Below are 72,089 nucleotides of genomic sequence, written 5' to 3' on the forward strand. Positions count from 1 at the left end.
ATCGCCCCCATATGCGCCAATAACGCCATGTGGCATTGCTCCTTTTTTGCATAGGCACATTAAAATGGGAAAATACTATATATACAAATAAGATCCTATCTAATAGAGATTGGAACACACAAATCTTGTAGTGCAAAGGAACCTTACACCCTGAACATTGACATAACGACCTGGCACAGGCCTCAGAAGAAAGGGCATTTTCCATTCACCCCTGAACCAGGGAAGCCATCCACGAAACATCCAGGTTTGTCTATAACATCACCTGGAAGCAATCCTCTACCACGGAAGACCCTACCACTGCTCAGACATCGACCTGCTCAAAAGAGACTTCCCTTAACACTGAGAAGATTTAACAACAACAACCACCTGCTTACAGGACAGGGCTCTCTGCATTGCCCTTTAATGGTGAGGTGAAACGAGAGGACGCTCCACATCCTGACTTCAATGTAGGATATGCAGATTCCAGGATTTTTAGTACAGAAACATGATACCAACAACAGAGACTGTGTGAAAAATAAAAGTGTGTTGGCACTACAGACAATGTCTTGGATTGGACGATCTAGCTTGCCTGGAGCCTAGAGTTGGTCTTATGCCAGGAAACTTCAGGGGTAGGGTCTCTTTGTATTTAGGCCAAGGTTATTCCTTTTCATTCCCCTCATATTTTGGTGGGCCTATGCAAACAAAAATTGCCACTCTAACACTGTTTTTACTGTGCTCCTTTGACTCTAATCCTTAAAAAGACCCACTTAAAATTTGAGGTTAACTTAAGCTAATATGCGTGTACATGGAAATGTAAAAAATACTATGCCTCTAATGCTTAAGGAGTTATGTAATTTTTATGGCTTTAGATTGCCTTGTGTGCTGTTAAGAAATATTAGAATGTGTTACAATCTGGGGACTTGAGGGACAAAGTAACTGTACATGGATTCTGTTTTATTTATCTTAATGTTCTTGGGCTGAAAGTTCAAAGTTAAGATACCAGCAAGGGGACTTCTTCTGAGAATTATGTTATGGGTGATTGTCCTCCCACTGTAATTTTACCTTGTCCTCTTTCTTTGCATCTTTGTTCTCATAATTAAAATTTAAAAAAAATTAAAAATAAAGAAGTTCACAGAATTCAAGAACTCATGCACAATATTATAAAGAAACGGACAAACAAATTTAGGGCAAAATCTGGAAGCACTTTTTAAATGGACATTTCTGCCTTCATTGAGATTTGAACATTTTTGTCTTTCTGGAATGTGTATGTGTTTATCAAACTCAGAGCTCTTCAAATTCTGCACTATTAGGGTTTCTAATAAGATTTTAGCAGGTGTGATCAATCACAAAATTCCGAGCCATTATTCCTTTTCTAGAACATAAATTTGGCTTTTCTGGTGACTAGACTTCTCTCCTGAACTCACAGGAGTTTGATGAGAGTCATCTTATTGGAACAAAAGCTATTCCTCTCACCAAAATTTTTTTACAAGAATTAGGAACTCCTGAGTCAGGAATGAGGGAGAACATGCAAACAGAATTTCTTAGAAGTGTCTGAATGGTTTCATCTCTTAAGCAATCACCACAGTTTAATAAGCTTTGTGTCTGGAACCAGGAACAATGGCTGATAGGCATAAATTTCATACTCACTGATCAAGGAAAAAGATGTGTTGGCATAGTACAATAGAAAACAATATGCATAGATATCTACTTTTGAATTTTTACTCAAAACTTAAGATCTTATGATTCTAAAGCAAGACTGGAGACATAAATTAGGCACTCCTGGTGCCCTATCAGCACCTCTGTGCAATTCAGAAAATGCAGCCCCTCAAAATAAAATTTTGCTTAGCTGTCTCCTTTCCTGAGTGTTATGATAATCTTGAAAAGAATTGTCTAGTTAGTGACCCCCTATCCATACTATTCTGAATTTTAGATGGGCCCAGCACTCTGAAGACCTAAAACTCTGCTGCATGGTTTCTTTCCACTGAAGGTTTGTCTTTGGATAAAACTCTTGGTATTGCGAACTTTCTGAGAAAGTATGGTAAATAGAAGAAAATTAGGTTAAGTAAGGGAATTTTCTTCAAACTTTCAGGGTTATGCTTCAGCTAGCATAAAGCATCTCCCCCAGTCCTGTTCCATAGGTCCTCACAAGCTGTTCCAGAATAAGGTTCATATTTCTGCACCTAAATGGGGTCTACACTGGGGTCCCTTTCATCATGGAGTAAAGAAACCCTGGCTTGACTCTGATCAAGTTGCATTTTGTCAAGCTTCTGTAACTTTGTCTCTAAACTCATATGAGAAATAAATGTTCTACCCCTCCTATCAGAACATTATTTTTATCTTACCAATGTCCCTGGAAAATATTAGATTACTATTACTACAGATCCCAGTGGATTAAATATTAGATTACTATTACTACAGATCCCAGTGGATTAAAAAAGGAAGCAGCTTGCACTGAGGTAAAAGAAAGAGCTCTTGTTGATCTGTCTTCATCATCTGTTCAGTCTGGACACCAAAATACGGGGAGGACAGAAAAGCCAAAGTGAGAACTTTACAATCAACAGGTTTCTAGAACAAGCAATTTTACAGAGCTGCCTTTGGCAGCCGTGTACACAACTGTGTATAAAAACAATGGGCAGTTTTAAAATAAAATCCAAATGTCAGGCATAAAAATGCATTTTTCTTACTTTACTCTGAAAGAATGCACTAGGGAAAAATTCAGCAAATAAAACCTGTTGAAAATATGAGCATTCCTGCCGGCTTATTTCCAGTGGGATAATAACACCAGCTTGCAGCAATACCTCTATTAATGAAGAGAATGTGTTCCAATGACACACTTATTCATCAGATATTTCATATGCTAGGCAGGAAAAAAAAACAATCAAGGTGTTAGCTTCAGAACTTACTGAAGGAGGGTAAAAATATAAGGCAAATAATATATGTATATGTATATGTATATATATGTATAAATGCAGCAAAATATTGATGAAAAGATCCAAAACTCTGCTGTAAAATATTAACTAGATTTCCTAAGACACAGGTAGAAGTAAATGAAAGTACAATCATGCTGAAGGATATTAAAGACCCAATATCAACCCTGCAATGAATAAAAATGGGAGGGAGATTTGGGAAGAGGTTTATTAGAAAAGGGTCATTTCTCTGATAGGTAAAGAGTCAGTTTCTTCTTTTTTTTTAATTTTAATTAATATCTTTATTTAAACACCTTGATTAAAATATGATTGTAGTTAGGTTTCAGTCATGTAAACGACATCCTCCTTCACCGATGCAACATTCCCATCACCAATGTCCAAACTCTCTCCTCCGCACCCCACCCTTGACTGTACTCTAGACAGGCTTTCTACTTCCCTCATTCATTCACATTGTTATGATAGTTCTCACCCTTTGTGGTGAGCTTCATGTCGTGATCTGGACCTTCCAGCCCTCCTCTCTTTGTGTCTGAGAATTATTGCAAAAATATCTTTTATTTTTCTTAAAACCCATAGATGAGGGAGACTATTCTGTGTCTATCTCTCTCCCTCTGACTTATTTCATTCAGCATAATAGATTCCATGTACGTCCATGTATAGGAAAATTTCATGACTTGATCGGAGAGTCCATTTCAATCAAACCTGATCTCAAAAGCCACAATTTTATCTCTAGTCATGACTGTAGCTGCCTGGTGACCCAGGTATGGAGGGAGAGGAAGAATGAAGAGAACATTCATAAGGCAGAAACTGGTTTCCTTCACATCTATTCTTTTTTGAAAGGGAGGATATTTTGCATATTCAGTGGTATGCAGGGACTTTTCGTGGCTCTGTACTTAGTAGGGCTATCTGGGGACTATCTTTGGTGTTAGGTCAGCTTATACAAGGCAAGAACAGAATCTTTATCTTTCTCAGTCCCTATTTCAAGTTCTTTTTTCTTTTTTTTTTTTTTTTTTTTTTTTTTTGTTTTTTGGGCCACACCCGGCGGTGCTCAGGGGTTACTCCTGGCTGTCTGCTCAGAAATAGCTCCTGGCAGGAACGGGGGACCCTATGGGACACCGGGATTCGAACCAATCACCTTTGGTCCTGGATCGGCTGCTTGCAAGGCAAACACTGCTGTGCTATCTCTCTGGGTCCCTATTTCAAGTTCTTAACACCACTTTTAGGACAGCGAGTCCCAGTACTTGCCTAAAATCTTTTCTACAAGAAGCCAATCTTTCTTTTCACAATTAAAGTGCGTATAAAGCTTAAGTTAAAAAAATCCAAGTGTTATTTACAATAAACTGTTTTATTATTGTCTAAATGTCCATAGGAGATGACAAGTGATATAAAAGGTGTAGGACACCTTCTGACTAGCTTCCAGCTTCCATTGGGGTAGCTAAGGCTGATCTGGATGTTTTCTTTTTCTTTTTTTGCCTTTTATTTAAGGTTTAATGGGATTTAGGAGGGAATATTCACATTATAAAAGAATGCAAATATTCTTTTTTTTATATTCTTAAATATAAAGTTTTTATATTTTAGATTCTTTTTTTCTTTTGATGCTTGTTCCATCTCACCCACCCACTCATTTTCTTTTTTCTTTTTTAAATTTTTTTTTGGGGGGCACACCCGGCATTGCTCAGGGGTTACTCCTGGCTGTCTGCTCAGAAATAGCTCCTGGCAGGCACAAGGGACCATATGGGGCACCGGGATTTGAACCAACCACCTTTGGTCCTGGATCGGCTGCTTGCAAGGCAAACACCGCTGTGCTATCTCTCCGGGCCCTCTTTCTTAAATTTTTAAATTTTGTATTAATATATTTATTTAAGCATCATAATTACAAAATCTTTGTAGTTGGGTTTCAGTCATTAAAAATACATGTCCTTAACCAGTGCAACCTTTCCACCACCAATACACCCTCCCCCATTACCTCCACTCCCACCCTCTGCCTGTCTTCAAGACAGGCATTCTATTTCTCTCACTACCATGGTCATGATAGTTGTTGGTGTAGTTATTCCTCTAACTAAATTTCACTCACCAATCTTTGTAGTAAGCTTCATATCATGGGCTGGTCCTTTCATCTCCATTGTCTCTGGGTATTATTACCATACAATCTTTTATTTTTCTTAAATCTCACAGGTGATTAAGACTATTCTGTGTCTATCTCACTCCCTTTGACTCATTTCACTCCGCAGAATAATTTCATGTCGATCCATATATAGGAAAATTTCATAATTTCATTTTTCTGACAGCTGCATAGTATTTCATTGTGTATATCTACCACAGTTTCTTTAGCCACACATCTGTTTTGGGGCATCTGGGTTGTTTCCATGAGCTGGATGTTTTCAAATATTGCAAATACTTCTTTCAGTGTCAAGAGAGACAGATTTCAATCCCATTTTTATGTGAATTCTTTGTAGTATCAACTTTGTGGATTTGTACACTGAAGCCAACAAGATGCAATAATGAGAGTGCAAACAAAATCATTTATTCTGCCAAACTGAGGATATGCATGGCCACTTGATAATTTTCCATCAAAGAACATCAATCTGGTCATTCGGGGAATAACCAGGATCTCCTCTGGGCAAATTTGAGAGTAAAAACTAGAAAGGAATAAAGCGAGGAAGAAGTGAGGCATTTACAAAGCCTGCCATTTTGGAATTGCAACTTTGTCTTTAGATAGGAGAAGTAAAGGCTTGTCATGTTTGCCATGCCTAACCACATACAAAGCAATACTCCCCACAGTTTGAATGCTGCCAAATTCATTATAAAGAAGATTAGTTCCCAGAGCTTTCATTAACCAAGCTATCAAAGCATGTTTTCATACAAAGTATATTTATGAATTATACTAGGTCTTATCCTCTCTAAGAATGATTCTTCCAAGATGTATCAAACCAAGGATGGTTTTGGATGTTGCAGCCAAACATCAACAAGGATGCAGAACTGACATTTTTTTTTTCAAGGAATTAAACTGTAATCTGCAATGCAGCAATACTTTACTGCAAAGCTTGGGTAAGAAACCTACTGCAATAGTCCATTTGAACATTATTAACATATTAGCTATTAAGGTCACCAAAAGATACCATAGAAGCTTCTCTTAATTTTCTTAGATAGTAATATACATAAATCATTTAACTGGTGAACAGAACTTGCTTTAAGCAAATAAATTCAACATTTTATATCAATTGATTTCCAAGGACAACAGCAAGCTGATAAATAGTGCTTGGCATAAAAAGAATCCTAATGCTCAAATTAGTAAGACTCATTCAGAATGATATCCCAAAGTACTCTTGTACTTTACAGTAAAAGGTATCCATCTATCTATGCAGGTATAGGCATACTTAGTACATCTACCTGGAGTAGTTGTGTGGACAAAACATACTTTTGAAGAAACTAAGAGAATACCTATTGTTTCACTATGATTTTTTTTTTTGGTTTTTGGGCCACACCCGTTTGACGCTCAGGGGTTACTCCTGGCTATGCGCTCAGAAATTGCCCCTGGCTTGGGGGACCATATGGGACACCGGGGGATCGAACCTTGGTCCGTCCTATGCTAGCGCTTGCAAGGCAGACACCTTACCTCTAGCGCCACCTTCCCGGCCCCCACTATAATTTTTTTCATAGGAGTACTGTTTCCTTATATGAGGACTCTTTACACTCTTGTAAATTTATTTCTATGTAAATAAATATCATCTCATTACCAAATATCTCCATTAGATTCTATCAGACCATGAAATAGGCTTTGCAAGATCAGTCAATACATTTAAGTCCAAAGAAACATTGTTCTGGCTTCTAGCTTAAGTGTCCAAAAAGAAATAAAATTTTACCTTATATGTAATCCACTTTGGTCAAAATAAAAATTATTGTAAAAAATTTACTTTAACAGTTCAGATCACAGACACCATATAAAACTTTCTAGTGAAATGCTGCTCTCCAAAGAAAAACAGATTATTGGGATCATGAAATGAAAATTTTTTTAACTTTCATCCACTTCTTTGTCTACATATCTAGTACATTCCTATCTCCTTCATTTTTAACAATCCATATTTAAGAGTCTATTGTTTAATGCAAAATTAATCTAAAGATAAAGCATTTGAGCTATATGCTTACTAAGTGACTGATCTATTCTCCAATTTCTTTCAAACATAAACCTTCCAAATAAAATATTGCTTTGAATAATATAAGACTTAAGAATAATTCTGAGACCATATCCTAGATTTTGTTCTGAATTGTTGTTTAAACATCAACACCTTGAACATATCTACCATTAGTTAAGCAAATGATATCCTCTAACAATTGCCACAAATGCACACAATTGTGGATACTGGCTTTTATCCAAATCTTTGTCTAATTCAAATTACTTAAACCAATAACTCTCATGAAAAATTTCATGTGCCTAGAATATAAAGTTCAAAAGGAATATTTAAGCATATTTCCAAATTTAAGTGTTATAATATTGTTGTCCAGATCTTAAAATGAGCAGGAAATAAAGCAATACAAATGTTTGTAACTCTCTCTCTCTCTCTCTCTCTCTCTCTCTCTCTCTCTCTCACACACACACACACACACACACACACTTGATGCCAGTTTAAAGAACTGGCAAAAGCCCAGGGGCTTATGTAAAAGCCTGTCATTAAGAATGGTCAGTTTTGATTGGCATAAAGCATGCCTGGTGGGTACATTCAAATAGACAAAAGCACACTTGTGTTCAATGTCCTACAAGCCCCAGGAAAGAGGCCGAGTGAGAGCTTCTTCATGCATAAACAGAAAAGGCAGTCTGAGCTGTGAATCATAAATAAAGCATATCATTATTTTTATTTAGTACAACATGAAAAAAATGCTAAAAGAACTGAGTTCATACTTGAGGAAAAGTTTATCTATTAAATCATTTGGTGTAATAGAGTCCCTATTGCTCATTATAAGAAGTTGATTTGGGCTATAATATTTCAAAGTCAGGAATGCTCTTTGACATGTTCCAAAGAATTTTTCAAATTGAGTTTATTCTAATATGAACTTATATGTAGAATTTAAGTGTCAAGAATAAGATCAACAATTTTAAAATTAAGCAGCTCAGTGGTGCCAAGTCCATACCATAGCTGTTACTGGTTAAAGAGATAGAAGGTAACTCTGGATAAAGCTTTTCGGACACAGGAAATCACTCTTTACATTATCTTAGGGGCTTCTGCTCAGAGGATACATTACAAATGAGTGGCATCACCAATCAAATATTGTATCCTCAAATATTCAATCCAAATCTCTTCATTTCTAAAGATTAAATTTCTGATTTATAGGAAAGCCAAAGCCAGAGAACCAGTTAAAGTAGTATGACCAGGTAGCAAATAAAGGCAATCTAGAAGTAAATTATTCTACAATACCAACAGTCCACCATTTATCTGCAAGTGAACATGAGGAGAGAAGAAAGAGTATGTTTAAGAACAGATTAGAGATCTTACATCCAAATGTACCATGTTACTCTTGTTAACATCCTTATTTCCAGAACTGGTTATAAGAGATATGCTGAGGATAAGAGTATTAAGTGATATAAATAAATTGTCCTCCTGTGTTTACTAATGATCTAATGTCTTCAATCACAAATAAACCCACTCTAAAGCATTTAGGGCTATAGGTGTCTTGATGTTTGTGATTGATTTTAAAAAGCATCACCAGCATAAAGCCACCAAATCACTCTAGGTAAATCAAGCTCTAGGCTGAAAACTCATGTCCATTTTTGAAATGGGAATGCACAGGTTTGCCTCACTTTTGAATATCTCAGCAGCTCCCAAACTTGGCATCCTCTGATATAAATAGCCCAACTTTACAGCTGCTGGAGCTCATGGCCATATTGCCACTGTATGACAGCTCCAAGTTTCATGTACTGGCAGCCCAATAGCAGCACACCAAATATAATGAGAAAGTTGCATAGAAAACTACCATGTTCAATGCACAAAACCAATAACACTATAACCAGCTCAGTATATCCTTTAGACACTACTTTAGTAACACTATTGTGAGTTATATATCAATGATACCAAGTTGACTTTTAATGATCTATTTTAATATAATTCTATTTGCCATTTTGTTTTAACAGAAGATGCAGTATTTGTTTGTGCATGGTATGGAGGAAGGCTTGGGGGAAGTGAATTACTGGTAATACGTCACACTGGTAGCAGGAGTGGTCTTGGAACAGTGAATCCCTGAAACAACTGTATTATGAACACTTTGTAAAACATGGTGGTTAAGTAAAAAAATAAAAATAGACAACAACAACAACAAAATGAACAACAAAAATTAGTTGAAGCAAATGTTTTAAAATTTTAAAATCTAAATGTGGGTCTGCGTATTTATTATATATGATCTTTTCTGAACTTCTTAGTACATTTAAAGCTTTTAACAGCAAGGAATGTGAACAAAACAAAACTATTCTACTTTAAAACTACATTTCCCACATTCTTAACTTTAAATCTTCAAAGCAAAATAACCTCTAGATTGCAATCTATTCTTTTCTTGTCCCCAAAGTTCTAGTGAATGATTTTTGATCTCCTGCTTATTTATATTCTTTAATGTTTTGCAGAAAAGGTAGCAGGTGTTTGGTCCATAGCTCAGTGATTTTTTTTACAGAAAACATAGGAGTATATCCTATTTCTACTCTTAAAATACATATTTTAAATATGGTATGTCTTTCTTAAAGAAAAACAGTTTGGTTGTAAAGAGAATGTATCAAGGTCCATAGGTTTGGTCAATGTGACACCTACCTGACTTCCTTCACTCTTTTCATTTCACCCAGATCGTTATTTTCTCGACAATAATCAAGTATAAAAATTTCTGCTGCCATTGAAAAATATGTACAAATATTTATTCTTTGTACTTTTTACTATTCCATCCAAAGTGTTCTATAATTTATTCAAATATCAAATGTGAATCCTCCTAAATAAAATGTATTTACCAGTAGTATTTTTTGGTTTTGTTTTGTTTTGGAATCACACTCAGCAGCACTCAGGGCTTATTCCTGGCTCTACATTCAGAAATCACTCCTGGCAGATTCGGGAGACCATATGGGAGGCTGAGATTCAAACCACCATCCTTCTGCATGCAAGGCAAATGTCCTACCTCCATGCTATTTCTCTGGCCCCGAGTAGTATTTTTTTTTTTACTAAGAAATTCACCACACAGATAATAGTATTTGAAGGGCTTCCTCACTCCTTACAACTTTTGCAAGGACTCGTCATTTTCTTTTCACTCCATGCTAAACAGATGGACTTTATTTATAGTCAGTAAAAAATGATTTTTCAAAAAATAGTCAAAAGTCTGAAATGGACTTAGTTAACTAAGAAATCCAAATAAGTCACAAGCTCTGTTCTTCTTCACAAGGGATGGTCATTTAGGGGATAGAAGACCATGAAAAAGCTTTTTTATCATAGACACTAGTTTAATATAAAACATTCCCCTTAGTTATGATCCTGGCTATGTGTCAAAAAAAGAGAGAACTTAAATATTTTGAAATTAAATGATTTATTTTTGCTTTCTTTTTTGCAGTACTGAGGCCTTACCCATATAAAGCATGTGCTATACTACCAGATAACATATGGCCCCTCAAATTAAGTTTATTTTGTTCTGATCATAACACTAATTCTGGTTTACCTAGAATTTTGAAAAGCACTGAAAAGCATTTAAAATATGGATAGTTGAGAAGCTTGAGATATAGTACAGGGGTTAACCTGTTTAGGGACAGTGAGTCAGTTGGGATTAGTAGTGGTGGGACAGAAGGGAAAAGATCCTGTGAAAGAAGTGAACAGGACATCATGAATAATTAAATAAAAAAGCTCAGGATAGGAGGAAGAAAATGAGGACTTGAGAATGTTTTCCTTGGTGACAGGGCAAAGCATTGCCATTAACTTTAATGAAGTCTGAGAAGAGGGAAAGAAGGCTCAGATGAGAGGGACACCCAGGTATAAGCATATAGAGAAACATGCATGTGAAGATGTTCTACAAACATCTAGAAAGCATTCCCTGAATCCAGAGTACCAAGTGAAATCTGGCATATCAGCATTGTGAAGACTTTCATGAATGGTTTGAGAACTCCAGAAGTTCAGCAGATCAATTAAGTCCTCAAACACAAGTCAGAACCATCTTCATTTATTCAGTTATTTATCTCCTAAATCTGTGTGTATTTATCATGAAAGACACATTACATTCCTTAGACTTCAATGACACTCTAATCCCATTTCCAATTAGGTTTACAATTATTATTCAAAGCCTAATGAAAAGAGCTAGAAACTGTCTGGTACCATCCTCCATGCTGGAAATGACTTGTGTATTGAAAAATCAAGATTAGTTGTTTTTATATCATAAAATATACCAGTGCCATTCTATCTCCAAAATTTGTTAACATACCATCTCTCTTTACAATTGGATAATACTCCTATCCTTTTTTAAAATACCCGTTAGTAGATCTAGTTTTAAAATGCTGTTGCACCTAAATTTAGCATTGCATTAAAACCACTTAGAAATTTTTCCTGCTCTGATCTGTGCAGTAACTGTCAATATTATTTCACTTCCAGGATCAGATTAATTTCTATTGAGTTTCTTCCAGCTTTTTTACATAGTTATTCATGATATTACTGCTAAGTCTGCAACCCAAATGGATATAAGGTCACATAATTTACAAAACTGTCCAAAAGTAAGTGAATCAAAAAGATATTTGTGGGATGGCTTAAATGTGAAAAAAAAAAAAAGAAAGATTACTGGCTGCTTTGGAGTGTATGAGCTGTTTTTTCATATCTCTTTTTCCAGGATGTCAAATTTTTGATCTTTTGACTATGATTCTGGTTTTGTGGTTCTAGAAACTAAGCAGACAAACAAGTCCCCTTGTTTAAAATTTCAGTGCCATGTTATGACCTTAAAAGATATCCCATCATTATCCATAGTGTTAATAAAAGCCATGTCAGAAATAATAATTCATAACAGTTTATTAAATAAATGATACTAGAATGCCTTCAACTTCACAGAGGAATAAAATCCAGCTGGTTTAGGTAAGACTAGAGATAAACCTAAACATAGAAGGCCATACGAAGATATGTTGTAGGTTTGGAACAAGCTAGTCACTCCAAATCTATTTTTCTGTAGTTCTCTCCACTGAGTGCTCCCCTCTGTTTTAATTCCCTCTATAATTCAGTTTTAGTAATGGAAGTGCCAACAGTTCTGAACTTTTCCCCCAACTTTTTTCTGTCATTGTAATGACCAGGAGTTCCACATTTGGTTCTGGTGCATCAGGAACTACACTGGACACATGGGTAGTCCCAAGGCCCAGTTTGTAGCCTCCTGCCTGCAAGATAGGTGCTCTCTGCCACTGAGCCATTCCTGACTCAGTTTTGAGCTCTTTTTTCCTCGATCCTAGAGCATCAGAGTGACAATGTTCCTTTTAAAGGTTCTTTCTTTCTTTTTTAATTTTGTGTTTAAATCATTGTGATTTATAGTTATTCATAGTTGGGTTTTAGACATACAATGTTTTAGCACCAATTCCACCACCCGTGTCAATCTCCCCACCAATGTTCCCAGAATCCATTCCATGCCATCACATCCTGTCCCAGCCTGCCATTATAACAGGCCTGTTTTTAATTTTGGTTGTTAAAGTCTGGGTCTCATGATTTAATTATTGTTGACTCTCTGTGGCTTAGATATTTAGTTCTATACTTTCTTAACACCACAAATGCACCCAAGTCCCTTTGGGCCCTGTCACCCATTATTTTATATTTGTCTTTCTCCTTCTCCATTCAATTTTTTTTCTTGTCTTCACTATACTGGGGCAAAGAGTGTTCTCAACAAAGCTCATTTAAACCATTGCATTTCTTTATACTGGGATTCTAAATACACATATAAATGATATCATACTGTTTTTATTCTTCTTATGGCTTACTTCCTTTAATATCTTCATTAATATCTTACTTCTTACTTCATTAATATATTTCAATTTCATCCATGTTGCAGCAAATTAGCTGATGACATCACCATTTCTTATAGCTATATAGTGTTCAATTTCTTAAGAATCTAGATATTTCTTTTTTTTTGATTTTTTGGGCCACACCTGGTGACACTCAGAGGTTACTCCTGGCTATGCACTCAGAAATCGCTCCTGACTTGGGGACTATATGGGACACGTGGGATTGAACCAATGTCTGTCCTAGATTGCTGCATGCAAGGCAAATGCCCTACCACTTTGCTATCTTTCAGACACCTAGACATTTCTTTTTGTGAAACCATTAGATAACTTCATATTTCCTTGGTATAAATCGAGTGACATCACAAGTCCATTTCAAGTCTAATTCTTCTGGCAACAAAGAGAATGAAATTAGGTCAAAAGCACCTAGAAATAACTACACTAACAACTATCGTGACAATGATAGTGAGTGAGATAACTGGAATGCCTGTTTTGAATACTAGCAGAGGGAGGGGGCGAGGAGAGAGATGGAGGACATTGGTGGTGGGAATGTTGCACTCGAGAAATGGGTGTTCTTTTTTATGACTGAAACCCAACTATAAACATGTTTATAATCATGATGCTTGAATAAAGATATTATTACTTTAAAAAATAACAAGTAATAAAAAATTTTTTAAAAAAATCACATATCCTAGAAATGAGAAAAAGATCTTACCTGAGTCCTATGAATAGGAATAAAGAATTCACTAATAAGAATAAAAGAGAAGAATGATGAGGAGGGATGGAAAAAGAAAGGAGTGAAATACTTACTAGACTATTGGGTTAGAACACTAGACATTGTTCTTGCTTTTTAAGTGGAAACTTGTGGTGTAGGATAAAACAAAACAAGGAAAGGAAACTATGAATTTTCTCCTGGTGACCCAATTACCTCAAATTTTCTTATTTTCTAAGAGACACTGCCTTGTCATTTCCCTCCACTTGGGTGCCATTTGAAAGTTCAGTTTCTCAATATATGATTAGAACCAATATTCAGACATTATCTCTTTCTAATGATCATTTTCATGTATTTTGCCTTCTGTTTTTGAAAATATCAGTTGAGATTTGAAATGAAAACTCAAAAAATAAAGATTATATACATTTCCTTTACAACATGCCATGATTTTCAGTACTTTTCTGAAGTAAGAGTTTGCCTGTCATCTTTAAAAAATAGCTGTTCATGGGTCAGAGCAGTGGCACCTTACCTTTCATTGTTTCAAATGGAAGATCTGTTTTGATTTTTATGTTGCTTCCTTTGTAGTTGAGGTTTGTTTACTTTTATTTGCTTTAAAGAATTTATCTTTCTGGGGCCAGCGAGGTGGTGTTAGAGGTAAGGTATCTGCCTTGCACACACTAACCTAGGACAGACCGCGGTTTAATCCCCCAGCATCCCATATGGTCCCCCCAAGCCAGGAGCAATTTTTGAGCGCATAACCAGAAGTAATCCCTGAGCATAACCGGGTGTGGCCCCCAAAACAATATATATATATATATGTGTATACATATATATATAGATATATAAATCTGCTAATATGAAGTAACTTGGTTATGTGCCTGCTTCAGGGGCATATGATGGTGGTGAGGGGAAAACTAAGGACATGTATGGGGGGAAGGTCATAGCAGTGATGGTATTGGTGTTGGAATACTCCATGACTGAAACAACTATATTATAAACAACTTTGTAAATCACAATGTTTGAATAATGAAATTTTTACAATTTTAATAAAACAGTATTTTTTATCTACAGAAAATGCAATCTAATATCTAATATATCTATTATATCTATCTATAATATATATAAATATATAATATATTATATAATATATATCTATTAATATCAAATAATATCTAATAATATCAAAGGTCAATGTTTCCAACACAATAGATGTGAGGGAGGCATCAATCTTAACTTTTCTCTGTCTCCTTTATCTTACTTCTGAAAAGAATGTAGGTTTCTCCTGCATCATAAAACCTCTAGTCCTTTGCAATTGGCCCTGTTATCCCACTGAAATAAAGTCTCCTGAAACATCAAACAACATTACACATGCCATTTAATGAGCATATAAAGGCTCTTCCAGCCCTTAACTCTATTGTCTCTGGACCTTATTACAGTATTGTCTTTAATTTTTCTTAAAACCCATAAATGAGTGAGACTATTCTGCATCTATCTCTCTCCCTCTGACTTATTTCCTTCAACATAATAGATTCCATGTATATCCATGTATAGGAAAATTCGTGATTCTTGATATCACCTATGAAGGCATTTAAAAGAGTTTTGAGACATGGTAACTTCCCTGGAGCTTAGTTTTCCTGTGAATACACAAATATTTCATTTAAAAGATTGATTTGTGGAACAGCCATAGCAACTCCTTTATATGCTCATTATTTGAAGCTCACCACAAAGATTGGTAAATGCTGTTAGGGAAATAACTACACTAATAACTAGTATGACAATGTTAAAGAATGAGAAAAGTAGAATATCTGTCGAGAATACAAGCAGGGCTAGGGAAGGATGGGGGGCATTAGTGGTGGGATTGTTGCACTGGTGAAGGGGGGTATTCTGTTTATGACTGAAACCCAACTACAAACATGCTTGTAATCATGGTGCTTAAATAAAGATTTATACATATAAACATATATATAATAAAAGAATCATACATCGGTCAGTAGATGGTACAGTGGGTAGAGTGCTGGCCTTGCATGCAACAAAGCCAAATTCGATCCGTTGCACTACATATGTCCCCTAAGAAGTGCCAGGAGTGATTGCTGAGGATAAGGCCAGCAGTAAGCCTGGAATATTTTCAACTGTAATCCCAAAGCAACAATAAACAAACAATAAAGAATCACATGTCTAATTTCATGAGCCACATGATTGACAATATTTTTCAGTTCCAAATACCCTTGAGCAATTTTTCTTAATGAAGAAGCTTATTTTTAGGACCATTTTAGATCTATAGCCAAAACAGAATAGAAATAGCAGAAATTACAGTGCTTTCTCCTCTGTCCTCCTCCTCTAGAGGCTCCCCCAAATAAACATCCCCAGCAGTGTGGATCATTTTTTACAATAGTTCAGCTTGGAGTTGGACTCTCTTACATTTTGACATATGTGTAATAAAGGCCTACTCCTGCAGTGACATACAGAATAAATCCATAACCCCCAAATCCATTTCCTGCCCACTCATTCTTGCTGCTCTTCTACCCAAACAATCATAGATCATTCTTCCATCATCACACTCTTGCTTTTTTCAGAATACCATATAATAAGGTGCCTTTTTAGGTAACTTTCACTTAGTTACCTTGTTTATCTCTAGTGCTTGATAGCTCATTTATTTTTAGCACTAAATAATATCTTATTATCTTGATGCATACAGCTTACTTATATTGGTATACAACTGGTCTTGCAAATTTTGGAAAACAATAACACAGCTCAAAAACAATAACCTGGGCAGATCTCTGGGCAGATCATGGAAATAAATTTTCAATCCATCCAATAATTCTGAGTCACTTTCAGTTCCCAAATGTGCCTTAGAACTACAACAGAGCCATAGAGATTTACTGCTGGCTCTTTATGCATGAAAATTCCCAGAAATGTAAAGAATTCTAATAAGATGAAAATTTCTTAGAAACAGAGATTAGAAGTTTGTTGATTTTATGATAAAAATTAAGCTAATGCTTATTTTGGACTTCTTAACACAAAGGGAACTCATGAAATGTAAAAATGAAATTTGAAGACTATTACTAATAAAGATTTATTTTCACTGTTATTTGATTGATAGAAATAAAAATTTCAGTGACAAATGAAAATTGCAAAAGGGAATTTTTCCCTAAGAAAACTATCTAAAAACTATCTATCTTTGCTGCATATTTCAGAGTGAACATACAAAGAATAAGGAGAAACTTTGCAGGCAAACAAAAGCACCTTCTCCTTATAGGCCTTAGACCGGGTACTCCTATGGAAAAGGTAAAGGGTTTGGAGCTTGCAATTTTAGAGAGTAATAGAACTAATTCAAAATCATAAATTCTACCTAGGGCTTTGTGTCCAATATAGGCCAAGACAATCATTTTAAAACAAGGGCATATAAAAGAAATGTCTCTTTTGGTAGAAGTTTAGGACTATAGTTTTAATTTGATGAATGAGACTTAGCACATATAAAATTTTATGATAGGGGCCATGTTATTTTAGATTATTCTTCTTTATAAGCTGTAAAAAATAGAGACAAGAACATTTTGGAGGAAAAGAAGTATCTTATCTAGTTTAAAGTTCATCATTTCTAGGTTACTATGGGCTATGAGTAAATAGGCAAAGCAGAGTGTGATTCAGAGTTTAACTCTAGAGGAAGCAATTTCACTATTAATGTAATATGTATGTCATAATGTAAAATACAATGACAGTGAATAAAGCAGCCTAATCAATGAAATAGGTATTTTTTTCTCCAGATGGAATTAGAGTTGAGAGTAATTAGTTAAAGCTAATACCTCCCAGGTTCAGGTAGGTAAATGGGGAAACTGAAATAAGGTTCCCAATTGGGGTACCTACTTCTCAGTTTCAGTCAATTTTGCCTCAAAAAAACCAGTTGGATTTCATGACTGGTAAACAATGTTTTCAATTTTTTTGCACATTTTTGAACCTTGAGTTGCTTTCTTAGAATATTGAACATTTGTATATTCAAGATACAAGTCCTTGAATATGTATATACAGTAGAAATATTTCCTATATGTTTGTGGGTTGGCCTTTCATTTTCTTGACAATGCTTTTGAGGTTTAAAGATTTATATTTGATGGCATACAATTTATCAATCTGTTTGCTCTCTTTGGGTCTGTAGTGCTGGCATTGTGCCCATGAACTCTTTCCCTAGTCTATGACCATACTTTTCCTCCTATACATTATTTTAGAAATTAGACAGTTTTAGGTTTTCAGCTTATATCTATTGTCTATTTCAATTTTTCCATATGTTATGGATCAACTCCTTTTTTCAAGGGGGGCTTAATGTGGATTTCCAATGGTTTCAGAAATATTTGCTGAAAGACTGTTCCTTCTACACTGAGCCACTTTTCCCATTTTGTGAATAGTTGGTTGTCTAGTCTAATTTCTAAGAATAAAGAGTGTATGCAACAACAACAAAAAAAAGCCTAGGACTTTTTTTAAAAAAAATCTAAAACAAACATAAAATTCTGGAGTAAGAAAAGGAGAAAGACTTGTAGAAAATTCAGGCTCAGGAAAACATAGAAGTGGTAAGTTCTAAGAATTTTTCCTCCCTGGACTCCAGATTGGAACTCAGTGATCCTGAGATGCCAATCAGTGAAGACATTTAGAAAACCTACCAAAGCTTAGTATATCTAATCAAAAGACCAGTGGAAATCAGAGTCAAAATTTACTGAGTTCATTGGTCAAAGATAATATATTAGTGGTTAGCATCATGGAAACCATTTTAGACCCAACTTCTTCCATTTTAACAAAAGATGAACAGCAAGACCAAACTCCAACTGTGAGAGGCTATAATGAGATATTCTCAGACCCTCTCTGGTAGAGAATCAAAGGAGAATAGAAGGAAAAGGTCTCCATCCAAAGACAGACATCTTTATTCGATATTGTTTCTGAAAAACGGTGAGTAGTTAGTTCACTTACCTTTATTCATATATAGCAGATTTTCTATTTTCATTATTTGGAAATAATTTGATTTTGTTTGTCTTTGACTCATTCCTGGTTCTGCACCCAGTCTTCATTTCTAGAAGTGCCCTGTAGACTCTGTAGTGTGTACTGGAAATTGAACTCAGTTCAACTGCATGAAAGACAAGTGTCTTATCAGCAATACTATCTCTTCAACTCTGTCTTACTGTTTTTCATTCACTTTTCTTAGCAATTGAATTATAAGATGACTTGATGTTTTCTTTGGGTTTCTTTCACATGGAGTTCTTGGATCTCTGGGGTTTAAATACTTTATTAAAAAAAAAAGCAGAGCTTTCAAGATAATTTTCAGGGATAGAGCCTTGAAGGGTAGAGCCTTCACATGCAGAAGCCTTTGTTTTGGTCTTCAGCACAGTGTGATCCTCTGAGCACCATCAGGAATGACCTCTGAGCAACAATGGGTCTGGCTTTCAAACAAAAATTTCAGCAAATTCTAGAATATTTGGTCATTGTTTATCCCAGTATTAGTCTAAATCCCCTTTTTCAGGGACTCTGAGGTCATGTATAGAAAGCTGCCTGCAGTTGTCTATGTGTGAAAACCAAGTTCCATCATCTCTAACTTTTCTTGAATAGCTCCTTCCCTGTGCAGCTGTCTCCTGCCAACACTTGGCCTCATTAACCCTCCCTGCCACCCTTTGATCTCTTTTAACTGCAAGTAGAATCTCCATAATTAAAGGAAATCTATGCCTCACATTATTGCCTCTCGAGTACAGACTGCAAAGTCTCACAGGGAGATAGGAAGGTAAACCTTAAGTAAACTTTTCCAGAGCTGCCATCTTCCCCATAAGTGTCCCCCCCCCCCAAAAAAGAAAAAAGAAAAGAAAAAAACATTACTTTGGTGACTGGAGAGAGAAAGAGATAGTAAGACATTTGCCTTATGTGCTCCTTCAGTAGCTGCCATTTTGGTTCAAATCCCCACACCACATATGGTCCCCAAAGCATAGTAAAGGGTCACCCCTGAGCACAGAATCAAGAATAGCATCTGATCACTACCAATTGTAGCCCAACAATGCCCCAAAAGAATTCAGTAAACATAAAAACCATTGTTCTCAGGTTGCCCTGTTTATCATATTTGTTTAAGTTGAAAGCAGAAATCTTGAAAGAATTGAGAATTGGAACTCAGCTGTCAGAAATGAAAGGAATCCAAGTCTGCATGCTCCCTCCTACTCTTTCTTTCATGATGTTGGCATTCCAAGTGTCACCACCTGGAATTAGTTAACTAATTTTCTTCTCTGTCTAGTCCCCATCTTTGCCCACTCCAAGAATCCCTCAGAGACAAGTATTATTTGAAAAAGGCACCTATATACTGAATCAACATCTATTCCTCTGTAAAGTGGTTGAGATTTTCTGAAAACAAAACAAATAATAGCAGAGATTTATCCATCCCACAGTCAATAGCTTGGGACAGAATCTGCAGGCTTATGATTGGGACCTGACATTTGTCTCTTAATATTATCAATGTGTTTTCACATCAATTCTCAGACATACAGATGATCCCAGAATACAAATTCTTTCAAGGAATGAAATCAAGAAGTCAAAAGTTGTCCTTCTCTGATATATTCTAAGAGAAGTAACTCTAAATCACATGGCTTAGTTCCTTTAGAAAGTGTATAAATAGGGCCCGGAGAGATAGCACAGCAGTGTTTGCCTTGCAAGCAGCTGATCCAGGACCAAAGGTGGTTGGTTCAAATCCCGGTGTCCCATATGGTCCCCCGTGCCTGCCAGGAGCTATATCTGAGCAGATAGCCAGGAGTAATCCCTGAGCACTGCCAGGTATGGCCCAAAAACCAAAAAAAAAAAAAAAAAAAAAAAAAAAGAAAGTGTATAAATAATAGATTCATAAATACAGGGAGAAAAATTTGTGTCAAAAGTCACAAGTTACTAAAGTTAAACTCATTTGTTTGGTATGTAACTGCTGAAACTTGACATGCAGAGAGCATGATACCGGGCTAAGCAAACATATAAGTTTATCCTTAAAGCAAAACAATTCAAGAAATAGCCTTTCCAGAGAAGATGATTTCCAGGTGATAATATAGAATGGACGTGACATTCATTTTTGACTCAGTTAACAAAATCTGACAATTGTGCCATAGTCCTAAAGAATCAAAGTAAACACTCATGAATCCAGAAAGATAGTATAGGGATTAAAAGACACTTGTCTTGCAAGCAGCCAATCCTATTTCAATGCTTAGCATTGTGCTTTGCAAACTCAAGCATTCCGAGTTCTATGGGGAGGTCATTGTCCATGATCTCACTTTTTGTTTAAGGATCACAGGAGTGATCCTACACAGTATTATGGAAGTTGCCTGGTCTAGAGTTATAGAACTATGGGTAGGGAGCTTGCCTTGCACACAGCTGACATTGGTTTTATTTCTGTCACTACATATGATTCCCATACCACAGCAAGGAAAGATCCCTGAGCACAAAGCTAGGAGGCAGTCCAAAATACCACTGGAGTGACCCCAAAACAAGCAACAACAAAAACGTTTTTTAAAAAGAAATTGCATGTAGGATACTGTTAGGCCCGAAGCAGTGGGAGAGGTTCAGACAAAAGGCAGCAGGAGCTTGGAGTCTGGTAAACAGTTTCTCCAGCAATTCAGCAGCAACCATCCAGCAGAAGCAAACTGGCAAGAGTGGCTATGGCAGAGCCTCCTATCCACCCCATCCCATCCCACCCCCAGCACTTCAGCCCAAGGCTTTATATACTTACGGGCCAAATGCCATCCCGCAGCAGTTACAACATATCTGATGTTGTAACTGATGTTTTCACCTTTAAATAAATGGACAGTAGCACACTTATGGCTGGTTAGGGGCCATACTTCCCTAGACAGGCATTAGACCTGTGCTTGAAGCACATTAAAAGATGAAGCAACAGCTAAAAGAAAATTCTGAATGTTTTCTTCCCCTATCCTTCCTCCCTTTTTGAAGCCTGGCTGTAGCCAGGCTGTTGGAGTAGAAGACTCATACTTTCTACATAAGTAGATTTGAGTTACTCTTGGTTAGTTGCTATCAAAGTTACCACAAGTCTCTGTCCAGATACCCTCTGTTCAGAAAGCATATCATTTTCATTCCAGTTCTGAGTGGGGCATCTAGTGATTTCATGCAATGACCACATACCAGCAGCTTTGCCATTCATTTTTGGCCTGATGAAATTTCACTAGACAACTTGTCATTTCTTAAATGCTGGTGGCATCTTGCTGTTTTCCAAATATAATACTAGAATCATCTTACCTTCAAATTGCCAAACTGCTATTTATATCATGTGGCTTTGCTCTTTGATACTAGTATGGTCATTTCCTGATTCTGTCATGCTTGCAGGTTTTGCTAAATGTTCTTTTGGACATTAGAAACTTTTCTTGTCTATAAATATTTGAACACATTTTATAATATTTGACTTTATATCCTTGAAAGCTTCTAAATGGGGTCCATTGGTGCATAATACTCATGATCTATCCTTTGATCAGTATCGATGTGTAAAAGAAATGTCACATTTTCTTTACCATTGTTAATTTGGTTCAGTGTATTCAGTTAGACTACAGTAATTTTAACATTAAGTACAAAAATATAATCAAAGCACAGTCTGGAATAGATGCCAAAATCAGGAGGGAAAAGGGTACTGGAAACTATTCCTCAAAAGGAAAAATACTTAGAATCAACTCTTGGTAAGAACAAGATTTCCTGAGAGCACAAATTCTGCTATGATGGTCACCATTAACATTCTGATTTAGAAATAACATTTTCAGTGAAAGAAAGCATTGTTAGAAATAATTGCTGGAAAGATTCAGATATTTAAGTTACTGCTTTAGTATACGTCAATGATCCTCAGTTACCATTTCTAAAAGTATTTTGTAGTCTATTGAAATTTGATTTAATTATGCCAATAAACAGAGTGAGGGCTAGAGAGAGAGCTAAATGGGCTAAACTTATGCTTTGCATATAAGAGGACTGGGTTTGAACCCTAGCACCACTATGTTTTCTAAGCACCACTAGGAGAATCCACGAATAAGAAGCTGAAAGTAGCCATAGAACACTGCCTGATGAGGTCCCCACATCTTGGTGAGGCCCAAAACCAAATCACCCTCCAATAAGTTATTAAAACCACAGAGTCAGAATGTGCCTTAGTGGCAGAGATCAAGCCAGAGATAAGTGAAAGGATCTGGTCTTGCTCCCTAACATTGCAGAAATAAGTAACTGCCTATAACGAGTGGCAAACACGCGGCTCCCGGCCAAAATGAATGTGGCTCTTTGCCTCTTATCATTATTTTGTATACTGTGGCTCTTTGCCAAGTTTGAATTTTATTATGCTGCTTCTGAGGAGGGACCTCTGAGGAGAGATCTCTGAGAGCTCGTAGTCCTGTCTCCCATCCCTCGGAAATAACCGCACGGGCCAGCGAGTGTGTTGTGTCACATCTTGCCATGAGTTCTTAGTGTGGAGGATGCAGCACACCCTCACCATCATTGCAGGATTTTTACCCTCACTCAAAATGGCAAAATACAATATGTGTTTAATACATTATTGTTAAAATGATATGCTTTTGTGTGAGTGTCTGTTTTGGCAGGTCACTGTGTGGTGTGGCCCTCTGACTCTCACAGTTTGAAATTTTGGCTCTTTGTGTTGAACTTGTTCGCCACCCTTGGCCTGTAAAATGAACCTGGTTTAGATAAATGACATCTAGTGAAAACTAATTTTGTCAAGAAATACTTTGGTGTTTATAACTCTACAATGCATGGATATCTAATAATCTAATAAGTTTACCTTCTTTAATATAACCACTCCCTGCATATAAATGGAATTGCCAATTTTCAAAGCATCAAACAACCCCCTATCAGTTAATTATCTCCATTTCTTTGACCCACAGAACAGATTGAGATCCCAGTGGCCATGTACCTACTTGACCACTATAACTTGTGCAAGAAAGTAAAGCATAGAAAGAAGTGTGTGCTTTGTATCCAATTAATACCAAACACCATTTATTTCCTTAAAGAGCATTTAAAGATCTTATATATAAGCATTCTGAAAGCATGATGACAAATTTGAAAGGTGGCTATCCTAATATTCTTTTGTAGTCCTACAGCGCATTTTATAATGTTTTACATTAACCCAATTTTTCTATCCAATACAAACATGTTTGTATACTATTAACTATCCTGGGCCCAGAGGAATGGCACCGTGACTTAGAGCACCTACCTAGCAAGTATATGATCATGAGTTCCAGACAGCAGAGACAGCTGGGAGTAGAAGAGCATGTCCGGTGTGTATAGACCCAGGTTTGATCGCTGACACACCAATGCCTCCTGAGCATAGTAGAAGCAGCACCACTGGGGGAAAGCTCCAAAAAAAAAAATCCAATTCACAGTCTTCTCCCAAACTGCTGGTGCTCCACTTGTGACAAACAGATCTGTTATTTGTGCATAGCAGCTCTACTGTCTATGATCCCCAGTACTATAAAAACTTTTCTGGCTTCTTTGTAGCCATCTGTGCACTAGCATCACAAAGCAGTGTGATTACCTGTGAACGCTGCATGCAAAAAGGATGCTATAGAGCAGGCCCTAAAGTAGAACACTTGGTGAGCATTTGTCTGAGCACTGCAGCAACTCCTGGTGAGTGCAACTATTATCACAATTCAATGCAAGCCTCACAAGGCACACATGCCAACACCACACCAAGAGAAGCACAGACCTTGTGCACCATGCAAACAATGCATCCTGGAATGCAACCTGGCAAATGCTATTGCTAACAATACCTGAGTACCCCAGTCAGGCATGAATGCAAACATTGAAACAACTTGGTAAATGCTCTAACCACTAAAATTTCAGTCCTCAGAATGATGACTTAGCAAGCTGATTTTTAAAATAAATGAACACACTTTAAAATGCTTACATATGCTTTGATGACTTTATGTAGTTAACCTTACTCTATAGCCACCACGTTATCAGAGCAGAACTGCATCATTTAAATCACCCGTGCCCAATTGTGTTGAACAGAAGCAAGCACAGCCTTTGCCTGGAGGTTGCAACTTTCCCAACCTTGTAGCACCCTTGTTTTAAAAAGAGGACATTGAGATAGACACTGGAATAACTCTCAGTAAAGAACATTTTATTCTGACTCCAAAGAGCTCAGGCAGCCTGAATGATGAGACATTTTCTTATGCAGTCAGGCAGGATTGACCCAGGCTCAAAGACAGAGAGAGATTATTCACGGTGACTCAGCTCTGGAATGGCAGCAAAGAAGCTTAAAGGTGGGTACAGATGGAATTTAAATCTGGAACATTAGCACACAGAAGGTTTCCAAAGAGTTCTTTTCAGGTCATGAGTCCATATGGAAATTGCATTGGAAACTTTTGTCCTGGAGAGCCTCTTGGCATCCTGTAGAGAGGAGCACATAACTGGAAATTTGCTCTCCAGTAGCATTTCAAAGAAATACTCTAAGCATTCTCTTTTGTTTCACCACAAATGACCAGGCAAGCTCATTCATTTACCTGGCAGTTGCTCCTTGTAAAAGGTAAAGAGGGGAACTCAGACTTCCCCAAATTCTTTTATTTGGGGGAAGAAAATTAGCTCCCAAGCAATGCTCAAGGAATCCCACAGTTGCTTCTTGGCCATCTAGGCCTGGAAAACAGTACATAGGCCTGAGGATATGATGCTACTCAATTTTAGAAAGTGTTGCAGTTTTAGGATCTTGATCCCTTCTGGGACCATATGGCAGCAGAAATCCAATCACTATACTGCCACCCTATCCAAAATTTTTACCTAAGAGTAAACTCATGAGCTCATGATGAACTGTAATACATTCTCTTTCCCAGTCTTGAAATGTAAACATGAAAATAAAATGTGTGTGCCTCTCTGGAAATTTCTTTAGGAATGATTTTTCCATGTCCTTTGGTTTAATTCACAGCTGGAAATCATTGCAGTATTTCTTTGTGGTCTTGTTGAAGACAGGTGGCAAGTGCATGAAGGATGGGTACCTGGAACCATAGTCTTGCTTGCCGGATCTAATCGCTGTACCTGGGGGACGTTCATCCACAAAAGAAATACCTTCTTGAGAAAGGACAACCTCTCAAAACATGGCTACATGCCAGAGCACATATTTTGCTCAGCTCAAGGTCTCGTACAAGCTAACTTTTTAATGTCAAAAAAATAAAATGGTGCAAGGCTGGCATTAAAGATCACATCCCAGACATATATTTTTAAAAGCATCAAGTTGTCAGAAACTTGCCAAGAGGAAACAAATATCACACGCAGAAAAAAATCCTGCCAAAAGACGACTTGAACAAAGCTGAAAGCTCTGCAGCCCCATAAAATGTTTTGCCAGTAGCACCAAATATAACTTGAGGTGGAATGTAAACTCAAAAGCTAATCTCATCTGAGGGCTTATTTCCTAGCATGTGACTGAAGAGGCTTTCAAAAGGAAACACAAAACAGATTACAAAGGTTACTTTTAGTGGCTGTCAAAACTCAGATTTGGAATTTTTATTAAAACCATAGAAGGATAAATAAAAAAACCTGATGCTTTTAATTCATCATTCTTAGAATCATTCTTCTTATCACGATTGCATGCATAGAATACAAAAAAGGGGGGTCAGGTAGTAAAGCCTTCTTAATTAAAGCAGCTCTAGCTTAAAGTACTTATGGAGAATGGATTATTAGGAATTTCAAGTGGTTTCCAAACTACTTAACTGTGTTTTTTTTCTTAAAGGGTTTATTTTCCAAAGGTATGACATAAATACATTTGTCATCACTGACAAAATTACCTAGATATGTTTGTGGCAGTTTGGACAGCTTGTCAGAATAACAAACGCATTGCTAATGATCTAGAGAGCTTTATAATTTTCCCATGATTGCTAAGATTCATCTAGATTTTAGAGATGGCAACAGCTTACTTATAATTCAGAACTTAATTTTATGAATTCATTAAGAGTGAACAAATCATTTTCTCAAAATTAAAACAAATATTTGTACTTGAGAGAACTGTGCTTCATGAGAAAAAAATTAGAATGAAGTGAGAAATCAGTAATTCTGAAATGGTTTTATATATTTATATATATACATATATATGCATAGCAGATGGTGGAAGTTAGGGTTTACAGTGTTGGAGAAGTAGGCTACAGACAGTTCAGTGGGAGGAGAATGAACCTAGATTTGAAGATACCAGTTCAAACTCAGGTTTACTTGAATATAGGCACAAATGGACAAATACACAATAAATGACAGATTGATAGCCAATAATTCACATGCATATATTTCCTAGCTATGTCTCTGGGTTGCAAAGAAATAATATCCCAGGAGTCATGGGTTGTCACATAGCATGGGCTCAGATCTTGTTTTCAGTACCCTTTTCCAACAAAATTATGCAATTGTGGAATTGAGGGAAGTGTAAACTGGTGGAGGATATAGTATTGCAAGGCTGTTTGCACAGAATACTCTTATGAACAGTACTGTAAATCATGTGCTTTTAATAAAAATGTAAAAATACTATCTTATCCTAATACTATCTCAGCTTCAATAAATGATGTAATTGCAAAAACCAAATATGAATCCAAGATGAATCATACACTGTAAAAGGAATCTTTTAAAAAATGTATAGCCCGGGGCCGGAGAGATAGCATGGAGGTAAGGCGTTTGCCTTTCATGCAGAAGGTCATCGGTTCAAATCCCGGCATCCCATATGGTCCCCCGTGCCTGCCAGGAGCAATTTCTGAGCATGGAGCCAGGAGTAACCCCTGAGCACTGCCGGGTGTGACCCAAAAGCCACAAAAAAAAAAAAATGTATAGCCCGTGGTAAAGAAATATGATAAACAAGTTCACTAGCCAGCATCTTTAGGACCAAGAATTTAGGACAAACACTGAGTTCCTTTTCAAGTTTCCAGGTAATGTTGCCCATTATGGTCTGACTTCTTAGCTTCCAGTGAGATTTGTCAACACAAACATACCAGTTTGGGGAAAAAAGTGGAAGTTCAAGGCCTTTCGCTGTAACTTTCTCTTCCCTTTTGGGAGGTGATTTTCCTATGAATCACCAATTTTTCACTTCTTCATGTATGCCTACCAAAGTCTGTGATTTTCTAATGCAGCTCAAGATAGCTGTGGGGCAGGATAAAATTTGGGAGATCTTATTCAGATAATAATTGTTATCAAGAAAAAATTTCATGCCATGTTGTCCAAGTTTTATCTTTTGTATAGTTGAAATTTTCATTGCTTGACTCTGCTACTTAAATCAGGCAGGAAGGCCAGATATCAATATTTGTTTTCTCAAGCTTCATATATTGTTTTATTATTATTACTATCAGTAGTAGTAGTAGTATTGATGGGTTGGTCCATATCTAGGGGGACCATGCGGTGTCACATATATAACTAGGGTTGGTCACAGGCAAGGCAAACACCTTAAGTTCCATACTATCCCCCCTGTTCCAAATTTGTTAATTATTAGGAATCAACAATATAAAAGTGAAGGGATAGAATTTTACAGGTAGTATTTAAAGATATCAACACGAGTCAGAGTACTTGGCAGGTAAGCAGCAGTTTTATTTTGTTTTGTTTTCTAATTGAGGTAACAGTTTACTTGCTTTGGGCATATGATGCTATTGCAAAATACCTAACACCAAAATGACAAGACTTCATCTGTCGCTAGGCCCCTTCTCATTCCCATCCTTCATTCTTGCTGGTACATTCAATTAAGTCGGCAATGTCTTATATTTTCATTAGCCAGTCTACTCCCTACTATTTTTTCTTCATGCTCGATGGATGATGAGTGAGATTACCCACTATTTGTCTTTCTCCTTCTGGCTTATTTTGCTTAACATGGTGTCCCATGTTGTTAGTTCCATTCAAGTTGTGGCAAAAGGTATAAATTCATCTTTTCTATACTGTGTAGTATTCCATTGTGTACAAAGACATAGTGACTTTAATTGCTCATCTGTTGAACACTTGTTTCTAGATCTTGACTATTGTAAATAGCAAGCAATCTATTTTCTATTTGTTTTAGAGCCACACCCTGTAGTGCTCAAGGTTTACTCTTAGCTCTGTGCTCAGGGAGTTTGGGGACTATATGAGATGCTGGCAATTGAACCTGGGTTATCTGTTTGCAGGACAAGCACTCTACCTGCTGTACTATCTCCAGCCCCATAAGCAACCTATTTTCTTTTCTTTTCTTTTTTTTTTTAAATATAACATGTATTTATTTATTTATTTATTTATTTATTTTTTGGGTTTTTTTTTGGGCCACACCCGGCGGTGCTCAGGGGTTACTCCTGGCTCCATGCTCAGAAATTGCTCCTGGCAGGCACGGGGGACCATATGGGATGCCGGGATTCGAACCGATGACCTTCTGCATGAAAGGCAAACGCCTTACCTCCATGCTATCTCTCCGGCCCCAGCAACCTATTTTCTATGCTATCTAGAAATTACACATTGGCAAAGGTTTTTCAGAATTTGAAAATGACATATTTAAGTATATAAATCATTGGATCTGGAAAATTCCCTTCCTAGAGAAATATTTTTACACATGCAACTCTATTTGTATAGAGAGCATTAACAGACATATAAAAGTGAGAAATTAGATCCTGGGAAAAGGGGTGGAAGGAGGACAGCCCTAGTTGTCAGAATGGCCCTGATTCATTGTCACTATGTACCTTAAATATTACTGTGAAAGATTTGTTATTCACTTTGGTCACAATAAAAATTATTTTAAAAATATCTGCAACAATTACTTGCTACTCTTAGAAAATTTCATTTTGGGCCTGGAGAGATAGCACAGCGGTGTTTGCCTTGCAAGCAGCCGATCCAGGACCTAAGGTGGTTGGTTTGAATCCCGGTGTCCCATATGGTCCCCCATGCCTGCCAGGAGCTATTTCTAAGCAGACATCCAGGAGTAACCCCTGAGCACCGCCAGGGGTGGCCCCAAAACCAAAAAAAAAAAAAAAAAAAAAGAAAGAAAGTTTCATTTCACAAAGGCAGCTAAAAGGGGCCAAGACAAGGTGGGATTCATCCAGGAATTTCTCTGTCTCCATGAACCTTTTGTTTCTCTACTAAATAAATCCTTGCCATGGTTTATGTTCTGCCGAGCGGGGGGGGGGGGGGGAGAATTCATTTGATTGTTTTTTTTAAATGATACTATTTCCTTCGAATGAGGATAGAGATGCAGAGGTGTGTATTTGCTTATCAATACAACCTTCCTACCTTACTTCCCATGAACTGTCAAGTAACTCTTAAATACTAGTTGCATTTAATTTTGAACAGATGAGTACTCTAGATAAAGCCATGAGATCAAGACAAGCAATCACACTTCAAGTATTACAGTAACTTATTTTCTTTTTTTTTTTGGATTTTTGGGCCACACCCAGTGACTCTCAGGGGTTACTCCTGGCTATGCACTTAGAAATCACTCCTGACTTGGGGACCATATGGGATACCTGGGGATTGAACCTCAGTCAGTCCTCGGTCAGTCGCATGCAAGGCAAATGCCTTACCACTGCGCCACCACTCTGGCCCCTTAGGGTAACTTTTGACATTCCAATAAAAGCTAAAAAATGACTGAGAATTAATTTGACAATAGCGTCTAGGGACTTTTCTCCTTTCCCCTAATAACTGTAATTTCCCCCTTATTGATTATAAATCATTATCCTATGAAGCGCACACACACAGCCTAAAAACTCAAAATTCTCATGAATCATTTTATCAATTTCATCTTAACCACAGAAAGTTTTCTTAACATATATCATTCTGAGCTCTGAAACTAAGTCATAAGTAGAAATCATTAGTGACTTGCACTTCAAGCTAGTAAGAAGCCAATTTCTGTATTCTTGAGAGAAATCCATTCATGATCTATGGGGCAAGTTATTGATATTTTAATGTTTATTTGCATTATGATATAAGTTAAGAGTCCTTCACAACTTATAGGGGGAATGCTTTCCTCTAAGTTCCCCCATCTGCTCCATAAAGCAGTAATGAAATCAGAGGAAAACCTGTGGCTTTTCATTTGAACATTGTATCACAGATATTATGTAATGTGTTTAGGAGAACAATTTGCAAACAACAGAGATTACTCAGAGAAACATCTAAGTATTTCATTTTCACAGCTCAGGCTTCTCTCTCCACTCTTTAACTGCCCCTTCTCAAGACAACAGAGAAGTATAATGTTTCCCTAAAAGGTGAGGGTTCTGTGTGAGATTTCTACTTTCAGAATTAATAAAAGCAAGTAACTTTTTAAGAAAATATTAGTACTTGAAGAAATAGGTAGGAATTATATTTAAAAACTTCACTACACCTAAGCGTGCATCTTATCAATATTGAGTGTCATGAGACCAAAATTTGCCTATTAATTCTGATCTTCTTTCATTACATAAAAATCTCATGGGAAAATGAGTCATGATTTTAAAGACATAAATATAAAAAAACTTCTTATTGACTTAAAATTGCCAGTGAGATCATTGAAAAGTCACCATTTAAAGTATTAAAATTAAAAAAAAGGGAATGATGTATTTTATTATTGTTCTTACCTTACCTAAATAATATTACAAAACCTACCTGAAAAGTCCTTAAATTCCTCCAAGTACAATTTGTTTAGCTATAGACACATGACAAGAAATTAGAAGCATTAGTGAATGTAAATTCAAATAGAGAAAGAGAAAAAAATAGGAAAATAATTGAAGGCCACTGTTTTTTTTAGGATTAGAATGATTATTTTGGGGGCACATATATATGGCGGTGTTCAGGAGTTCCTCCTACTGCACTCGGGAATCACTTCTGACAGTGTTTAGGATGCTATATGGAATGCTATGGATCAAAATGGTTTTGGTTGCATGCGAGGCAAAAGCCCAACCTGATGAAAAAATACTTAAAACAGTTACTTCACTAGACTTGGCTTCAAGTAACAGCCTACAGGTGTGGCCTTTTTCAATATTCTGATAGCTAAGATATATAAACATAGAAAAGGAAAGCTGATATTAACAAGAAATTTTCAAGCCTGATAATAAACATCAACGTAATTTTAATCATATGTCACCTTACAAAAACAAAAAATTTTTTGGCACAAGGAACTTGATCTACATCTAGGGGCAATTCCAGAAATGTTTGTGATTTAACCAGGATCAAATTGAACAAGGGAGAGCTGCACACAAGGTAAATGCTTTCATCCTTATATTGTCTTTCCAGTCCTAAGAAAATCTTACAATTCTATGTTCTTAGAATTTAGGTAAAAAGGCATGGCTTATGGGTTCAATAGTATTTGGGGATAAAGGTAACAGAAATAATTATAGGCTGGGCTAAGTCACTAAATAAAAACTTCTTAATAACTCATGATTAATTTTATTAATAAAAATTAATACAGCAATCAACTAATTAGCATAGTAATTGTCTATTAATTAGATCATTAATCAGAACAATAGTCTGGTTAATGGTTTTTAACTATTACAGAAAATATTCAGACTGGCTACATGATCCAGGTTAACCATGTGCTAAGCAGAAATAACGTTTTCCTGATCTGGCAGCTGAAAACCACTAGTCTATATAATGATTAGACTCTAATCACTTAGCTATATGAGAGCCCTGCATTTTTTTTTTGTTTGTTTGTTTTTGTATCACACCTGGCAGTGCTCAGGGGTTACTTCAAGCACTATGCTCAGATATCACTCCTGGTAGGTTCAGAGACCATATGGGATGCCGGGATTTGAACCACCATCCTTCATGCAAGGCAAATGCCCTACCTCCATACTAACTCTCTGGACCCAGCCCTGCATTCTTTTTTTCTTTTGGTTTTTGAGCCACACCCAGCGGTGCTCAGGGATTACTCCTAGCTATCTGCTCAGAAATAGCTCCTGGCAGGCACGGGGGACCATATGGGGCACAGGGATTCGAACCAATCACCTTAGGTCCTGGATCGGCTGCATGCAAGGCAAACGCCCGCTGTGCTATCTTTCTGGCCTCAGCCCTGCATTATTTTTTTTGCAAGGTTGGAGATTCTCTAATATTAAATGAGCCAGAAAATTTCATTCCGGGTTAAAACTGGCATGCCAATTTAATTTTTTTAATAATATTTTTTATTTAAACACCTTGGTTACAAACATGATTGTGGTTGGGTTTCAGTCATATAAGAGGACCCCCCATCACCAGTGCAACATTCCCACCACCAATGTCCCAAATATCCCTCCTCCCCACCCCGCCCCCACCTGTACTCTAGACAGGCTTTCCAGTTCCCTCATACATTCTCATTGTTAGGATAGTTCGCAATGTAGTTATTTCTCCAAGCTCATCACTTTGTGGTGAGCTTCATGAGGTGAGCTGGAACTTCCAGTCCTCCTCTCTTGTCTCTGAAAATTATTGCAAGAATGTCTTTCATTTTTCTTAAAACCCATAGATGAGTGAGACCATTCTGCGTCTCTCTCTCTCTCTCTCTCTCTCTCTCTCTCTCTCTCTCTCTCTCTCTCTCTCTCTCTCTCTCTCTCTCTCTCTCTCTCTCTCTGACTTATTTCACTCAGCATAATAGATTCCATGTACATCCATGTATAGGAAAATTTCATGACTCCATCTCTCCTGACGGCTGCATAATATTCCATTGTGTATATGTATCAGTTTCTTTAACCATTCATCTGTTGAAGGGCATGTTGGTTGTTTCCAGAGTCTTGCTATGGTAAATAGTGCTGCAATAAATATAGGTATAAGGAAAAGATTTTTGTATTATATTTTTTGTGTTCCTAGGGTATATTCCTAGGAGTGGTATAGCTGGATCGTATGGGAGCTCAATTTCCAGTTTTTGGAGGAATTTCCATATCGCTTTCTAGAAAGGTTGAACTAGACGGCATTCCCACCAGCAGTATTTTTTAAAGCTGTGCCAAGGACAGAATTCCTGCCTCACACATGCAAAAGCCTCACACACAAAAAAAGCCTCTTCTTTTTTACTTTGTTGACATCTTACTCCATCGAATAGAAAATTAAGAAAATGCATAAGCATTTTTTAGTTTTTATTTATATGAACTTACCTCTCATTATGTGTTTTGCTTCTTAAAAGCTGTAACATGATACAGTAGCAAAAATAAAAATTATCCCAGTAAAGTGTTGAGCCTCATGTCTGTTCCTAGCTGTTTTTGTGCTCACCAACTTTTTAAAGGAGAAGACTGAAGTATCATACAAATGGTGATACCCCAAAAGTAGACACTTTAGTATAGAATAACATTATACTTAGTATAGACTAAGAATTTTTTATAGTATTGTTACATATAAAAACAGGTGCAAAAGTTGAGTGCTATATATACTTGAGTATAAGCCAACCCGAGCATAAGCCGACCCCCTAATTTTATCCTAAAAAGTGGGGAAACTTAGTGACTCGAGTAAAAGCTGCCATGGAAAATGCAGCAGCCATGAATAAATTTCAAAAATAAAAATATATACCCAAAACAATTACAATAATTGAGAAATAAGTAGGCTAAATGTTTTTCAACATTCATTGCTAAAGAAACACTGCAAACTAGCAACAACAACTTTAAAAGTTTAAATAAAGTGCAGAAAACTTTAGCTTAACAGGTAATCAAGCTAAATCACAAAGGTTAAATCCTTCAAACCTGGATTCCTCCTCCTCCTCATCTCTATGTCCAAACAGAGCTTCAGATGTATCTGATGTGAGGGTATCAGAATAGACACTGTCATCATCACTGAGTTTGCAGATATCATCATCACTGGTGTCGGTCTCATACAAAAAGCAGTATATTGTTCAGTGGCATACAGTTCAGCCACCTTTCTCTTCAGCTCAACTTGTGCAACTTGAGCTGAAGCACCATCCCTTCCAGCATGTGCACCAAATCAAACAACCTGTATGACCCAAGTATAGCTGGGTTTGGTTTTTCAGCACAAATTTTGTGCCCGATAAACAAGCTTATACTCGAGTACATATGATAAACCATTACAGGAGGCATTCATTCTCTTTACTTGTTCCACTGTGTTAGATTCAAGCCTTTAACTAATTCAAACTACAATACAAAAGTGACATTTTAAGATGATATGCTATTTAAATCTTTAATATAAAGGATCCTGCCACTTTTTCTTGTGATTTATTAAACAAAACCAAGTCTCAGCATATACAACTGCCCTGTTCTCAATTTTGTTGACTGCAATAGATTTATTCCCTTAGGGTCTACAATAGGTAGGGTGTACTGTGTATGCATCTCCATCTAGCCCAGATGAATTTCTGGTATTTTTTGTTTTGGTCTCATTTTGGGCATTTTCCTAGGCAGTGCTGGGTAATTTTTATTGACTTGCACTAGAAAGTACTAAACTGTCCATGGAGTTTTGTTGTAGCCATCCTGACCAATCCACAAAGTTCATCATCAACTGGATTTGGTAGATACTTATAATCACTGCTGAAATTGATTCATTAGTGATAGTCTCAAGGCACTCCTGTAGTTGAAAGTGGAATAGTACTAGGACTCCTTCCTCTCATTGTCTGTTTAGCTTAATGTCTGCTTAGCTTAAGGTAAGTCAGGGGCAATTCTTAGTACCTCCCTCTCTCATTCCCTTCCAGTTTCTTGGTTGAATTCAGAAAAGACTCTAAACTTTTGAAGGGCAGGTTGGGAACAAATGAAAGGTGTGAATCCATTTTGTTAACTTCTGAGGTAAGATCTTACTATTGTTCAATAAAAGTGTTGTGCATATTTGACAATTTTTTCTTTTCTTTTCTTTTCTTTTCTTTTGGTTTCTGGGCCACATCCGTTGATGCTCAGGAGGTTACTCCTGGCTATGCACTCAGAAATCACCCCTGGCTTGGGGGCACCATGTGGGACCCCGGGGGGGATCAAAACACGGTCTGTCCAAGGCTAAGCGCTTGCAATGCAGACGCCTTAACCTCTAGCACCACCGCTCCAGCCCACATTTGACAAATTTTGTAATGACGCTTTTAATTGTGAAAGTTAAATCACCGACAACTGCAGGCAGGTCTAGAAAACACATAGGCCTTAAGTGCAATTCACACCAGATAATTTCTGAAATTTTTATCAAAAATATGTAAAAAAAAAAAAAAAAAAGGAAAAACATATCTATACAACCTTACTTCCCACTCAAATAGATTTGGACATATGAATTTAAGAGTCTGAAAAGTGTGATTCTTAAAGTACTCTTTATTAAGATCATTAAAAGTTGCAGAAACAACTTTATATTAATAAAGGCACAGGGAGACAGTTCTGGTAAAATATTCAAATTAAACAGTAACTTACAGTACAAAAGACAATTTTAATGCACATACAAACCCCAAATGTCTGATTCAAAAATATTTTACTGTGTCTATTAATGGGCAATGATTAAAAATATAAATTGCTGCTGTATAATAAATATTTGATAGTGAACATCTTGATAGCAAAATGAACAAAATATTTATTGCTTTTCACATACATAGTTTTCCCTGTAATTTTAAATCCTTAGGTCCTTTATTATCTTCTCATCAAACTTTCCAAGATAAATGAAAATCCACATACTCTCACAGGGGAAATGGCAGTTACAAAAACCACCATGAGTAGTAACCACTGATGGCAGTGTTCTCACCTTCAGTTCTAGAGTCACAATCATTCTTCCTAACAGTGAGAGAAATGTTGGCTAAGCCACAGGAGGACAACCCCTCTGTGACCTGCATGCTAAGATCTATAATGAATATGTATCAAATATAAAAGGTGTTCCCCTTTGGAGATCAGTATTTTATCTGACAGGAGAGTATGAGGTTAAATGTCTGATGAGTAATTCTCTTTTGTCCTCTCAAAATGTTTTCAAAGTTGTAAAACATCAGCTTAGCAAAATTTCCAGTACTTACCTATTTTTCTTTGTAAGGGCTAGTTGACAATATATGTATAGTTAATATACTGATGTGTGAAAATGAACACTAATGCAATCTATTTCATAAGAGAACTCTTTCCCTTCTTCCAATTTTTAAACTGGGATTAATTATTTATCCTGCTCTTTTTTGCAGCAAATAAACTGTAGATGGTATACAAAGAACTTTCACCACAACAGTAAAATAGCATGAAATCATCATTCTAATTTAATGAATGCTATTTGAACTTAAAAGAATATCAGGGGCCGGTGAGGTGGCGCTAGAGGTAGGGTGTCTGCCTTGTAAGCGCTAACCAAGGAAGGACCGCAGTTCGATCCCCCGGCGTCCCATATGTTCCCCCCCAAGCCAGGGGCAATTTCTGAGCGCTTAGCCAGGAGTAACCCCTGAGCGTCAAACAGGTGTGGCCCAAAAGAACCAAAAAAAAAAAAAAAGAATATCTACACTGAAGTATTTGAAAAGCACTGCAAAGTTACTTAACCCATATTTAATGTTCAGACATAGGATAGCAGCTAGGAATGTACCTGGTGAAAACTAATAATAAATAGTGGATGAATGTATAAAAAGAAAAACATGGCTCTGAATGTGCATATTTCAATCACTTTTTGATTTAGAATAAGGTCAGTTTAGAATAGATCCTGCACACTATACAAAACTTTGCAATAAAGAAAATAAGTAACTTCAAATGGAAAAAATTACCCATCATGTATTGATAGTCAAATTATGTTGCAACATACTGCAAGGAGCCTACAAATTCCCTTTTTTAAATTTTTATCACAAATTTAAATTTAATGTTTAACCATTAGTAATGAAGAACAATTTGGGATGATTGGCCAAACTATTTTGCAATACAAATATGTAGTTCACTGATAAAAATATTATACTGTTGAATTAAAACTGGAATACCATGTTAATTCTTACAAAGCTCCCAGTGAATAAAAGCTTGAATGGCCTTAAGCAACAAATATTTAAAAGCCATAGCTTTTTAAATATGGGAGATCCAAATTTCAGAATGATGGAGTTCAAGTACTAGAAATGGTATCCTAAGAAAAAAATGGTCAGTAATTTTAAATTTTGACCATTGGACTAGGTTTAATATTTCTTTGGCATATGCATTGCTATCTTGGGCTAGTAAGCATTTAAAAAACACTGAATTATGGATTTATTTTTCTCAGTCCAAATTAACATTATTTAGCTTGCTAGCATAATCCTAAAGCATTTAAAGGATAAAATAATATTTTGTGACATATGCCAAATTTTATGTTCAGTGTACCCTAATAGTATTGGCCTAAAGGGATATAAAGGTAAATAACCCTAAATGACCTCATGCAATGATAAAATCACAAAGAGTAGGAAGAAAACAGTATTTACATAATAAAATATTCTCCTTTCTGAAAAACAATAAACCTAGGAGTCCTGCCCCATAATGTAACAGCAAAGTCAGTGTGGACAGCATAGCATTGAATAACTATGAGTTAAAATTTAAATGAGCTAGACTAACCCAAATGTGTAAAAATTAATAGAAAACATAAAAATGAGGGGGGAAAAACCCTACATCTCAGGAGAAAAAAGTAGCCTATAAAACAGGCCAATCAAACTTGTCATTCAAAATAAATGCAAGAGATTCACAAAATCATGATAGAAAAGCAAACAAAGTACCAAGTACCCTTTGATACACAGGCCAATGTAACTATCAGACTTATTTCCAATAGCTTCACAATATCCATTAATCCATTTAGGCATTGGGGACGGGGGTGCGATGCAGTCAATGAATCAAGTCTCCAAAGTATAAGACCAAACTTATCTCCAGAAGCATCCTGAGTCCTGAAGTAATTAATATTAGACTTTGATGATGGTAACATAAGCTCCATTTATGTAAGTTTGTCATTCTCTGAATGTCCGACTTCCAAATTTCCTTTTCTAAAATTTATTTTCGTGGCAAGTACTATGAAAATGGAGAAAAGGAAACTAACCTCACATTGTTACTTAATTGTGAGTTTTTGATGGCCAGTGCTATGAAAATGGAGAGAAGGAATATTCACTGTAGACTACCTCACGTTGTTACTTAATTGTGCTAAATACTCCCGCAGTTCTTTTGCAGCCTGGAATCGGCCATAGCGCTTCTTTGGGTTGGCACACTCATCCAGCAAGGCCTCCAGCCGACCATCTTTGGCAATTTCACTCGGTGGGTCATGAAGGAGTCCTCCAGAAGTGCCACGCCAGACGGCATGCCTGGAAAGGAGGTTCTGACAAACAGCGTAGTAATTGTGGTCCACAGTGGCTCGAGCACAAAGAATCTCTTTTGAAAACGATAAGCAAGCCTCCTTATCACAGTCATCAAATTTGCTCTCATACCATACGTCCCAATTTTCAGGTTTAGCTGTGAAAAGGAAAGGTGGAAAGGGATTTAAAAAAAATTTTTTTTCTATTTATTTTTGTGAAGTGCCAAGGATCAAATGCAGTCTCGTCCGTAAAAGTACTCAACTACAGAGTGCCAGAGGAAAAAGATACATTTTAAGAGTTTTCACTGCTTCAAAAATATGTATTTCAATGATTGACATAATAGTTGTTCTTAAATTACATCAGAATTTATCATAAATTACTACTGGGAATCCTCTGATACCAGGGAGAATAAGTAGATAAGGTTCTGAATCTAGGGTCAGTCAGATGGCATAATGCAGTGGAAGAACCAGAAAGCAGTAGTTCTGCCTGGGGCTCTAGAAGGCCACAAGCAGAATATCTGATTAGGATATTAAAAGATAAGCAAGCCAGAAAAGGGAAGGGAGAAGAGTATTTTGAGCCTCAGGCCTATCTATACAATCTATACACAAAACTACTATAAACAAAGCCAAATACTTAGGAACTGGTTGAGTGGTTGAGGAAACTGAGAAATTTCACTGTGGTTAGTGGGACAGATGAAGTCAGTGGAAAAAAATTAGCAAATAGAAGAAAAATGTCAGGGTTCTAAATGAATGACTAGATACTATGAATATGAGCATAACTTACAATTTTAGAAATAAATCTAGTAAAAAATAAAGTGAGCTATGCGGTAGGTGGGGGTAAACCCTGTATCAGAACTTAGATTTTTTCCACTAGCAGCACGCCTTTTGCCAAGAGATGTATCTTGGGTGTGCACTGCAAGAAGCAACTTTATTCATGGGCTATTTATGGGGGTGTGGTGGGTCACTGAGACACTGCTGGAGGATGGAGACACTATTGGAGGGTGTAGTGCTGGAATATTTATGCTTAAAACCCTCCTATTAAATCAGTGCCTAAAATAAAAAGATAATTTTTGATTGTTTTATGCTCAAAAACTACCATTGTCCAATTTCTCAAGATCCCCACATTCAGATACAAGACTTCAGAAGTCATGGCCTAGATGCTAGGCCCTGCATGAAAGCAGAAATAGATTTGTAACCAATGACTGAGATGAGAAGGTACAAGCACACATATTCCAAATTTCATCAGCATGCATGCATCTGTTGGAGTAAAGAGAAGAGACAAATTATGTAGGAAAGTATCCAGAATGTAGAGCAAAGGAAACAGATACCTAGGGCAGAACCTTGAAACTAGAGAGACTGGCAAGGTGGAGTGACAGGGTTCATTCAACAAATAATTACTTGTCAATGATAGGCAAGGGTATGCAATGATACAAAAAACAAAACAATATATGGTTCTTGCCTATTGGCATTCAATACATTATGTGAGACACAGTATGAAATATGTATTACTAAAAATTGTAGAAAATGCAATAAAGGAAGCAGCAGTTTTTAACAAAGAATTTAAGAAACAAACCTCTAAACTAAATGGTACTTATCTACTGATACTGAACAAATAAAGCAAAGGAAGAAAAAGAAGAAAAGAAAAAGAAAATGTTGCTTCATGTATATGTAACCATTATTTTGACATAAAAAGACGTTATATACTTACTTTGTCTAATTAATCTTTTGTCAGCAACCAAAACATTTTCAGCATCCACAATGATTACCTTCCCATCTCTAGGACCAACTGCAAAGTTGTCAAAGCTGACATCCAAGAGGTAGAGTGCAAATTCAAAGTCATTGTTTGTAAGCTGCTCAGCTATTTCCATTAACTGCCAGGCCAGGTCAACTCTTTTCTCCCAAGGTGCATTAAAGTAACTCCACAGTTCTTCTCCAACATAGTTGACAGCTACCATTCTTCCACATGCTCCAAGATATTTTGCAAAAGGCCATCCTTCGTCAGATGGAAAACTCTACAAAAGAATCATTTAATATTACAAGAGATTTAAGGGACCCTGATAAAGACATGTTATGTTTACTACAGAACCTCCCAGAGATTTACTTCTACGCATAAGATTAAATTTTCTCACAATATTCAACACTTCTGCATTTGCTTTCTTTCCTAATTCATTCCAGTCATAAGGGTTTTTACTTTTTGTAAACATAAAGAACTTCATATTATAAAACTAAAATAGAATGATTAGACGTGCTTATCAAAAACAACAAAGCACCAGCTATTCTTTATCACCCAATCTCTTAAGTACGCTTAGGTTTCTCTTGATCTCTTTGGCTTGTAGAATATAATCAACCAACCCATTCTTTCCAATGAACAGGAATGCATGCTTATTACCAAGTAAGCATTAATAAGTACCAGGAGCTATGACTGCTATGTTGAAGCAAAGTGTGAGTTAAAACAAGACTCTCCTTAGTTATGGAATTTTATTTTAGAAAAGAAGACAGCATACTTGCATCTATTTATTTTGTGAGTGTTGATTACAGTGAAGGGGTGCTGCTCTTAAGCAAACAATGTAATAAGATTACCTATCTTAGAAACAGCTTAAGGGGAGAGTTCAAAGGGTGCTTGGCTTTTAACAACAAATAACCAGATTGCTAATGAAAGGAATTTCCATTCCAAGTACTTTTAGTTCCTCCCTTTAACATGTCTTCTTTCTTTTTATTTTCCAGTATGACCACTTTTCCTGTTCAACACTGGTCAGTTTCAAAATTATTCTAGTCTTTGCAAGGACTTCTAATAAATTTTTGCCCCCCCCCCATGGATTTTAAAAGTGGGAGATTATCATTCTAAAACTCCCCGTCCACTTTTTTGGGGGGAATACCATGTTATATAATATTGTTAATGAAAGCACTGCATATCTACACTGTTCTAACACCACCTCTAGAGTGTCAGCTTCCCTCCAATGCCCTTCGATCCCTCCTATTCACAGGTCCTTGGTAAACTCAGTCAAGTAGGCCAGCTCTCATACACAGTTGCCTTTGGCCATCTGTTATTCTCTGACATGTTTCTTTCACCTATGAGAGAGTTTTCTATGTGTCCCTCTTATTTATTCTACTTTCCAGTGCTAAAATACCATCCTCCAAAATAAGCATGGGTGAAAGGATAAAATATAATGCTTTCAGCTATCTTTGAGAAGAGCACATGACCGGAGGAGGTATATTTTAAAAAACAGTACCATTCCTTAAATTGAAAGAAATTATGAGGTGATATTTATACTTCCTGGGAAACAAAACAGTACAGAATATAAATGTGGTCTACTTCTAGTGCTAAAAACTGAACATCTTTGTAAATTAAAAGAGCCACAGATGAGGTTTCTTTCTTTATCTTGGGCTCCATAAAAGGTCATAGCAATCTAAGCCTGAATTTTGTAAAATTTCCAGAACTCAGTAATATCCTTAGCTAAAATTTTTATGGGCTCTAGAACGATATTTTCAGAATTAAACTGTATTTCATAATTATCTTTGTACATTTGTGTTGACATTCAAGTCTATAAATACATACTTTGTATATGCCTATTCTTTGTAAATTCTAACTTTTTAATCTATATTTTAATCTATAATATCCTATACATGTGATATGTTATGCATATCTAATTACAAAACCACAAAGAATTTAGTATGATAATAAGGGTTGTTAAATATAATAAATATATTAGTTATTTTTTTAATTATTAAAGGATATTTAATAGTCACACAAAATGTTGTAGCTTTGTTAAAATATCACTTCTGGTTATTACTGAGATTAAATATTTGGAATATCCCATGTACAATTTCAAAATTAGACCTTATCATCAGTGTACCCACCTCCCTCATCCAAGAACATCAAACATGGTCTCTCTCCCAATTCAGTTGTGTGGAACTGTTCTCCCATTGTGTTTGTCATTGGTCCTTTGTTGCTACCTTGTTATATATCTTTAGGTGCCACATGTAAGAGATAGTTCTGTATGAATCCCTTTTCTTCAGGTTAGACTCAGCATGAAGTCCTCTAGTTCCCTCCATGTTGTAACAAACTGCCTGATCTTTCTTTGACCCACATAATATTTTATTGTGTACACACATACAGATGAAAGAGTTTTTGTATTTGTATGTGCATATATCGTTTCAGCATTAATTTAGAGACAATATAACATTATTTGGGGGGAGGATGGGGTAAGGTTTAGAGTCACACCTGAAGTGCTCAGGAGATTCACAGTTCTGTATTTAGTTGCTCTCAGGCTTGCGAGAGATCAAATGAGGTTGGCTGCATTATAAGGCAAATATTGAACTATTTCTCGGGTCCCATACTACTGACTAACAATTACAAGAAAGTACTTTACATCTTGTACTTGAGAATTTTTCTTCCATTTGGTCATTGGAGGAGTGACAGATTGCTCATATCCAATGTGAAGTGCTAAACCATATATTATTTTCAGCTTTTCCTCCCAATTTAAAAATGTCTACGACCTTGAAAATTCTGACAAAATGATTACAAAAATCTTCAGTTTTCCAAAAGTATTCATGTATAAAGCCTAAGTTATACAAATGAAAGCATTAAAAATAAGTTGAGATTATATAAATTGTCATACAAAAAAGTAAAACAAAAGTCCCCTCCATGCATTACTGGTGTATCCACATGCCATATTACAGCATAGATACAAACATATCTTTGTGAAAATAAAATGGTCTTTGACAACAAGAGAGAGAAAATTGAACCCTGCCAACATCTGCACATGTACAAATGCCTCCTTGTCTTTGGAGCCCATCCAACTGGCAATCAACAGTCAAATACACACTTCATTACCCGGGTCCCTCACAGAGAAGGGTGAAATACATGAACAAATGTCACATTGAGCAATTTCATTTTTAAATTTCTGATAATGTTTAGCGAAACCCTGTTAGGCCTCATTTTTAAACAAATGTTACAATTCTTTTTTATAGACTTTACTACCTAAGTAAAGAACTTAAAAATGAAATCTCATTACTTGTTTATATGAGGATTTTTCAATTTATGATAAAATTGCCAAATTTAATAGAACACAATTCTATTAAATACATTGTAATACAAAAATTACAAAATATTTTTCTTAAAATAAAAACTTTTGTATATTTTATTTCAAGTAACAATAACTTATTCCAATATTCACCTAAATGCAGATCATGTATTTGTTTCAGGCATTTGAAGAACTGTGTTTTAAGATATATCTTAAAAAATAGTAAATGCGGACTTCAAAACTTAATACACTAGTCATATGCTATGAAAGTTTGATAAGCAAGAATTTGTGTTTTTTTTACTTGATGTGTCCAAATCCAAGATGTGCCATTAAAAATTTCTGCAACATGAAAATTTAGAATAGCAAACATGGTTTAACTTTAAGATTTAAGTATCAAATGCTTTCTTAAAATAAATCATCATGAAAGAAATCAAAAGATAAAACCTAAGAAAAATCATCAAGAAAGTAACATCTTTCTTCTTTTTTCATAATAGAATGCCACAAGATGCTTCTTAGATATTATAAAACTCAATTACTAAAACAGTCTTATATACATTTTTGGTAACAAGAGTCAAAAATTCAGGGGAAAAGGTCAACAAAACCACCTTGCATTTTAAAAGTTAATAAAATTATAATGACTATATATAATGTCTATAGTCAATCCTAGAGTACACAACAGAAAACTTAGATAACATTTGTGTATATGATAACTTGGGAGTATTTTATTAAATGTCTATAATTATAGGTGATATAGTATTAAGTAGCATAATAAGAACTAGGACTTATAAAGAAAATTTCACCTCTGCTCTCACTAGAAGAGTGATGAGGAAAGTGAAATTTCAGGACTTTCATTCTCTTCTTTGTATTATAAATGTATTATAAAAGTGACATAGTATTTCTATCAACATGTTCATCAGGATAATTGAAAGATCAAAGAAAAATGGTATAAAATGTAATTTGTAGATTTAAATTAAGAATGGCTTACACCAACCAAAAAAAAGAAGGTGGGGCAAAGCAGTGGCATAGTAGTAGGGTGTTTGCCTTGCATGCAGCTGACCTAGGACAAATCACGGTTCAATCCCCCAGCATCCCATATGGTCCCCCAAGCCAGGAGCGTTTTCTGAGCATATAGCCAGGAGTAACCCCTGAATGGTAACAGGTGTGGCCCAAGAACAAAATTAAAAAAAAAAAGGAATGGCTTGCCAAAACATAAAGAAACGTGCTTTCTTTGACCTACTGAAAGAACACCACAGAGCCAAGACACTGAAACCAGAAATCCATTTTTTAGTATTTTCTAATTTATGATGGAATATATATATATTTATATATGTATGTATGCATATATATATGGAAGTTTTTAAAAGGTTAAAGTTGTCAGAAACATATAGGGTCAGAACATTAAAAAAGAAAAATAATTTGAAATGGGTAACATGTTGGCACATAAGCAGAGCACTAAAAATTTAATTTTCACTTATAATAGGTTATCGCACAAAGAAAACTCTAAATGTTAAAATAACCTATCACCTTTTGATCAAAACTAAATGTCATAATAGCTTATGTGAATAATAAAGGGCAAGTGCAATAAAAAAAATTCTTGAGTTTGTGGGGGGTACCTATATTATAAACCCAACAGGTTTAGTTGTTTGTTAATAGGTAGTAAAAGTCAAAATCAGGCAAATCCAATTTCTCAATCCAACATGTTTCTACTATTGTAGTTCTGGTGGTTTTGGAAATGTCACTTAAGCTGAAGAATGCCTAGGGCTAAATTCTTCAAAAAAAACATAGGCTATAAAAATAATGCATTATTATTCATGCTAAACAAAATAAGACATGTAAATTAACATATCATTTTGTAATTGTTTATAATTTGATAAATCTTATTTTTCTACAAGTTTTCAAGATGTGAAACTGCCAATAAGATTGCAAGGTCAATCCTTATATTCTTGGCTCCTGTTAAGTAGCTAGAATAAAAGTCAGTGAGAACTCCCTGGGGAATGAAAATAACACAAAATTTGAACTAAAAAAATATCCTAGACTGAACCCAACTCCCTATAAAATGATCACCTGCAGTTTTAAATAAAACTCACTCCCTTTTTTGATCTGAGTTGGAAAGACAATTACTAAACACATAGAAATTATAGAATTTGTGGCAAACTTAGGAAAAGTGGAGTATGCACAGGGCAGCAATAGCCCGTTTTCCAGAACATGAAGGATAGTTTCTAGAAGGAAGTACTCCTCAGGCTGAGACTTAAAGGATGAGTATAATATTAAACAGACAGAAAGAACATTCCAGACACAGTTGGAGCCTAAAACAGTCCTCTCAGAACTGAAACAAATGCCCAAACAGCTGCAGTAAAATGAACAAGCAGAAACCAGTTGGGACTTAAGAGCACAAAATATAAACTCTTCAACATGGACTGTTACATCCTATGAAAAGGCCATGGATCTTTAGAAATACTTGACACAATGAGAAGAACCCATAGTTGGAGAACAGAATGTAAATCTAAAATAGTTTCATGGTATCAGTATAAATGGCTCATCAGCCATTGTTCTACTAAATTAATAAAATCAATTTTTTCTATGCTGGAACAACAGTCAAGAAAAAAGAGGGGGGAATGGGTGTATGAATAAGAATGCAGTAAACAGTATTATCTCTTTGGTTTTATTTACTTAGATATAAACATAAAACCAAAGAACTAAAATAAGATTGATTCCAGAAGTGCTTGGGCCCTATTATCTTTATTTCTACATTACATGATCCAAAATAGGTCTTGTATGCTAAAAATAAAAGCTCCTAATTCCTAGGCAAGCAGTTGGTTCAAATAAAGCACTAATCGTTTTGGAGAGGTCCACATCCAATGCCTGGACTCATGAGTACCCAGGAGTGCAGCCCAGGAGGCTACTATCCCTAGCAGAACACTGTTCTTCACAGACAGCTAACAGAAAAACATCTTAGAGTCTCAACTTTTTAACATTCCATGAAAAGGACTCGAAATTTTGCTGTTTACCCAAATAAAAAGGACTACAGAATAAAAAGGTTAACAAGATTCTGTGTGTGTGTAAAGATGTTCGTAGCAAAAAGAAAATGGCTTGAAAAAACTATTACTAATCAAAATACAATCATCTATAAACTATGCTTTTCCTATAGAACTAGTGTTTCTATAGAAGGAGCACACAAAATAAGTTTAAACTTGAGAAAACTTTCTGAAAGTAAATGTTATTTAAAGCATAGAAAATACTCAAAGGCTCAATTTAAGTTAAAAAAATACGTTAAAACCCAAATTTGAACAAAATCCCATTGTAGTAATGCATGTTATAACAGCTGTTCATCAAGATTAGTCAACAGGACTGGTGACAGACTAATGTTTTCACAGTTTTGTGAACTGTCTAAAGGAGGACTGTAGTGGAATTACTACGTTGATTTCACAGATATCTAACTTTTGCTAAAATTTACCTAATCTCTTCACTTTTTATTTATATGGCCATTTAGTGGCCAAAATCCATTGCAAATACTGGAGACTCATAATATCAAGATTTTGAAATAATATGTTATGTTCTACTTTTTCACTAAACAATTTTCTGAATAACACTTTCCACCCACCTAGAATTCCCGCAATATTAAACAATGTCTTGAAAATAGCAAGGTTGCATTATTTCACAACCATGTCCAACAGCTGATTCTAAAATTGGGAACCAATTCAAAACATAACAACAAAAGACCACCACTGAAAGACCTAAGAAATGCTGTTCTCCCCAACAAAATCACTTAGGCACAAATTTTACATTTACTTAATTTTACTAGTCTGCAAGGAGTCTCCAAAGAGTTTCCTATTCTCAAATCAGACTTGGATCCACAACTGAGGACCCTGACAAACATAGGCTGAAACATTACTGAAACAAAATTTCCAAGAAGAAAAAAAAAAAAAAAAAAAAAAAACCAGCTTTTTGATTCACTAACCTCAGAAAGCAACCTTGTTTTCCTAAGTTATGATCCTATTTCAGTCTTGTCAGTCAGGCAGGGGTCTCAAACTCTGTACAACATTTTGTGGCCCTGCCCTAGAGGAATCTTTTTTGTTTTGTTTTGTTTTGTTTTAGTTGTGTGGGTCACACCTCCCAATGTTCAAGGCTTACTAATGACTTTGCACTCAAGGATCACCCCGACTTTGCCTCCTGCGGCCCCCAGGTAAATTGAGTTTGAGACCCCTGATAGAGCAATACTAACCCCCCTGGTTGTTCAGAAAGTCTAAACTAAATTACCAGTCCTTCAGAGCAGCAAAAGATCCACCCACAACTAGCATTGTGGCTCTGTGAACAAACTAGACCTGGTTTAAGATTTGCATTCTTGTAACTGCCCTTCTAGAGCCAAAATAATATTCTTGGTTTCCCTCTCCACACCCATCTCCATTCTGGAGGTTCCAGCATGATCATAAAATGACATTTGAATCAAAAACCCAAGAGATTTATTTCAATCTGGTCTTAACCCATAAGCAAGTCTTCTAGCTATTTCTCCAAGACATGAAGTCTCACCCCTTCCTTTCTTCACAACACAACCACTTAACTGAAACCACCCAACTTCTTCACACAAACTAGTCAAAAACCAAACTAATTGCCACATTGTACAAAAGCTCTGATAAGCTTTGCTTAAGATTGTGTTAGGTAAATACAATCCTAAAAATTATGAGCATTGTTTTAAGGCTATCCCATCAGTGCTGGTTCTTGCCTAGCACTACAATCTGTTATACATTCTATCAAATTATTTGATTCCCTTGCTTGCTTGTGTGTGGGGGGTGGTGGGGGTGGTGGTGGTGGTGGAGGATGGTGGTTCTAATTTTGCCTTATTAGCTGCCTAAATTTAAAATCACTCTGTCTAGCGAGAATTCTGCAACATTAGCTTTTTCTCATCATTCACATTTCAGTTAAAAGGTCACTTTTCCTGACAACTCAATTTATTCTATACCCAATCCAATTTTCCATTGCAGAAGAACTCTGTTCTTAAACACACACATGGTTTGGCCTGTTATCTTCACTCTATCCCAAAGGCAAAGGGCAAAGGAACAGTTCCTGGTTCTATAGAGTAACCTCACTTCATACTAACACTCCAAGGGGACATCAGAAAGAACAAATAGTAGACTCTGAAAGCAGAGAACTTGTCTCCAAGAAGTTAAAACAATGTCCTCAAGCTTAACAATGCTTACAAAGAACCCAAACTTCAGCCATATTTTTAAAGTTACTATTCATCATAATACTAAGAGAAATTATTAAGCTGCAATCGTTATTTATAGAGAAAACAAAAAATTACTTGTTTTGCACAATAGAATTCTGGTTTAAAACTCCCATTTCTTCACTGTATTTGTTGTACTTCATATAAGACAGATCCTTAATATCCTCCACCTCCTTACTACTACTTATACATACACACACACACACACACACACACACACACACACACACACACACACACAAACACACACATGTCATCAGTTTCAAAGGTATTTAGGAAGTGTGTATATGTAAGGGCAATGGCATGTGAATATATTTGTCAAAGAAAGTAAAGTTTATACTGAAGTATAAAAGACACGCACTAAAGACTTTTCCAGTTCCCATAGAGTATAGTTATCTAAATGAGGACCATAGATGATTTTCAAAGTAATATAAAAAAAACTTTAAAATGAAAGATATTTTACATATGTAATCTGGATACTCCTCTATCTCCTTTAATATTTGTTTTGTTTTTTGGGGATTTGGGGCATTCCTGGCAGTGCTTAAGGGTTACTCATGGCTCTGCACTCAGAAATCACTCTTGGCAGATTAGGGAGACTATGTGGGATGCTAGGAATCAAATCCTAGTCCATCCTAGGATGACCACATGCAAGGCAAATGCCCCACCACTATGCTATCTCTCCAGCTCTATCTTTTTAACATTTACAACAGCCCTGTAGGTGTATTAACAGGCCCAGGTCATATATTAAAAACTCCTCGGTGATGGACATATTAAATAACTTCTGGGAAGTGAAGTGTGATAAGGGATTCTCCCTTTGAGGGTCCCACTTTTCTGCCTCCTCTACCCATATCTGGGCCAAATCCTTCATCATTCACTTCTTCCATGTACCCCCACCTAATATCCCTTCCCATAAAAAAAAGCACCTTGCTGTTCCTCCCGAAGTGAGTAATCTGCCAAGTGTTAGTCTTTTTCATGGTAGGATCTAATTTGTCACACTACAGTTAGTTATTTATACATGTACCCTCACAGTAAACTCTTTGTTGCCTAGCAAGATTCTTTCAATCCCAAATACCTTATAAGGAGTCAATTTGCAGGTGAATAAAAATTTTCAGTTCTTCAGTTTTCTAGGCTCTACTCAACATCCAGGGCTGTAAGTCCAAGCAGCACTGTTATTTCATAAGTAATTTCAATATCAATAATATATTTTTAAGAATATATTCAGGCTAGGATATAGCTTGGTGACAGAAACCATACCCTGTATGTTTTTGATCCCACACGTGCAAGTACACTGCAGAGCCAATCAGACTGCATAATTTAAAATCATACAGGGCCTCTAACTATTGCGATCTTTTACTAATAATTTAGTATGAAGACATTTACAAATCATTTATTAAAGTTCATCAAGTGTGTGGGAAAAATATAAGGTTGACATTCTAATGCCATATTAGTTCAATATATATCTAATGAGAGAAAAGTGAAAGGAAAAAAAAAGTCAGCACTTTTGAAGAGTTAGCAGAATGATAACATCACAAGTAGGCCAAGGAGAGACTATTAACCAGGAAAAAAAAAAAGAGAATAAAAATTATTCTGAGGATTGCCTACAACTGTGGTCAATCCCTTCAAGAAAGCAAATCCTGATGAAAAAGTAATTTTTCCATTTCTTAAAAACATCCCTGAGGTGGTATAAGTGCTGACTGAGGCAGTAGAAATATGAATAAAAACAGCTTAAGAGTTAGTACAGAAAAGGTTTCAGAGTGTTTATTAAAGGCCAAGACACTGGGAGACATTTGGAAAACAGTCAGTTCTATTCCACTGATTTGAAAATGTGGCTTTCATATGGTTGACTGTTTCTACAACTTTCCCAAAATGAAAGTATCCTACCTTTTTTGGACTGAAGGATATTCAGAATTATTATTTTAGTATTATTGTTACAAATTATTATTATTACACTTGTTAATAAAATGTCAAAGAAAAAAAAACACAGAAAAATACTGTGGAGAAGTTAGAGAAAAGTATTATACTAAGAACTCTGGTCAGAGTCATAGGCCCACAGCAGCCTGTCAGATTTCCCTGCTCTCCCTAAGACAGAAACTCCTGAGCCCAATTCATTTTGGACCAATCTTCTGGACACCATAGGCTCAGAAGATCCTTACTACAGTGAGCTACACAGTTCATGTCCCTTAAAGATTATTTCTGGGTTTTGCTGTGTTTTAACCTGATTGAAAGTGTGAAGAAAAAACTGGGAGGTGGGAAGACTACTTCGATACAAGGTTATGTGCCTTAACTGCCAACCCATATCCAAGCAGGAACCCAAAACCATTCCTCTTTGCCCCCCTTTAGAAGAGCCTACACTCATCAGTTAAGGAAAGTAATAAGAATTTCTCAAGACAAGAGTCTAGATACAGCAAGTTGGGGCTGACAAGGAAAGGCTCTAATCTGATAAGACTCATTAAGTAAAGTGAGTCCAACAGAGAGGAATCAAGGGGTGGAAAGCAGCCATAATCTTTTATTTCTAAATCTGCAACTATGGCAGTCCATTTTAAAAGTAGATTCTCCAATACAAATTATTTTTAAAGACAAAACACTTAAAGCATGTTGTTAAGAATGACCCTGTTATGTAGAATGAACAAAACCTGTGTAACTAGAAGCATAGTTGATAGTACAATCACATAACTATTTTTAAGATGATCCATACTGCAAGCAAACTTCAAACTGATCAGAAGCATTAAATTGTTACTATTACTTTTACCTTATTCAGTGTCTCACTTTTCAGCGCTAATTGTGTACTAGGCACTAAACAGTAGGTGCTTTTTTTTTTTTTGCATTTATTATGTCATTTTAAGAACTAGAACAGAAGTTTGAAATTCCAGTTCAAAGTGATAGTTATATTTTAAGGATAGTTCATACTTTAAAAAAATGTAATGAAATTCTATAAAAAGACTGAATGGGAAAATTTTAAAGTTCTACAAATGTAAAAATAGAACAAATTTTCCCTCCACTAAACAACCCAGAGTTGTTTTTATTTATATCATCTTCACTTTCTCCACCTAGGAAAGGCAAGAACCAGCCTAGGCTTCATGACCTTTTCCCTTCCACTCCCCGTTTTAATGAAGTTAAGGACAAATAGTGGTAAAAAAACTTAGCAGTAACAGGATACATTTTATCAAATACCTTCAATAGCTCAGTTTCAGAATATGCATGAATTTTATTAGAATGTAACACAAAATAACACCTTTCATTCCATAATTTTTCAAAGAATTACTTGTAACTAAAATATACCTATAATGAAGTAAAATATGAGAGGAAAGAAGGTAGAAGAGCAGAATCTTGTTGCTATCTACGATTCTAGTATATTTTTTTAAGGAAATACTAATTCTGTGGCAGAATTTTGTTTACAGCCAAGATAACTACTTGAGCTGGTAAAGCTATACAAAAATGGGAGTTTAAGTTCCTATTTCTTTCTACTCTGAAATCTACATTATAAGTCTGTACAGTCCCACACTAAAAAGGTAAGTTAGTAATATCTCTCATAGACTTCCTTGCAAGAAACATTAGACACTATATTATATTTTGTTTCTTAAGTAACAGTCATCATTTTTAACTGATATTGCTTTTGGAACCATAATTATTCTAATGGAACTCGTAATGATAGCTTGATGAAGTCACTTCCAATGACTTTTTCTGTAAAGTAGTTAATATTTGAACAATGCAAGGTAATACAAGCAAAGCTTGTTACCAACTGTCCAAAAATTCAATAAGTAGCTCCCTCTCCTGGAATAAAAAGTGACTTGCTCTAGCAGTTGTAAAACATACATCTATGCTTAAAATGGTTCTAAAGTAAAGGAACATAATTTTACATAACCGAGCTAGTTTTCTACTATTACTATTGCAACAATACCATAAACTTCTATTAATAATTTTTTACCAAAATCTGTCTAACTACAACTATACATTTTTTATCTAACAAAAAATAGTAAACATCCGACTTTGACTTAGAAAAAATGATCTTTGTGCTAACCAGAGAATTCTGGGATAGCTTTTATTTGAGTGGTTTTATGCCATCATGAAACTCAATCTTATTGTTTTTTTAAATTGAAGTAACACAGCATTGCAACTAAGTTTTAGGTATGCAAAAAGTAAAGTCATCATGTATGTTAAATTCAACACTAAAAGCCCAATCCCATCATCTTCTTTATTCTTCCGTAATTCAGCAGCTCATAGCAAAGATAAAAGGCTTTTTTTCCAAGTGGCAGTTCATTGAAGTTGTCTTTTTTTAAAAGTAAGTCTTATTCTGCTAGTTATTATTCATCAGATGAAAAAGATAAACACATCAGTTGACTCACTAGTACTAGCAACCCCAATTTATATTTCACAGTATTTGAGTAATTATAGAGTTCCAGGACCAGTTGAGAGAATTGGATGGACTAAGTTAAAAACTCAATTCATACACGTCACTCAGAAATTTTAACATCTATTTCCTCACACTCCAAAAACAGATTCCTATCCTATAACCCAACTATACAGCACTCTGAAGAATTGTGGGCCTGCTTAAATTGTAAGACTGTCTCTGTTTAAAAATTCAAGTTGCTAATCACTGCAGAGAAAGTGAGAGTAAGTTTAAGGTAAGAGTTGGTCAGAAAACAAGATAGCTCACTTACTATCAACTATAAAGTGAACTGAAATTGCCAAGACAACTTTCTAACTTCCAAACACAATTCTGGAACAATGCACATTCCCCCAACCTTACCAAATAAAACGTCAAAATTTCTCATTTTCAGAAGCCATGACGACTTAAGAAATTAAGGACATATAATGTTTGTAAAAAGGTTAGTTCTAATATTAGTGGCTTCCAAACTGATGAAAGTCTTTCAGCAAGTCCAAGAAAGGTGGCGTACTTAATTCAGGTCTCTGGGAATCCGACAGTTAACTATCTTTACAGCAAACTACAGCTTGCTAATAAGGCTTTCTCCGGAGATAAACTTACTGACAGACACAGTAACATTTTTATTGCTCAAAGAGAAGGGAGTTCATAATGGTGGTGGGATTGGTGTTGCAATATTCTATGCCTAAAATTCAACTATCATTAACTTTGTGAATGACAGCTCTTTATACAGAAATAAAGTTAAAAGACGGGAGGAGAAAGAGGGAGAGGGGAGAGTGGGAGAGAGGAGAGAGAGCAGACAGCTTAAAATGAAGGAGGGACAGTGATTTGATGCAAGTGTTTAGCCACATACTTATCTCGCACATATTATGGACTCGTGCTTTTAGGCTGACTAATTTAGAACTACCAAACAAGTACTACTTGGAAAGAAGTTTTGCCTTTTTTCTGCAGCACTCGCAGCTAAAGAGGACAGCGTGGACTCTGCGATCCGTGCTGGGCACTAAGACCTCAGGAGCTAGACTACCTGCAAAATTGACGAAAACCCACCGGACAGCCCGAGACATGATCTGAACTGTGCTGAAACGATTCTCTTAGCGAAGCTGGGGCTGTGGGAGGAACTTCGGGCAGCGCTTGATCACTGCAAAGACCTATCCATTGCACTAGAAAGAAAGAAGAATCTCGGGAGTGTCCGGTACAAGGGCAGCTGTCAACTCTGCAGGAACTTTACGCCTTTCTCCCGGTCCTTGCAGGCAGGGCTCGGGGGAACTTTCCCAGTCGTCTGCAAGCCGCAGCGATAGCCCCGCTCCAGTCAGAGGTCGGGTGTAGAGGCACCTCTGCAGCTGTGTTGTGTGTGTGTGTGTGTGTGTGTGTGTGTGTGTGTGTGTGTGTGTCCATTTCTCCCATTTCGTACCATCACCATCAGGGAAACTTTCCCTGTCTCCCTGTCGCTTGCAAGCTGCAGTGGTAGCCGCTCCAGAGTCAGAGGTCAGGTATTGAGAAACCGCTTTAGGTGTAGGTGTAGGTGTGTGTGTGTGTGTGTGTGTGTGTGTGTGTGTGTGTGTGTGTGTGTGTGTGTGTAACTTTCCCTGTCGCTTGCAAGCTGCAGTAATAGCAACTCCAAAGTCAGAGGTTGGGTGTAGAGGCAGGCACCTCTCCAGCTGTGTGTGTGTGTGTATGTATGTGTGTGTGTGTGTGTCGGGTGAGAGGTAGGCACCTCTCCAGCTGTGTGTGTGTGTGTGCGCGCGCGCGCGTTTGTGTGTCCCTTTCTCCCTTTCCACGGCATCCCCACCAAAGAGATCCCAACCGGCTCTCCTCCAAGGGCACAACTGTTTTTGGTTTCCAAACCAACTGATCAGAGCCGAGAGAGCGCCTAGGGGAGGGAGGCTGAGAGACCCCTCTCTCACTCACCTCGGGGCCTCAAATATCCTCTCCGCTCCCGGGGACCGGCCTGGATGGATGGATGGGACGTTGGGGTTCCACCCCCCGCCCGGTCCTTCTGCAACATCTCCCTCCGAGTCCCTAGAAGCCTCCCGAGCCCCCCAAAAGACACCAACTCCGAGATCCACAACTAGTCCAGAGCCGATCTGGGACCTCGTTCCCTCCGTGCGAGCAGACTTCGGGGGCGCCCACCACCCTCCCGCCCGCCCGCCCGCCCGCCCTACCTGTAGCACCAGCGGCTCGGGGTTGAAAGCCAGCGTGAGCAGCAGCTGCATGCGCTCCGAGTCCTTGAGGTTGCGCAGCAGGAAGCTGCCCGAGTCCTTGGTCTCGGCGTAGCGGCGCACCAGGCGGTCGAGCAGGCGCTGCGACGGGCAGTGCACCAGGTCGGACCAGCCCTCCACGGCGTCGGGCGTGAGCAGCCGCACGTCGCCGTTGAGGCGCGCGAACTCGGTGCGGGGCATGGCCTGCAGCAGGTCGCAGCGGGGCCGGCCCGTGGCGCGCTTGCAGATGCTCTGGTCCAGCTGCGCCAGCTCGCGCGCCGAGCCCAGGCGCTTGAGCACCACGCGGCGCCGGCCGCCCTCGCGCGGCTCCCCGGACTGCGCGAAGTACACGTTCTTGACGTTGAGGAAGTCCAGCAGGCGCAGGCGGCCCCACGCCTCGAACGCCACCTGCCCGTTCAGGAAGCGGCGGCACCAGCTCGTGCCGAAGCAGGCCGGGCACTTATTGAGCTGCAGGAAGCGCCGGTCGGCCAGCTCGTTGCGCTGCCACGACGCCAGCAGCGACGGCGACTGCAGCAGCATCAGCACCAACAGGCTGCCCAGCGCCGCCAGCTTCAGGGAGCGGGACAGGCGGCCCAGCTTCGGGGGCACCAGGCGCCACATCCCGCCCCCCGCCGCCGGGGCGAGCGAGCGAGCGACAGAGCCGAGCCGAGCCGAGCCGGGCCGAGCGAGCGCGCCGAGCTCGCCGCACAACTCCCGGACCGCCTCCTTCTTCTCCTCCTGCTCCGCCCCGCCGGCCAAGTTATAGCGCGGCGGCGGCGGCGGGGGGCGGGGGCAGAGCGCAGGGGGGGAAATCGACGGCCGCGTGCCCGACCGCGCACGCGCACACCCACGCGCACGCGCACGGAGGCGTTCTCGGATAGACGGACGAGTCGGCTAAACCGGTCCGGGCCGGTCTGGCCTTGCCAAGCGGACGCCTAGTGACTGGCTAGCGCGGGCTTCACTGAAGCCAACGACCCCGCGGGCTCGCCCTAAAAGGAGTGGGCGTGGTCGTGGGCGGGGCTGTGGGCGGGGCGAGCGCGCCGCCGAGGAAGCGTCAGCGCGGACTCGCCCCCCACCAGGCTGGCTGTGGGCGGCGCCACGGCCGGCGGCGTAGGGAGGCGGGGCTCCCCACCCCGGGACGCGCGCGGCTCAAGCCAAGAGACTTTTCCTTAGGCTTCATTTATTCCAGGACTGTGTCTCGAAGCGGCTTGGACCGTGTCACAAGCGTGGCGGAAACGTACCCCAACTAGGAACAAATCTGTAGGGGGGGTTAAAGGAGAAGCAAAACCTTTCTTTCACTCAAGAAGCGCCCGGAGTCCTTAGGGAGGCGCGCCTGGAACGCCCGGGGGCGGACCTGGCGACGTGCGCTCCTCCGCTCCTTTTATAGGCTGAGGTTGGCTAGGGGCGGAGCTACGTGCTTTACACACATCTCCTTATTGGGTGATGGTGAGACGGAGGCGGTCGGTGACGCCCGCTTCCGCTCCTTATAAGGTAAAGGGGCGTGTCGTGGGAGGGGTTTGGGGTGGGGGCCGGGCTTAAGTAGCGGAGCGGCGGCCGGCTCGGGAGCGCGCGGCGGAGGCGGGGCTAGGCTTCGCGGCGGGCCGGCGGGCGGGACTTGGCGTGGCGTCTCCCCGTCTCCCCTGGGCCCGTAGCGCCATCACTCCCGCAGAAGCTGCGGGGGGATGCTATGCTGAGTGGCAGCGCCTTGTTGAAGTTTTGGGGGACCACATTCTTTAGACATGACTCGCTGCTACTCTGAGCGTTCATCTGAAGGCTGTTTAGTTTCTGTCCCAGACAGATTGCCAATGCAAACGAGCATTTGAGGGGAGTGGATAGGTCTAGGGAACTCCTAAGATGTCTCTGGATTGAAACTGATTTCTATTTCTTTTTCTTTTATTTTCAGGATCCTAGCCCTCTTACCGACAGAGAAACTAACTCTTGGGGGCCTTCAGGAATCCACTATAGCAAATCCTTTTGGTATTCTTCTCCATAGAATCATTCACTTGAGTTGTATGGAGTACAGATACGTGCAAATAAAAATATATTGCATAGTTATCAAACTTCGTAAGAATCTTGTTTCTGTCCCAGACGATTGCAAACGAGCATTTGAGGGAGTGGATAGGTCTAGGGAACTATTACTAAGATGTCTATGGATTGAAACTAAATTTTTTCTTTTTCTTTTATTTTCATGATCCTAGCTTCTAACCGACAGAGAAACTTAACTCTTGGGGGCCTTCATGAATACACTCTATCAAATCCTTTTGGTATTCTTCTCCATAGAATCATTCACTTGAGTTATATGTAGTACAGATTCATGCAAATAAAAATATATTCCATAGTTATCAAACTTCCTAAGGATCCTTAGGACATTAGCCAGCAGGAATGTGATTTCCAAAGGCAGTTGCATGAAATGAAGGCAGATTTAAAGAGTTACTCTTAAAACTCTTCCACTTTGGAAAAGCTAGAATTTAGGGGACCCTGGCAGTAGTTCTTCTTGCTAGGCTGAGCTGTCTCTGGAAATGGTCTCCAATACTCAGAGCCACTACTCACCCAACTTCTATGATCAAAAGGAAATCTGCAACTAACAAAATACTGTCTTTCTTGGTCACTTTTGACAGTGATTTGATTTAATTTGCCTGCAGGTATTGAAAACTCCATCCAAAGTGGTTATGAGTCCGAGACATATGTCTGTTGACTTCTATTATCTATCAGAATATTAGTTAGGGTACATATTGCTCCAATTCGGAGGCCCCCATACTTATTTGAATTACTAACTCCTTTTCAGAACAAATATTATCACAATACCTCTAAAATTTTTACCTTCTTTAAATAAACAGCACCTCCTACTTGCATCCTAGTTTTTTTGTTTGTTTTGTCTTTGGGTCATAGGCAGTGCTCAGGGGTTACTTCTGGCTCTGTGGTCAGACATGACCCCTGGCAGGTTCAGAGTATTATATGGGATGCTGGGAATTGTCCACCATCTTCAGAGTTGGCTGCATGCAAGGCAAACAAACACCTTACTGCTGTGCTGTCTCTTTTGCCTTCATCCTAGTTCTTAGCTGTACTCCTGGATCTTTCCAGTGCATCCTTACCCCATTGTGTGTATGTGGGGGAATGGAGAAGGTTTTTCCCTTCACTTTTCAAAGTATTTACTATAATTGAAAAGACCTACACAGTTTTCTCATAAAGAATGAGGAATTTTCCTTTTTTTTAAATCTCTGTCTAAAATTTAGATATAATTTTTGGAAAACAATTTTTATTTTGGTTTTTGGGTCACACCCAGCAGTGCTCAGGAGTTACTCCTGTCTCTGTGCTCAGAAATCACTCCTGGCAGGCTCAGGGAACCACCGACCTTCTGCATGCAAGGCAAACGCTTTACCTCCATGCTATCTCTCTGACCCCAGAAAATAATTTTGATGTATTAAATGCACTAAATGTACCCTTACATCTTATAGTTAAAAGCTGTCCATTTTTTAGAAATGTAAACATGTATTTTAATTCAGTAAATTTGCATGTATATTTTTATTGTGTTGTGTGGTAACAGCTGAATTACTCTGAACTAGGTACTGAGTCTACTCCTCATGGAACTGGAAGACCATGTGCCAGTCTTCTGATGTGCTCTAGCCACTTGAGATTCCTCTCTAGCTACACATGTAGTTGTTTTCTTTTCTTTTTTTTTTTTCAGGATAGGTTTAGTGTTGGATAGCCTCTTTAATGTAAAAGTAGACTTCTTAATGAAAGACTCTATCCTAGGCTTCATCCTAGGACCATCGCAAAAACCAAGACCACCAACTACAGAAGACTGATTAAAACAACAGTGATGGAACAGAACTTCTAGAACCGTAAAGAAAGACTTCATCATGGGCTCCATTCTTTGACCTGTGCAAATACCAAGATCTCTAGATACAGAGGTCTGATTTCATCATCCATGATAGAGCAGAAGTTTCCCATACACCACAAAAGGACCTAGGAGAGAGTAAATGAACATGTATGGAGTCTATAGTTATTCCCATGACAGTATACTTCAAGGGTAGAGAAATCCTGTATCTATTATATGGGCCAAGGGAATTCCCTTTCTAAGTTCCCCAATATTTACTGTGTCTATGCAGAAAAAAAAAGAAGCACAAAATATTTTTTTTTGGTTTTGTTATTGTTGCTATTGTTGTTTTCATTTTTTGGTGCTTTATTTTGTTTTTATTTCAGGACCATGTGTTATTGTGTGGTGCTTGTCTTTATTGCTGTAGTGCTTTTTGGATTTTTTGTTTGATTTTTCTTTTTGTATTGTTGTTGTGTTTCTCTTTTTCCCTTTCTTCTCTCAAATTGATATTTATTGCCTCTAGAAGGTCTCTGCCCATTTTTGCTTGTTTGAGTCTTTACCCCATTTTATTTTTTTCTTTTCTTCAAACAGAACCACATAACTTGAGCCATCTTGTTCTGCCTCGCAAATTGAGGGGGAAATGATGGAGGGTACCAAGACCAAACAATTGAATGATCACTAAGTAGTAATAAAAATGATCGACTTAAACACCAAATCCAAAGCCAATGACAATAGAATCAATACCCAATCCACAACAAGCTAGACACAGAGGGGACCACTTAAACTAGCGCCTGAGTTTAAGGAAGGGAGATATGGGATGCATGCTGGGAATGGGGGTGGAGGGAGGACAACTTTGGTGGTGGGAAGTCCCCTGATTCAATGTCCATATGTACCTAAAATATTACTGTGAAAGATATGTAATCCACTTTGGTCAAAATAAAAATTATTATATTAAAAAAGATGAATGGAAATGAATAAAAAATAAAAAAGTAGACTTCTTACATTGAGCAGATGATTTTTCTAGATTATTGGTTAATAAAGTTTTCTGACATGATCAGAATAATGTAACTTAGCTAAACCAAATGCATTTTGGTAGTTAGCACCATTGTGATTTATGATATTAATTCATTTAAATGATTATAGTTTTCCACTTTGGCTAAGCTAATCCAGAGAATGACATTTTTCTCTTGCTCAATTAATTGTTAAAGTTTCTTTTTTTCTAGTTTGTTCACTAAAGATAATAATATATTCAAAGAGGAAAAATTTCAGTGATAGGTCGTTTATGTACATGTGTATTGTTAAAGTCTCTTAAAAATGTAACCCAAACATGTTCACCTGTATTGATTAACATTTATTTTATGGATTGACATATAAAATGAAAATGTCACATTAAACTCTACTCAATTACAAGTATGAGCTCTCAGAGTCCATTGGAAAAGCTGGTTACCTAACTCTTGATCATGTAGGCTTACCCCTTGCTCTATCTAGACTCAGGGATCACTCCTGGCAGGCTCAGTACCATACATTGTGTCGGGGATCAAACCTGGGTTGGCTGATTGCAAGACAAGAAGTATTGCTTGCAAGACACAGTACTGTCACTCTGGAACATTAATCTTGCTTGTGGTAAATAAAGTGATATAAACAAATATTTAAAGAACCATAAAGAAAGAAGAAACTTATCAATGCAATCTTTGGTTGCACTCCTCTTAAGAAAATCAGTGGTGTGCTCTGGAATAATGTTGATTCGTTCTCTTTGAACAGCTTGTTTTACTCTGATGCCTCATATCTATGTCTCCCACCTTTACTGACTGATGACTGATAATATTTCTGCTACCTGTTAAGTGTATCAGAATCCCACTGTTATTTCTAAATTGATGTGCCAGGAAACTTGGATCATCACAACTGCCCTTTTTAGAGCAAAATCAGCCTCCTCTGAATAGCTACAACTTGGAATTTCTTTCAAGTAAAGTATCATTCTTGGGATCCCTTCATGGAACTACACATATAGCTAAAAACAAACAAATGAACAAACAAAAAACTTCAGAGTCTTTAGTCTAAATATTGCCATTATAAAACCAGAGGTGAGGAAGGTCCAAGATGGGTAAGTGAAATGATAGTATTTGATGTTGAAAATTCACAGTTGTTCAGGTACATTTATTATTATTTATCAAATAAGGAGGCTTATGAAATCGGGAGTCAGACACACTACTGTTGTGCCATAAGGTCCTTGAGGCTTATGAAATCTGAGTTAAATAGTTAAAATTTCCCATTTTGCTCACCAATTTCAACATTAGATGTGTTCAATTTCAACATTAGATGTATGTGTTTTGGGGAACAAAGGCAGGGTTGACATACTATCAAGTAGTTCTTCAACACTCTTGAAATCATTAACAATGTAAGTGAATTCTAACACCCTCTCCCCAGACAGAGCATAACATTATATAGGTTAAGTGTTCAGACCCACAGGATAGTTTTACATTTCAGAGACTAATCATAGTTCATGGTTATTACCAACAACTTGGTCAACAGGATAGAAATCCGAGGTTCTGACCAACCAGTTTTAAACTACTACAGATCCCCACAAGCCTTTTCTTGTGATATAGGTAAAAGTATCAGGCCACTTAAGACTGCTTACCCTCTTTCAGAAGCCAGTTGCATGCCTACATCAACATTTTATTCACCAGGTTAATGATTTTTAAGAAAAGAGTAGAATTTAAGAATAGCATTCTGTATGTTGATAGAATTCAGCAGAAGATAGGGTTTGGAGAAAAGGCTTGGAATATCCTCTTCAAAGTTGTCCCCTTTTATGACTTGCTATTTGTGTACCAACCTGAAAGTTTATGATCCTATCTTTTTGTATTTTTATGGAAACTAATTGCACAGGTAAAGTAGGTAAACTCATTGACTCTTGGTGATTCAAACTCCAGCTCTACTCTGAAAGTCTGGCTGTGAGACTTAAAGTTCTAATCTCCTCTATTCAAAATTGACTTTGCTGATGGAAAACCCCATCTTTAGATGTCAGTGTCTTTTCATTTTAAACCTATTATCTACAAATTTTTCAATATGGTTTAGCCTTTTCTCTATCATTGAGAATTGTCAGGTGTAAAGTAGCTTATTTTGTTGTTCAACATAATCTCTTTAAAGATCCCAAGGTGTTTTTCATAATTGACAAATTGAAAATATATATGGATATCTAAAGAGATAGAGATCACCTAGGTAATTTTGTTGAATGCTGAAACTGGAGGATTAATAAAAACACATAGAGTAATTGGTTGGTTTGTGGCAAAAGTGATATAGTAGTACAGTGAGAAAAGTATTTTTAATGAATTATTATGTAATGTATCATATAGCAAAATTGATACATATATGCATTTTAATTTGCGAAGCTATACTCTAAACTTATGATTAAAATTTACTTTCAATATTATGTTTTCTGGAACAAAAGTTAAATATTTTGCTTATATTTGTTTTACATAGCCATTTGTGTAGCTTACTTGAAAGTAACAATTTTAAAGAAAATTTTAATGTCTTAAAAGGCAGATCTAGTTAGAAATTTTGCAGATCATTTTCCAATCTATCCAGAAAGGATTCATAACAATCACACATTGCATTGTGTTGTATTTTGGCACAATTGTGGCATGATAGAAACATTTTTGATCATATCCTGAAACCCTGGAAATGTTCTTAGTGACAAGGCAGGCACTGAGAGCTTATGAGTAGTGACTGGCCAGTAGATAGACAGTTTCCCACTTGATCAGAGTTAAGGTACTGGGCTATACCCAACAATGGCATGGATAAGAGTTTCTCATCACCCCTCTCAATGCATCTCTTCCATTTGTTTTTTTCCTGCATTAAAATTTATATTGTAAACTATAAGAAAAATTTTCCTGGCTTTCTGAGTTACTCTAGTAAGTAACCAAACTTAGGAAGTTTGAGTGACTTTTAATTCTGAATCTGCTGAAAAAAAAATATAGAAAACTTGCTATGTCTTTTGTGACCATTAGCTAAAATGAAAATAGTCATGGAAAGCTAAGTCTTTAAATGCAGGGAGTCTGCTGCCAAGTTCGGGAGTTGTCAGTACGGAAACAAAACTGTTGGACACTCAGCTGCTATGACATTAGTTGGTAGGTGTATAAAATACTCAAATAAACAAGTTTTTTTTTAACAATTAGTAATAGAACTCAGATATATTCCCTCCAAATTTAAATGTTGAAATCCTTATCCTAGTACCTCAAAATGTAACTGTAAATGTAATTTATATAAATTCTATAAATATAATTATAGAAACTATAAATGTAATTAATATATATTTACATAGATGCACACATAAAGTTACATAACATAAAATGTAATTTTTTGTAATTTATTACATAATTTATTATGTAATAATATGTAATGTGTATTTTATGTAATATGTAATTTATTATTTTAAATAAATGTATTGCATAAAATGTAATTTATCTTTAAAGAGATAAATAAGTTAAAATGAAGCTATTTAGATGGGCCCTGATTCATCTCAATGGTGCCCTTATAAAGAGAAAATAAGTACCTATTAAAAAACACCTGGAGAGCTAGACTGATAGCACAGCAGTAAGGCATTAGCCTTGCGTGCGGCTGACCCAGGACAAGCGTTCTATTCCCCGGCATCCCATATGGTCTCTCGAGCCTTCCAGGAGTGATAACTGAGCTCAGAGCCAGAAATACCCCTTGCGGTCCAAAAAAACAAAACTAAAAAACAAAACAAGTAAAACTAGAATATTTTTGAAGAAAAGAAAAGATTAAGAAGCAGCATGATGACCATCTGCAAGCCAATGAGAGACCTCAGAGAAAACTAAAACTGTTGACATCTTAAGTTTGGACTTGTAGCCTTCAGAAATGTGAGAAAATGTCTTATCAAGTCTGTGGTATTTTAGTTATATGAGCTTTAGCATTCTAGCAGATCACTTTATTATTTTCTCTTCATTTCTACTGACTATTTTCTTTTTTCCTTGGTTTCTGGTTTTTTGAGGGGCCACACCCAAGCCCACACCCGCTAACGCTTGGGTTATTTCTGGCTATGCACTCAGAAATCACTTCTGGCTTGGGGGACCAGAGATGCCAGGGATTGAACCACGGTCCATCCTAGTCCAGCGTGTAAGGCAAAATGCCCTACCACTGTGCCACCACTCCAGCCCCACTACTGACTATATTCTTGTATTTTTAGATTTTAAGAACACATTCACCAGTACTCCTACCTGTCTCTATTCCAACCAAAGGATTGAATCATAACACTCAAACTTAAGAACTGAGCACATAAATCACATATCAGAATTACTAACATGAAAGTGCAAGTGATAAAACAATTCTTAAAACACACATCAAAAATACAAGTGGGTGGAAAGTGTGAAAAAGAAGATCAGAGAATGGTGGGAAAAGATCCGACAGCAAGAAAATGGAATTCTAAAAGAAAAGAAGAAGAATACAAGATGGAGTAGCATCAATAATTAATTACACTTTTTTTTTACAGGGAAACAAATATTGCCTGAAATGGAGAAAATATTCATCTGCAGAATAGAAGAGCTCATTCAAGATTAATAAAGAGTTATGGAAGTCTCTTATTAAGAATGTTATTCAGAAAAGGAGAATTCTCCATTGATAGAGCAAATGTAATAACCAATTTTTAACACATCAAAAAAATTTTTTAATGCAATCACACCCAATTCTAAGAACTTTCAAACAAGTAGTCAAAAAAGCAAAAGTTTACTGAGAAAGAAAATAGCAGCCACAAATTAGGAATAAAATTCCTGAAAGACGTACAAATACAATAAAAATTTAGATGTCTCATAGAATCTATTCATTATATCTTAAAGCTCTATCATTTTATTGAATTTCAACTTCTTCATTGTTGACATTTAACAATATTTGTCTAAGGACACATTAGGAATAATCTAGTAAAATTTTTTGAAATTTAAGTCAAGGACAAAGCTTTTTCATGGAGAAAAATAATCTTGAAAGATAATCAGACTAAAATAGAGTTATTCTATCACTAAAACCAGAAGAAAATTTAGTATCACACTGAAAAAAAATTGGCCCGTGAGAGCCAATATAACTTATCATTTTCAAAGAAAATTTCTTGAGAATAAGAATTTGTAAGTTAAGTACTAGCAGACCCCTTACAGTAGTCTAATAAAGGACAATTAAAATAAATGGCCCAGTACAGGGCCACTCCAAGATATGCCATACCGAACGTTTTGAATTAAATGGTGAATGAATGATACTGTTAACTCCCTGTCTCCTAAAGGCAGGACACTTTTTTTCCTATCACTTCCTGATTTCCCTTAATGTTCTTCCTGAAAGTAGAAAAAATATTTTTGAAAGGGTATCCTCCTTGCACAGAGATGGAGACACATTCTTACTATTGGGCTAAGAATAGGAATAGAAAATTACATAAGCAAGGGCTGTTAAGCTTGTCCAAGCTAACATTTTTAAGAATTTCTTTGTTCTGGATTCTTACAGATATATTGCTACTTTGTCCCAAAACTGTAAACTTTGGGCCATTCAGTAAGTTCCCTATCTATGATTTCAGGACAAATTTTTTTTCCTGCTATTTGTGCTGATTTATTATTGGACCAGTCAGTGGAACTCCAAAAGAGATTCCTGGGGGGGGGGGGAAATTTCTGTTATTTATTTGTTTGGTTTGGTTTTCCATTTTGGGGGGCCACACCCTTTTGATGCTCAGGGATTACTCCTGGCTATACGCTCAGAAATAGCTCTTGGCTTGGGGGGACCATATGGGACACTGGGGTATCAAACTGCGGTTCGTCTTAGGCTAGCACTTGCAAGGCCTTACCTCTAGCACCACTGCTCCAGCCTCTATTTAATTATTTATTTTTATATCTTTCTAATAATGTCTTTATTTAAGCACCCTGGTTACAAATATGTTCATAGTTGATTTCCAGTCATAAAATGTACACCCCATCTTCACCAGTGCAATCTTCCCATTACAATCTTCCCATCTCCACCCTTCCCATTATTTATAATGAACCAATAAGGAAAATTTGGCTGGAGACTGATTTCTTCAGATAGCTATAGACAAAAGAGATCTAAAGGGGCCGGGCGGTGGCGCTAAAGGTAAGGTGCCTGCCTTGCCTGCGCTAGCCTAGGACGGACAGCGGTTCGATCCCCCGGCGTCCCATATGGTCCCCCAAGCCAGGAGCGACTTCTGAGTACATAGCCAGGAGTAACCCCTGAGCGTCAAATGGGTGTGGCCCAAAAAAAAAAAAAGAGAGATCTAAAATAATTGCTAAGATTTACTATGTCCTGGACATCTTTCTGTAGTGTTCCAGTGAATACAGTGGATAAAATCTCTAATTCTCTATGGATTATGAAGAGAAACTTGTAGAAATAGTTATTGTATAATAATAGTTATTGTTATAGAAATGGTTATTGTTGGGGCCGGCGAGGTGGCGCTAGATGTAAGGGGTCAGCCTTGCAAGCCCTAGCCAAGGAAGGACTGCGGTTCGATCCCCCAGCATCCCATATGGTCCCCCCAAGCCAAGGGCAATTTCTGAGCGCTTAGCCAGGAGTAACCCCTGAGCGTCAAACGGGTGTGGCCGCTTTATCTATCTATCTCTTATGTTCTAACTTTTATGTCCTTTGTCACAAGAAGGAAATTCTATTGTGAAGAGTTGAGGCATAGATTCAGTAAACCTACTCTTTGGCCAGTAGCCAAGATCAATAGACTAATGAGTTTGGAATCCTCACCAAACCAGTATAGAAATCTTACCATGAATGATGTGTTTCTGAAGTGAAAGCTTTTGCTAAAGTTACCTTGAAAGCCAGAATAGTTGACTTTGGAAGATTTCAGGGTTAGATGAAACCAATAAAATGAATTTGTAAAGAGAACAAAACTTGATGAATTTTTCCTTTTGCCTTATGCACTCTTGTTACTTCTATTCCGAATTTTGGCTTCATAGGCAATAAAATTTTGGAAATTTTGTGTTTATAAATGATGAAGACATTGCCTTCATTACACCATTCATAATACCCTTGTAAAGGAGATATAAATATATTGTTTTCTTAGAGCAAAACTTTAGGATTAAATTAAATTTTATATAGTGCACATTTATTTAGCAACATTTTGGACTTCTCAGTATAAGTTTCTATTTGAATTAGAAAAATTATTTTGCATGGTAATAGGATAGGTGGATAAGGGAACAAGAAGGTATAGATAAAAGGAAAAAGAAACATTTTAACGCCACACCAAGCATAGTAAAAGAATTCATAAAAGGATGAACACAGTAAATAGGAAAGGTACTTGTTACTTGTCTAGGCTGTATCTTACCTGTATGAGGTGCTTGACATCTCAAATGTTTCCCCAAGGATGGCCAGACTGTTTTCTAAGTAAATAGCCAGACCGAAGTAAACCACAAACAATACCGATGTGTTAAAAACAAAAGCATAAAAGTTCATAAGACTAGATCATATGTGACTTAAATCTTCTAAGAAGTCCTTAAAATTACATCTGCATCAAAAAATTGATGGAAAGCTAATGAAGTGAAAAATACAAATAGCTCTAAGAGAAGAGAATAATAAAATAAAAAAAACAACCCTTCAGGCAAAGAAGTCATTTGAGAACTATATTTTTAATTCACAATTCACATTGAAACATACTCTTTCAAATTATCTAATAGACATTAAGAATGTAAAAAATACAACATCCAACAAAAATAAGTATAGAAATCCAGAGATTAGCTGAAAAACAATGAAAAAAGAAAACTATTTCAGGCTAGATAGCATACAACCTATTCCAAAAGCACATGTGTATACACACACACACACACACACACACACACATACACACACACACAAATGCTTAACAAGAAATAGTAATTATAAGGTAGTACTTTTTATAAAATGAGTTTAAAAATATTAAAATTGAAGATTTTGAGGATGTTTAATATGTAAAAAGAAATTTTAATTATACAACTTTAGACATACCTAAAAAAGTAATAATTTTTTAATAAAAATTAATTTTGGAAAGTAAATAAATTACACTTATACTAGAGTATTGTGAAATAAACATATGAACAGCATACTGGTAGCTTAATAATACCAAATCATAAATACCAAAATATATTCTACTAACATTACTGGATTTTGGAGAAGTGTATTGGGGAGCAATACTCAGCTGCACTTAAGGCTTAATCCTGGCTCTGTGTTTAGGGATCATTCCTAGTGGGCTTCTAAAACCATATAGGGTTCCCAGTATCAGATTAGGATTGGCTGTATGCAAGGTAAGTGTCCTGTCTGCTGTACTATTCAGCACCAAATTACTAGATTTTACAAAGAATTAATATCTGGGGCCGGAGAGATAGCATGGAGGTAAGGCGTTTGCCTTTCATGCAGGAGGTCATCGGTTCGAATCCCGGCGCCCCATATGGTCCCCTGTGCCTGCCAGGAGCAATTTCTGAGCCTGGAGCCAGGAATAACCCCTGAGCACTGCCAGGTGTGACCCAAAAAACCAAAAAAAAAAAAAAAAAAAAAAAAAAAAAGAATTAATATCTAGAGGGGGATTTTTTAAAGGTATCAAAATGATTAAATGTGTTTGTTTTGAGGCCATCCCCAACAATGCTCAGGTATTCCTTCTGGCTCTTTGCTCAGTAATCACTCCTGGAATGGTGCAAGAGACTATATGGGGACTGGGGACTGAATCCATGTTAGCATGTGCAAGGCAGGTACCCACTCTCTGTACTATTGCTCTTCTCCAAAACAATCAGAGTTTTAAACAGTTGCCTTATCCAGAGACCTGGAGTATTATATTTAAGACAATTTTATTTAGAAATATTTAATAAATTGAAATCGCATAACACCTGAGATAAAGCTTATTGAATAATTATGATATATTGCAAAGCTAAAATCTCCTGTAACCTTGGGAACCAGTGATCTCAATGTGGAGGAAAGGAAAAACAGAAGTTAAATGAAAAATGGTTATGTTAAAGAAAAGTACAGTTCTAAATTTGTGAAAAGCTGGGAGAGAAGCACCAAATGGTAGTAAATAGCAGCCCTTTGAAGAAGTCATTATTTTGAAATGCTATTTTCTTTCAAGGAAACTAGAACTTTTTAAAGAAATGACTGATTTTAGTCTTAGAACAAGAAAGACACTAAAACATCTTGAAATTCATTTTAGCAAGTGAAAGTTGCAAGGGTCATTTGAAAGTGTTCAGAAATCAAATTGAGGCTTTGACTGGTAATAAATTATAAATAAATTGCAGTGAATTAAAATTGGTTAAGTATGTCTAAATTTGTGAGTTCATAATAGTATTGAATACTTATTTTTAAACTTGTTCACTGCAATTGCCCTTCAAAGATACCAAATAACAGTTTCTTTGATTCTTAACTAGGAAAAAATCCTTTAATAATATGATTAAGAATAATTTAATGGGGTGATGAATCAGTTATTCAAATAGATCCAGAATATATTCATAACTATCCTTCCTTAAAGTAAATATTTGACCATATTCATTAAAAACAAAAAAGGCAGACAGATGATAAAGAGCCAGAGAAAAGATGGAGGAAGAAACATGTGTAAGAATACAAATTTCTGGAAAATAAAGAGATTCTCTCCAGGAATGTTAGAAGTATTGTTCTGCAGAGATCTTGTTTTGTTTGTTTGTTTGTTTTATAATCCTAAAACTAATACTGACTTATTGCCTCCAGAACTGTAGGAATAAATTATATGTTCTTTTTAGACATCAAGTTGGTCATAACTTGTTTTAGCTGAAGTCACAAATCATTGTCAAAAATGTAAATAAAGGAAAGAAGTAAGCTTTCATCTTATCCTAAAAGATACATACCTAATGATTCTTGTTTGGCAAATAGATTATAATTTTAGTCTTGCCAAAGAGATAACAATGTAGTTTTATCTAGATTCTGGAGCCAGAGAAAAGTTTTTGGGGTATAGAAAAGAAATGAACATTTTTTTAAAAAATATAGGAAACAGTGTTTTTGAAGCAGATATCAGGTCTTATAAGACAATGTTCCTAAATAGAAGGAAAGTGGATGAAGTGAGGTCTTCTCTAACTGGAGGCACTGACTGCAAAGCAAGTAAGGAAGAGTATGAATGACTGAAATGATATTTGAGTTCAGAGGAAGCAGAGAAAAATTACTGATGAATCAAAACATGCAATAGTGATGGGGCTAATTATATCAATATCAAGGCTATTCTAACATCTCACAATATAAGCTTAAAAATAATCTCAGTTGATGAAATAACTGTCACAATAAACTCAGGATTTCTTAGATGACTGAAGTTTTAGGACAAGCTACATACAAACTATCATATTTAGCTCAGGTCAAATATTAGGCAAGCAAAAATGTCTAAAAATAGGAGTACAATTAGCTGATAGATTAAAAACACATAAATAGGGGCGTCCCTCCACCATTACTGGGTGGGATCAGGAGCGATCGCCTGGAAACCAAGAGTCTGACAGAGATTCTTGAATACAAAGGGTGGACACCCAAATTTGACACCTCGATGCTCAGTTATACTAGATACCATATTCAGTTTGCATTATGAAAATGTCTTGATAAAACGCCCAATATACCCTTTTTCTCTGGTTTATGTCCTCTATTAGGATCTGAAGCATATGACCATTCCAACCACTAAAACAGTCAACTAGGAGCCACAGACTTACAAGATTGTTCATAGAACATGTTTGGGAAAAATTAGCATTTCCTTTCTCTCTCTCTCTACTTCTTTCCTTCAACCCTTTCTTCTTCCTTTACTTCCTCATCAGTTCAATCTATATCAAATAAAACCCACACTGATAGTTTCTCTTTAGGAAAGGAACTTTAATACAGAAGATGCAGTGTAACAATACTCCATAGGTAGCCTCCCATATAGGTAGGCCTCATTAACACTTTGTTTAGTACTCGAGATTCTAAACCTGTGTATATCCTAAACTGCTCCAGCCATTATCTAATCCTGAAATCTTCATTTTGCAAGGCCCAACCCTATCACTGATGAAATGCCGAGAAACTGGGAAAACCTCCCAACTCCGATGCACAGACCCAATTTCTTTTATTTGATTTATTCAATTTTTTAAAATTTATGTTTACTATATTTACCTACTTTTCTGTTCTCCTCTCTCTTATTCTATGCTCTCTTCCTCTCTTTCTTAAGCTATACCAAAGATAATTATTTATCTTAATTCAACCAGTCCCTAAGAGCTCAGACCCATCCTATCAGGGTCAGACCTCTAACAACATCTTAAGATTAGATCATTAATGTACGTCTTTATGTGAGCATATGTACATAAAGAGAGGAATCCTCTATGAGAGCCAAACCTAAATTGTAAACAATTCATGCCTATAGTGTATATAGCCCCTCCTATATACTATTCCTCCTCCCCACTTCAGAAGTCCTACTATCCCTTCACCACCCCCAATCCCAACCTGATATCCTGCCTTATTAACGATGTTTACCCTCAGTTCTTAACACATTAGGTATCAAGATCACCCTCATTCCCCAATAAACCATCACCCAGCTCCCAAGCAAAGAGACACCCACTCAGCCCCACATCTTGTCCCCCAGCAAGAAACTACAACCAACACTCATGCTCAGACTCATGCTCAGTGGCCCTCCTACCCTACCAAATGTGAACTGTTGCTTGATACCAGATTCAGCTCCAGAAGAACCCCCAGTGCAAGAACTTTACCTGAGCCCTTTCTGCTGCAAATCATTGCTGAAACTCAACAAGACCAGGGTGTATGATGAAAATGTTCCCTGGATTCCATCCCCCACAAGAATATCTCAAAAGACAATGGGGAAACCTTTATTTCGTTTATAAGTTT

At 37.0% G+C, this 72,089-nt stretch overlaps 1 protein-coding gene across 1 annotated transcript; it reads right to left on the reverse strand.

Annotated features, from left to right (window-relative positions):
• Positions 1-35,671: 35,671 nt before the first annotated feature.
• On the reverse strand, positions 35,672-56,073 carry DIPK2A (divergent protein kinase domain 2A). Its single transcript, XM_049785917.1, has 4 exons — positions 55,403-56,073; positions 40,323-40,626; positions 36,811-38,772; positions 35,672-36,612 (listed from the first exon to the last, which is right to left on the reverse strand). Exons 1-3 carry the CDS (start codon positions 56,057-56,059, stop codon positions 38,441-38,443), a joined length of 1,293 nt encoding a protein of 430 aa, XP_049641874.1. The 5' UTR covers positions 56,060-56,073; the 3' UTR covers positions 35,672-36,612; positions 36,811-38,440.
• Between the last annotated feature and the right edge of the window lie 16,016 nt (positions 56,074-72,089).

The sequence above is a fragment of the Suncus etruscus genome, chromosome 13, assembly GCF_024139225.1.
Source record: "Suncus etruscus isolate mSunEtr1 chromosome 13, mSunEtr1.pri.cur, whole genome shotgun sequence".
NCBI lineage: Eukaryota > Metazoa > Chordata > Mammalia > Eulipotyphla > Soricidae > Suncus > Suncus etruscus.

Coding starts and splice junctions, on each gene's coding strand:
- DIPK2A (XM_049785917.1), bottom strand. CDS start 56,059: ATGTGGCGCCTGGTGCCCCCGAAGCTGGGCCGCCTGTCCCGCTCCCTG. Junction 40,627..55,402: donor CCGAGCCGCTGGTGCTACAG/GTAGGGCGGGCG, acceptor ATTCTTTTGTAG/AGTTTTCCATCTGACGAAGG. Junction 38,773..40,322: donor CAAAAGATTAATTAGACAAA/GTAAGTATATAA, acceptor TCCTTTTCACAG/CTAAACCTGAAAATTGGGAC.